We start from the raw sequence: 63,312 nt of genomic DNA on the forward strand, positions 1-63,312 counted from the left end.
GACAAGTAGTGATCATATGCACTGTGGGGGTATATTGTGAAACTATGATACATGTGTACATAGTCCAGTGATTAAATCAGGATAATTAACATGGTAATTGTCTCAAATACTTGTCCTTTATTTGTGGGCACGGTATTTAATATCTCTCTTTCAGGAATTTTGAAGTATGCAGCATTATTGGGAACACAGTCAACATGTTCTGCACTAGATCATTAGAACTCATTCCTCCTGTCTGCCTAAATCTTTGTACCTTTAACTACCTTCTTCTCTTTATGCATCCACTCACATTGTCACCCTTTCCTAAATTCTGGTAACCATTACTTATCACTATTATAAGAGATTGATTTTTTTTGTATTACAGATAAAAGTGAAACCATGTGATCTTAATTTGCTATGCTTGACTTATTTCACTTTACATAATTTCCCAAGGTTTTCTTTGATTTAATAGTGATATATCATAGTAACGAAGCACAAAAATGTTAGAATACAGAGTGGTTAATGTGTTATAAGTGAATAGGAAGCATGCATTTTTGACAGCTGAGGAAACTCTCTCCAATGGGGTTGGATGTTCACTGGAATTCAAAGAAATAGAATGGTGAGAAGCAGGTCAGAGAAGGCATGCCTAATAGAGAGAGAGGTGGAGCATGCCCCAAAGAGGAGATTCCAGATGACAGCACATCAGCAGGGAGACAGGCTGCTCTTCATCAAACAGGAATGAAGCAGAGCTTGTATGTGGGTGGCACAGAGACCAATCCATTGACAACTGGGGTGGTATCAAGATCTTTTGGGTCAACTACAGACTTCAGATGAAAATTCTGTAAAATAGTGGTCAGGAATAAGAACAGTTCCATGCGGGCCAGACCTTCTCCTGCACAAATCCGTTTTCCTGAAAATATCCAAGAGAGAGAGTAAATACTCCTGGAACAGTATATTTTTGACTAGCAAAAGAAAAATGCAAAGTCATTATAGATGATGATTGAGTGGATGGATGGATGGATCAATGGATGGATCAATGGAAAAAGAGTAAATATAGGGCAGGGGTTGTAGTTCAATGGTAGAACATTTGCCTACCACATATGAGGCACTGTTTGATTCTCAGCACCACATAAAAATATTAATAAAATGAAGGTATTGTGTCCACTTACAAAAAATATTTTAAAAGACTAAATATAAAGGATGACTGATTAAACAGGAGGAACACACCTGTTGTCCACCTAATAATTTATCAACACTCTTCATTCTCTTAATATTAGTGAGCATCAGCTCTATACCAAGAACTTTATTGATCATGTCCATATTAAAATTGTTCTTTTGACATTTCGTTTTTCCATAAAATCTATTCCCAGAAACACATGCTGATTACTTGTGTTCCCTGTTCCAAGTCTGATGTTCCAAAATCATCTTCCATTCATCAGATCTGAAGAACCTCATCAGTCTTAAACATGCAATGCAGTTTCAAGCTTTATCTCATGCTGCTGTTCCTTTGACTAGGATGCACTTCATACAGCTCTCAGATCCTAGATCAAATGCCATTTTTCTTTTGCACTCTTTGTGATTCCTCCAGGCTATAGATTTTCATACTCTTTGGCTTTACTCAGCAACGAAGCATAGATTATTTGAATTATTACTATTTTTCTAGCCTCCTGAAATAGGAGTTCCATTAAGGTAGGGCTCAGTTCTTGCTAGACCTACTAGCAAGCCTGAAGAGCCAAAGAATAAATTTAGGTTAATGATATGCCAGAGACTTCAGGTGTGAAGGACCCTGTATTCCAAGGAGGAACTAGATGTAGGGAGATCAAGATGCTCTGGTGTTCTTAAAGGATAATCTACCCTACTCCCAAGGTTTGCTGGCCATCATTTACTAGTCACAAAACTCTGGCATCCTTCATGAAGAGCAAATATCCTAGTACTATGGTTCATTGTCTCCCTTAAAATGCCTGCCTCTCTTCAGTCCTTTTCTTTTGCCTCTTCTGAGGCAGTTCTAATGTCCTTTCTTCCATTTGAATGTCACTCAATCCATTTTATGCCTTACTGTGTGGTATGAGAGAACAGGCAGGAGGCATTTTCTTCCTCTACCACCATGTCCAGCTGATCCTTTCTTCTCTCTCCCACAGGACTAGTCATACTGGATTACAACAATCTATTTATTCATCTGCTTAGCAGAGTGTGGGATGGTTTTGGTGGCCCATTCTGTGCTTGGGTACTTATCATATGCAGAGCTCAGCAGAGGAATGAGAGGCACCACATGGAAGATACTTTCCAAGGTTATGGAGTTAGATACTTTTTGCAGGGCAGATGAGGACAGTGGAGATAAATTTAATCATCTAGGAAGGGTTCTGGGAGTGCAGTGTTGTATTTTGAGGCATGAACCAATCCACTCTCACTTAGCTTTATTACTTTGGAAGATCTAGGTCAATTTTCCCCAAAACCCCAGTAATCAGTCCCAGTAATGATGCTTAGCCTGGTCTTTCACAGTATGTGGGTACTGGGAGTTTTGTTCCTGATCATGTGCAAAGAACATTTCTACCAGCCCACAAATAAGCAGTTTAACTCATCCCATTACGGTTTTTTATCCCCTGAAGCAGCAATAGAAATACATTTCTATTACCTGTTGAGAAAGGCATGAAGTAGTCACTCTTCTTGAATTTGCCACTCTCATCCAGGAAATGGCCAGGGTCAAACTTCTCTGGGTTGGGGAATTCTTTGCTGTCATGCAGCACAGATGTCAATGATGTTATTATGGTTGTGCCCTGAAATGAACAGACACATATAAACCAAGTTGTAGAGTCATGGAGCTGGAGGAAATGTTGGAATTTACTGAGTCCAAATGGTATGAGAAGAGACCCTTGTTCAAAGAAGAGCATTCATACTTCCAGGTAGACAATGAAGTAATAAAATGCATGAGTTTAAGGCCAGTGTCTATGACCTTGCTAAAGTGCCCCCAGTGGCATTTGAAGTAGTGAGTACTTGAGCACCAAACCTTCTGTTCTACTTATCATCAAGCTTTGGCACTCGTCTTTGCCCCTACTCAGTAGTGTATTTTGTCACTTCACTTCTCCCACATCTTGTATAGAATTCTGCTTTAAAATGGGTCTCTTTTGGCTCTTGAAATGGCCTGGATATTGTTTATAAAACAATTCTGAGATAATAAAAAATACAACAACAGCAAACTAAATGTTTAAAATGGTCACACAATTTGATTCTCCTTATAATTGTGGGGGTTTTACCACAATTATTTTGGGGTTTTTCACCCCCCCAATGCAAAAGCAATGCTAAATTTAAAATAAGCATCATTTTCAAAAATTTTGTGAAGATAATAAATTAAGGCTAAAGTTTTTTAAGTATTCCATTTTTGTTTTAATGAGTATGTGAAGATGTTTATTTTTCCCCCATTTTTTGGTACATTAAAATTACACATATAGTGGTATCTTTGTTTTACATTTAGACTTGCACATGATTTAACAGTATAATTTGGTCAGTATTATTCCCTAGTACTTCTCCTTTTCCTCACCTTTAAACTCTCCTTTGGTTTCTGTTGTCTTCTCCACTGACTTTCATCAATTATAATGAGATCTCCTATAGATTTTTTTTCCTTTTTGTTTTTCTAACATCTACAGATAGTAGGAAACAATGTCCCTTGACTTTCTGAGTTTCTTATTTTGCTTAACATAATGCTGTCAGCTTCTGTGTTTTCCTGAAAATGACATAATTACATTTTTTATGGATAAATAAAACTCCACTGTGTATATATACCACATTTTCTTTATTCATTCATCTGTTGATGGATATTTAAGCTGGAGCTTATATTGACTATTGTGAATTATACATGGCTATGCATGTATCACTTTAGTATGCTGACTTTAATTCTTTAAAAAAAAATGCCAAGGAGGGGTGTAGGGGGTCATGTGGTGGTTCCTGAATATACAAATATTTCCCGAGGATATAAAGGCAGATATATTTTCAAAAAGTTGTATTAGAATAACTGGACACTTTTCATAGAGAAACAAATACGCTGGGCCTGGTGGCATGTGCTTGTAGCCCCATCTGGTATGGAGCCTAAGGCATTATGATTGTTTGAACCCAGAGGTTTGAAGTGAGCCTGGGAAACAGAGAATTATTGTCTCAAGAAAATGAAAAGAAGTCAAAGGAATGAATTTCATGACCATTATTTTATACCACCAATAATTAACCTGAAATAAATCACCAACTTAATTGCAGGAGCTAAAATGTTTAATTCTAGAAAAAAAATTAAGGGCATATTGTGCAATCTTGTGCTAGCAAATATTTTTTTTACATAGGAAATAAAGCACAAATTGTAAAAGAAAAAAATGATTATATAAGTTTAGCATAAAGTTAAAAATCATGCAATAATCTCAGTCTTAGGTATTTACTTAATGGAAAAGAAAAATATAGCCCACGTCAAACTTTTTACACAGATGTTCATATTACTTATATTTAAAAACCAAAACTAGAAACAACCAAAATCATCCATCTTCTTAAGAATGAGTAGAAAAAACATTCATGGTATTCATTGTAGTGGAATAGTAATCAGTACTAAAGGGAATGAACTACTAATACATGTAAATGAAAATGAATCTTAAACATGTCCTGCTACATTTAAAAAATAACAGAGATGCATGAAAATATATGGGACACCAGTAGTGTGTAGAGGGTACCAGGGGAAGGGGGAGGGGAGGGCACAGGAAGGTACTGGGGAATGAAAATGTTGTTATTGTTATGTGCATGAATTGTAATTGTTATGAATCAGCCACAATGAAACATTCTGTTACTTATAATTATTATAGGGCTGGGGATGTGGCTCAAGCGGCAGCGAGCTCGCCTGGCTTGCGTGCAGCCCGGGTTCAATCCTCAGCACCACATACAAACAAAGATGTTGTGTCCGCCGAAAACTAAAAAAATAAATAAATATTTAAAAAATTCTCTCTCTCTCTCTCTCTCTCTCTCTCTCTCTCTCTCTCTAAAATAAATAAATAATTATTATACACCAATAAATATTTTAAAAAATAAACTTGGTTCTATATAAGAAGATTATTGGAGAAAGAATATTTGAAGGTAAAACTGCCAGAGATAAAAGATTTGGTTCTGTATTGTTCTATGTCATATTCTATCATATGACTTTCATGATAAATCAAAACCATAGGTACAGAAAGTAGATCTGTGGTCACCAGGGACTGGAAGTGAGGAAGTATGCTTGGTTGTGATAGGAGGATGAAGGAACTTTATGTGGTGATGGACATATAATATACAAATTATATACATGGGCACAATATTTCACTATGCTGCTTAGGCTGATTTCAATATTGTGGGCACAAGCAATCCTCCTGCCTCATCCTCCTGAGTGGATGAGCCTACGGTTATACATCATCATGCTCAGCAAAATAAAAATCTTATACCTTAACTGTTGTGTGGTTACATCATTACATATATTTGTCACAACTCATTGAATTGTACGCATAAGAGAGTCAGTTGTAGAGTGGGGATGTATCACAATGGTAGAATGCTTGCTTTGCATGCACAAGACCCTGGGTTTAATGACCAGTGTTAAAAAAAAGAGGGAATTTACAATACATTGCTTAAAACGTCATTCTATTAAAAATAGAATAGACTGAAGAATATTCCATTGTGTATATATACCACATTTTCTTTATCCACTCTCTGCTGAAGAGCACCCAAAATAAAATTACTGTCATTTATAACTATGAATTAAAAAAGTAGAGCAAAGCATTGTATCAAAATGAATTTATGGTGAAAAGTAATTATCCCTCTCACTTTACCACAGAACCTAATTTGGACTTTTCAGAAACAACTGTGCCACCAATTAGTAATATGTTCCTTCATAATTATTCTATGCATGTAAGACAAATCTGTATGAAACAGGTCTATGCAACTTCTTAGTTTGCCGTTTTTTTCACTCAAATTTCAGATATTTCACAACATTTTCATTTTGTATTTAATAAAAAAATTAGGGATATTGACATATAAACCACAGGATACATGCTAAATAATATGAATGTACTATTACACTGCTGATAGGCTTTGGGAAATTTACAAAATTTCTTTGTGACAAGCAACTATGTAGTGAGAACATATTGGACTTTCCTGTTTGCATATTTAGTATATATATATATATATATATATATTTAGAATTTCCACATCACAATATATGCATTTTATATTTTCTTTTCATTTTTTGAAAAAAAAATGTTTTTATTTTTTTAGCTATAGTTGGCTACAATACCTTTACTTTATTTATTTATTTTTATGTGGTGCTGAGGATCGAACCCAGAGCCTCTCATGTTCTAGGTTAGTGTTCTACTGCTGAGCCACAACCCCAGCCTCTCTTTTCATTTTTTAATAGGTACCAGAGATGGAAATGAAGGGTTCTTAACAACTGAACCACATCCCAGCCTTAGCTCTTTTTATTTTTTATTATTTGAGACAGAATCTTGCTAAGTTGCTAGAGCATCACTAAGCTGTTGAGGCTGACCTCGAATTTGCAATCTTCCTACCTCAGCCTCCTGAACTGCTGTGATTTCAGGTGTAAGCCACTGTGCCTGATTTACATTTTTATTTTAATACATACTGCCATATTGTTCATAAAAATGGATGTACCAGTTAAGAATCCTGCCAACAGCACATGAAAGTGATAATTTATACAAAACTTCATCAACACAATGTTTTTTCACCCTTTAACTGCATCAGTGATGTGGGCAAAAATGATATCTCCTAGTATTAGCTTTTATTTTGCAGATATTACCTGGTTGAATTCTTACAGCAAATAATGTATCATAATGAAGCAAATAATGCATCATCAACAGCGTGCCAAAGAGAAAGCCAAGACTCAAAGGGATCTGATATCGACCCAAGATGACAGCTAAGACTTGCAGAGCTAGAGTTCATACTGAAGTCCTCAGTACGCTTGGGTAAGATAAATTATTAGATTAAGGTAACTTGCATTTCTAAGGAGCTGTCTCACTTTTCTTTTCTTTTTGGATGCAGTTGACAGAAGGAAGTACCCAATTCATTTAGAAGAGACAAAGTGGAAATACTCTTTCACACAAGTGACACTTCTTTAACACTTTTACTTATGTATTCAATTGTGATCTTGATTCTGCATTTTCCTGGCTGAGAAATAAGAACTCCCCAATACAAAAGAGGCATACTCTTAACACACTAATTATCATTGATCCTTATATATCTCAGAGGAAGTGTCATCCTTCTCAAAATTGTTTCATAAACTCCTTCAAAATTATGTGTGCATGGGATGTGTGTGGAGACAGCAGTTTTATTGTCTCCTACCTTTCTGATTCAGTTCTTAAGTATGAACATCTGCCTTAGAGGTGAAATTGCTCCTATTAACATTTTAAAAAGACATTATGATATATGCACTACAGATATTCATAATACTCCCAATGGGATAATGTAGGATAAGATCATAAAATCAAATACATGAATATTTTTAGCAAAATAAATGATTATTTTTTAAAAAGTGGAATAAAAGAATATAATTGATTAACTGAAATTCAAATCAGTTTTGGCTCAGTGAGACAGCACTAAAATGTGTATATGTATATATATATATATATATATATATATATATATATATTATTTTTTTTTTGCTTTTTCTTAGGGCTTTTAGTGGGGAAGAATTTATTTTTAAAAATGTACTTATTATGGTGTGATATATACATGATGATCAAATAAGGGTAAGAAGAATTTTCATCACCTGATTTTTTTTTTGGGGGGTAACATTTGAACTGTTCTCGTCTGCTCATTTGTAAGATACATAATACATTGTTGTAAGCCAAAGTTATCCTAATGTGCTTTAGAGCACTAGGATTTATTTCCACTATCTAATTATATTTGTTGCCCCTCATCTACCTATGATGAAAGATAATGAATCCTACTTGGAAAAAGCCTAAGATATGTGTCGTTCAACACAATTAACTTCATACCACACATTTAAATTTAGATTAGTTAAATATTAAATTAAATTAAAATTTACATAAATTTGAAATAAATTTATATAAGTTAAAATGAATTAAATTCATTTCCTTACTTGCACTAACAATGTTACAAGCACTGAACAGGTTTGTGTGGCTAGTAGCTACTGTATGAGGCAACAGAGATATGGAACATTTCTATCATTCAGAAAGTTCTAGGGAAAGGGCTCAGACCAGTAATTTTCAAGTCACAACCCATCCAAATCCAGTCTGTCATCTGTTCACATACAGCCTTTTATCTAGTAATTTTTAAATTGAAAAATATATATCTTTTCTCATATGGAAATTATAAAAATTATTCTTCATCAATGCTTATAGCAGCATAATTTACAATAGCTAAACTGTGGAGCCCACCTAGATGCCCTTCAGTGGATGAATGGATAAAAAAATGTGGCATATATATACAATGGAATTTTACTCAGCTTTAAAAGAGAATAAAATCATGACTTTTGCAGGTAAATGGATGGCGGATGGCGTTGGAGAAGATAATGCTAATTGAAGTTAGCCAATCCCCCAAAAAACAAATGCAGAATATTTTCTCTAATATAAGGAGGCTGACTCATAGTGGGGTAGGGAGGGGGAGCATGGGAGGAATAGATGAATTCTAGATAGGGAAGAGGGGTGAGAGGGAAAAGGAGGGGGCAGAGGATTAGCAAAGACAGTGGAATGTGATGTACATCAGTATCCAAAGTACATTTATGAAGACTCGAATTGGGTGTCAACATACTTTATATACAAACAGAGATATGAAAAATTATGGTATATATGTGTAATAAGAATTGTAATGCAAAAAAACACAAAGTACATGTATAAAGGCATGCTTTGACATGAACATACTCTATATACAAAGATATGAAAAAATTGTACTCTATATGTGTAGTAAGAATTGTAATGCATTCTGCTGTCATGTATTTAAAAAAATAAAATCAATAAAACTAAAAAATAAGTAATAAATAAATAAATAAATAAATTTTGGAATATACCTTTTGCACTCATTTACATATCATCTATGAAGGTTTTTGTGTAACTATGGCAGAGACAAGAAGTGACAGGAGAGACCCTATTGCCTAAAAGACTAAAATATTTACTATCTGGCCCATTAGAGGAAAAATTTGCCAGATTATCATAGACAATTATGTTGAGTGACTCAATCCTGTGACTGCAGAATTCATTTTTATAATTCATAAGGGGTCATTAGAATAAGGTATGCAGTGAGCAAACTCCCTTCACTGGAATGTACCATGCAGAAAGGAAAAGCTCTTTTCCTTGGATTCTGGGCCCTCTTTACTCAAAAGAGGCCAGAAGTAACAAGATCTCCTGCTTGCATTGTTTGCTGAAAACAGAGTGAATTTTAAAAGTCGAACTCTTGTATGAAACCTGTCATCACCAGCTCAAGGCCTGTCACCTCTCAGGAAAGTCCTCCTTTCCCTCTTCTCCAGAAGATGAAAAGAATGTTTCTAACCTTACTAAAATTATAATTCTTTCTCCACAACGAAAACACGTATTTAGTTCTATCAGTTGTAAATTGCATTGGTAATGTGTTCCGGCTTTAAGTGAAATAGAGTAGCTTGGAACATACTGACCAGAAAGTCTAACTAAAAATAGAACCTGTATGGTAGACTCATTGGAAAGCTGCTTCGATAAACATTGGTTCCAAGATTACACAGAAGGAGGAACCTCAGGGGTTGGCTTATAGCTGTGATCAATTTTTAACTGTGTTAGTCCACCGCTCTGAGTCAGGTCGGGAGGTGTTATACCATTCTAACTACGAGGTAGAGGAGGAGAGAAATCTTTCTGGAACAAGATGAACATTATCTGAAACTGCAGCTTTTCTTATATAACTGTGCATAGGCAAATATTACTAGTATTCCAAAGATACAACTAAGAGGCCACAAAAAGAAAACAAGCAGTATAGAAAGGCAAGAAAAATAGTTTCAAAGTAGGAAATATGATCTCCCTTATTTTATGAGGCCAGCATTACTTTGACAGAAATATGACAATGTAATTTTTATATGAAAAATTGGAGAATAGTCTGTCAAAATATGAATACAAAAGAATGGGGAGTAATATTGGTCAAACTATATTGTTACATTGTGTGCATGCACAAATATGTAACAATAAATCCCATCAATATGTATAACAAGAGTGTACAGATAAAAAAATTGTGAGAAGAGAAAAAGTCTTTATCAAATTCTGGAAAATCAAATTCTGCTATGTGCATGTACTTACAACATGCATATTTAGTGGAGAAAGGACCAACATATGACCATGAACAGATGATCAATGGATATAGAGAATCCATTTGATAAAATTATACATTAGTGTTAAAAATGATAAACTATAAGAAAAGAAAACTTTCTCTCATCTGATTAAGAATATCTGCCAAAATGTACATAAAACATCACATGAAATAGGGTATTGTGAACACTTCAACTTCTGCTACAGTCAAAACAAATCTTAAAGTATGCTCAACAAACCACTTCTTTTCAATACTGTGCTGGAAATCCAAGCCAGTACAATAATGTAAGAACCAGAAATTAAGGTCACTAAGAAATGGAAAATAATAGATAAAACAAATACTAACAAGATAGCAGGATAATGTGCTCAGAATTTCCAAATGAATCTAAACACTAATTATTATCAATGACTTAAAAAGTTAGTTAAAAAAAATTCTAGATATAAAATCATCAAATAGAACTGTAACAATATGTCCATGTGCCAAGAACAACAAATGGGAAAAGGCATTATTTAAATTGTACAGTTTATATTAGCTTTTAAAATATTAATTACTACTAAAAAACTTTCAAAAAATGTGTGAGTTACTTAATTAAAAACAAAACATTATTAGAACAAAATAATGCCCAAATAAAGTAGAACATCTACAATATTCATGCAATAAAATACTGAACATGTGAAAATGTCAATTCTTTCCAAATTGGTCTGTAAACTTAATGATATGCTGAAAAATATCACAGGAGAGTGTTTTAGGAAATTAACAGACCGATTCTAAAATTTTTTTGGAAATGTAAATAGCTGAGAGTACACAAAACAAACTTGAAGGAGCAGAAGAAATTGGGAGAGTTCTCCCTGATGGTTGTCAGGAACAGTTATGGAGCCTCATGACCTAGTCTGGTCTAGCACTGAGGCCATCAATGTGCTGCATGGGTGAGTTTTGTACTTCATTCGTCTTGTGTTGGCAAGGATTAGAACCATACTGTGAATTTGGGAACTTCAATGTGGGAAAAAGGATCTTACCTTGGGAATGAAGTAGTTCCTGAATTTAATGTCACAGGTCACTGCATGGGGAAGATTGGTTGGAACGAGGTCAATGTATCTCTGGATTTCATGCAGGACAGCTTCTGTGTAGGGCATATTGCTCTTGTCCTGCATGCAGGGGCTGCGGTGTCTGCCAATCACATGGTCAATCTCTTCTTGTACTTTAGCTGATAAGGACCAATGGAAAAGAGAAAAATAGTATATTTCTTAAAATAACTCAGGGTTATGTGAAGCATTGTGTGTGTATCCAAAAGGTATTAGAGACATGACTTATATGCAACAAGTACTTTTGCACATGTAAAAAGATATTCCTGATATAACCTATCACTATCCATATTAATTTATCCATATCTATCAACAAGTACTGATATATATGAATAAATATACATGAATATATAGGAGTCATACATTCATGACTCTTCTATAATCTAGGTATTAAAATATATCTATAAACTTACATTCTAGCATATATGATATCAGTATAAGTAGAAATGATAAAATGTTTCCAAATATCAAGTTATCACATAATTATTTAAATAATTATAAACAGTGCAGATAGAAAAACAGGAATAAACATAAATTTTACAACAGATAATATATGACATTATAAAATTAAATTCTACTAATGAATCTATACATGTCTCTGTGTATGTGTGTGTGTATGTGAGTGTGTGTGAGTGTGTGTGAGTGTGTGTGTGTGTGTGTATGAGTATGTTGTGTATGAGTGATTGAAACTTTTCAATCACTCATTCTTTAAATGTAGCCTTTTTGAATCATTTAGAAATTTCTTCTGAAATGTTCATATTTCTAAATAATGATCTATTTTGTTCCTTGATTTATCCAATTTTAGACAATTTTTAATGAGTTCCTCATAAGAAACATTAAGATCCAAATCTACTCCATGCAAAATACATATCACAAATAAATATGCACACCCACATAGCTGACATACTTTCCCTCTTTTTCCTATATATTTTTGATTATAATTTTTGATTATATCAATATATTTTGTTACAACATTATGACTACATAACCAATTTTCACCTGTAAGGTAACTGTGTATGTTTTGTCCATTGCATATGTTTAACCTCTATTTGTTCAACATATACCAATTCCTAATTTTCAAGTTGTTTATCTTATACTGTATCCAAAGGTTGATGTTTCAAACTCCTAGTAATAATTAACGAAATGTTTGAACTTCAGATTCTTTCTTTAATTTTCCTTATCTTCAATTACACCTGCTTTAACTACTTAATATCAACAATTGGTTGTTTCCTAGGCCTGGTGTCCAGGATGTCCCTTAAACTCCCATTCTTATACATATGGTCTCCTAATTCCAAGAACCTGTGACTGCCTTGCCTCTGCCTTGACTTTGAATATTCGGATGGAGTTTATGCTCTAGTATCTTTCTGTGAAAGGGAAAAGAGGGGATAAATTTTCAGTACAGAGATTGACTTTACCACACTAATACAAATTCTTCTTCTGACATATATGCTACAGCTTGATATTCTCTACTAAGTAATGTCCCTTCCTTCTGTTCTCTATGTTTCAGAAATTTGTTGAGGGTTTGTTGGCTGTTTTCTCTCCTCCTCTTTTCCCACTTTAAAAAGGAGTGTTTCTTATTTGTGGCTACTTTATAATAGTTTTGATGGGGTCCTGAAACAGGAAAAGGTGGTGTTTGCTTTTAATCTACTATGCATTACTGGAACTCTTTAAAGGTACATTTCTAAATAGAGTTGTTCATAAAACATAAAATTAATGAAAACACATTTTGGGAATAACGAAAGTCTCTTTGGCACATCTTCTAAGTAGCAACACTTAAAAAGAAAAGGTTAGTTTTCTAACCTGTTAGAGAACTTCTCAGACTCTAGTAATATCCCTGCCACCTGATTACATTTCTAAAGTTTTTATTTACACTCCAATGAAGAGTTTTGATTTTCCCTATTTAGCATTAAAACATGAAATTTTCACCATAAGTAACAATTTCCACAGAAATCTTGCAAGAACACGCCTAATGTTCCAAGTGGCTTCTCCTTAGGAAGACCAACATGCAGTCTTAGGCCAACTCATGCTGGCTGTTGCATGCTGCAAATCACTTCCCAGTGGAATCCAGACATAACCAGAGCTACACTGCCTTGCTACTGCCCATGCTGTCCTTCACTTCTCAGTCACTGTCCCTTAAGGTGCAATGTCCCCTTATTTTTATCCCTTCATTTAATATGGACAAATTATAACAGGCAGCACAGAAATTTTTTTTATATAAAGTGTCTTCCTCAAGACAAATAAGACAGAGGAGTGAGCTAGTGAGCAGTGTCTTCTCAAATTTCTGTTGTAAAATTCACCCCGCTCTCCATGTGTAGTCATACCTGTGACCTCTGGGTGCTTCATCAGGAGCAGGAGTCCATATCTCAGAGTGGAGGTTGTGGTCTCTGTCCCAGCTCCCAAAAGATCATTCACAATGTTTATTAAGGCTTCAGTGGTAAACTCAGTCTGCTGATTGCCCTTTTCCTAGGAATAATTCATGCACTTATTTCACAATTAATTTAGTGTTTAATTATAATAATTTCAAAATAAATTATATGATTATAAAGTTAAGTCAACATAGCAACAAAAGAATACAATGTTATAAAAAGCTACTCTGTGGTATGGTAAACTATAGATTAATTGACCAAATCTCCATTTCTTACCCTCTTAAAATCGTTTTTTACCTAAAGATTCTGTTCACCATCCTTTTTGTAACTAGGAAGGATATGCAACATATTTCTTATCAATAAAATACAAGAAAAAGTCTGTTGCTGCCACTTTTGTACCCTTCTTTTTACTCAAAATATAGACACATAGTGTAGGTAAGACAAAAATTACTTTGAGATTGTAAGATTTAATCATGAAGATAATAGCTAGTATAAGTACAATTCTTTTGTCCATTTTCTCTTGCTATACCAGACTACCAGAACCTGAGTGAATTGTAAAGAATAGAGGTTTATTTTTTTTCCCAGCACCTCTCAACCCTGTTATATTGGAGAACAACTTTCAACATAAGTTTTGGAGGGAACAAACAACATGCAATCCATAATATGTGGTGAAGGAAATGGAAGGCACCTGAGTCTCTGATAATAGCATGGTATGGCAAAAACACAGACATGAAGAACAATGATACTGAATAAAAGACACAGTGACAAATCCACATAGACACAGCCACCTGGTGGCTACTTGACACAGTTGCCAAAAACATGTTGAAGGAAAGAAATTATTTTTAACAAGCAATGCTGAGAAAACTGGATATCCAAATGTAGAAGAATGAAACTTGATTAGTATCACTCACCCTCCATGAAAGTAAACTCAAAGTAGACCAATGATATAGGAATTAGACCAGAAACTCTGGAATGGCCAGAAGAAACCGAAGGTGAGAATTCTAACTTCCTGAATAAGATATCTAAAGCTCAAGGAAAAAAAACCCAAGAATCAATAAGTGGGATAGCATTAAATTAAAAAGCTGCTTCACAGCAAAGAAAACAGGAGCATGAATTGCTTACAGAAGTGGAGAAAATATTTTTTTTTTGGTACTCTTCTGAGAGGGGATTAACATCTAGAATATATAAATAATTTTTAAAAATCCTTAACATCAAACAGATGACCCAATCAGTAAATGGGCAAATAAACTAAACAGACTTTTCTCAGAAGGAATGTAAATGGCCAACAAATATACAAAAAAGAAAAATTTCAACCTCCCTTGTGATCAGGAAACTGCCAACCAAAGTTACACTGAAATTTTATCACACTCCACTTAGAATGTTAACCATCAAGAATACAAATAACAATAATTGCTTTGGAGGATCTCAAGGGAAAGGAGCATACATTTTAGGTCAGACTGAAAATTGGTACAACCACTTTGGAAAGCAGTGTGGAAATCTGCACAAAGCAGAAATGAAACCATCATATTCCTCAGCTCTTCTACCCTTTGATATTTACCCCCCAAAACTAAAGTAAGTAAATGTGATAAATATATACAGTATTCATCCTGCAATAAAGAAGAATAAAATTGTGTCACTTTCTGGACAATGGATGAAAATGGAGAAGCTCATGTTAAAAGATAGCCAGACTCAGAAAGTCAAAAGTTCAACGTTTTTGCTTATATGTAGAGGGTAGAGAGAGAAAATAGAAGGTGAATGAATAGAGTACATGAAGAGGATCAGAGGGAAAAAAGAGGGGAGGGTATGGGAAAATTACTGGAGCACAGAATGTAACAAATTATGCTATGCCCAATATATATACCAAATTAGATGGGAGAATTCCCCAGCATCCCCCAGTGGAGAGAGTTAAAGTAGAAAAACCATGACAGCTTACAAAATAATGTTTGAACTTCTTAAGTGTTAAATTACAAATCCCTGCAATTTATCTTTGTTTTCATATTGCACTATTTTTCCCATTTTCCCCTTTCTTCACTTTACATTTTTTTGCTGGTTCTTGGTACAATTGCTTGTAGATTAACCAAGACCAATTAGCTCCTTGGGCTATACTATTCACTTGGTTGGTGAGTACCCATACTGTGACTTATTCTGGACAGAGAGGGGACACTAAACCAGAATGGGGTAAAACAATCTTCCTCTCAGAAGGTTCTGCAATTGAAACTCCAGGGGGGAAAGGCCTCTATTTCAAAAACCTGAGCAAGAAAAATGAATTTTCAATAAAACACATATTACACCAACTACTTGATACTGATTTTGAGGGTCTGCTCAAATTTTGTGTTTTGTCAGAATTATCTCTAATTTTATCAATTAATTGGATCCTCTCTTAGTATATCATTTCTTCTCTCTGATAGCCTTTCCTTTCCCATATCATATCCTTTATGTTCACCTCATTTTAACTTGTGTGTCCATTCTTTCCAACACCCTCTTTTTTTTCCTTTTTAATTCTAGTTTCTTTATTTTTAATTTGTCCAACTTTCCAATGAAATCTAATATACCACTATTAACACTGAATTTTCTCAGCCCATTATAAAACAGTACTCATTAGTCAATAGAGTTTTAGTGATCAGTAAAAATAACTTCTGTAAACATTAGGTTGCTGTATGATTTGCTCTTAAATTACCATTGTATGAGTGGCTACTTTCTCCTTTCAAAGGATACTAATGATACGAATGATTGAATTACTATTTTAAAATTCTAATTGGATATGGAGTCAAGGGCTTATTCCTGAGACATAACTACTTACAAAGGACCCTCACATAAAACAGGAAGAGGAAACCATCTCAACAGATGACCAAAACAGGACCCCAGATAACATGAGCAAAAGGGACAACAGGATATCTACAAAAAATATGTAACTTACCAATAACTGAATTCACAGATTTAGATGCAGATGAGGTGTCAGAGAATTAAAAACTTTAATGATTAAAATGATCAATGAACTAAAAGCATGCCTAGGAAATTAAAGAGGATAGAAAATATCAGAAGTGGAAGAGCATTTCTAGATAAGCAGAAATTATAGATAGCTGGATGAAGTAGGTCACTATGGGCGCAACTTTAGGTTTATATTTTGTCCATAGTGAGTGGAGCTGTCCTTCTGCTTCCTGGTTGCCGTGACCTGAACTGCTTTCCCCCACCATGCTTTTCTGTCATGATGTTTTGCCTCATCTTGGGTCCAGAGCTGTGGACTCGGCCAACCAAAGACTGAACCTCTGAAACCATGAGCCAAAATAAATGTTTCCTTTTCTATGTTGTTCTTGTCAGATCTGGAGTCACAACAACAACAAAAAAAGTTGACTAAAAGAGAAATTGGTATTGGAAATGGGGCCATTGATATGACTAACTTTTCCATGTGGCTCAGAAGTCTTTGGAATTGGTTTGATGGGGGAGAAATCTGAAGTTTAGAGATGCAAGTTACTAATCCCTCAGAATGTTGTAAGTGGAGCTTAATGGGTGATTCTGGTGAGAACCCAAAGACCAGATTGTAGATAGGACTTTGGAGAGTTAAATGGGGCTAATCAGGTTTCAAAGGATGGGACTCTTGGAAATTGAACTGGAGGACATTTATATTATGTTCCAGCAAAGAAATGGTCTACATTTTGCCAATGTCCTGAGACTTTCAGTGAGGCTGAATTTAATAGTGCTAAACCATTAATCAGGCAGAAGAAATTTCAAGGCTACACAGCATTCAGGCTGTGTCATGGATCTTGATAGTGACTTTTAGCTAAGTGTACTATGATAATCAGAAGCAGAAAGAAAAGAAGAAAGATTTGCAAAATTGTAGTTTGGCCGAAAAGTCCAAGTAGAACTGGGGCTACAGAATTTGTGGTTGTTAAAAAGATTATAGCCAGTAAAGGAATGCTAAGTACTTTAAAAATGGACAATAGGAAACATGGCTTGAGAGCCTTTCAGGAATTGGGAAAATCACATCTACCTCAGGGTTAAGGATATAAAAGTAAAAATTTTTTGAGCAGAGACCATGGGAATACCCTACTTGCACAAGGAGCTAGGAAGATATTTCAATGTGAAGAATAATGCAGTCAGAGAGATTGCTGTATCCATGGTCCCTTGAGCCTTGTTTGCTGCAAATCTTGGTGTCAACCATGTAGTATTGGTACTGCATTAATGCAAGATTCTGGAATTAGGGAGTCATGAAGGATTCCACCAAGATTTCAAAGGAAGATCTGGGAGGACAGGCAAAGTGGAGCAGAGTCAGATTCCTGTGCAAATAGCCCCTTAAAAGGCAATTTATGATCATAAATGAACTAAACACACACTTCTCAAAAGAAATACAAATGGTCAAGTATATAAAAAATAATCAACATTTTAGCAATTAAGGAAATTCAAACTGAAATGACACTGAGATTTAACCTCCAATTAGATTGTGTGTCATCAAGAACACAAAAACTGGAGCTGGGGATGTGGCTCAAGCGATAGCACGCTCGCCTGGCATGTGTGAGGCCCGGGTTCGATCCTCAGCACCACATACAAACAAAGATGTTGTGTCCGCTGAAAACTAAAAAAATAAATAAATATTTAAAAATTATCTCTCTCTCTCCCTCTCCCCCCCCCCTCTCTCTCTCTCAAAAAAAAGAACACAAAAAATAATAAATGCCAGAGATGATGCAAAGGAAAAAGTAAGACACTTTTATACTGTTGGTGGGATTGTAAATTGGCACAACCACTATGGAAATCATTATCAAGTTTCCTCAGATACTAGGACTGGAACCACCACATGACCCAGCTATACCACTCCTCAATAATCATCCTAAGGAATTAAATAAGAAAAGGAAAGTTGGGGAAAATCCCATGAAAATCAATGGGAAATCAGTAGAGCAAAAGAAAGGGAACAGGAGAAGTAAGGAGGTGAGAGAAGATAGAAATACTAGAAAATGATTTTGATTGAATGACATTGTGATATTGTGTGCATGTATAAATATGTAACAACAAATCCTACCACTATGTACCACTGTAATCCAGCAATAAAAATAAATGGAAAAAAGAAACATTAAGAAATGTTTGAAAAAATGTGAAGACAAAAGAACAATTTTACATCGTTGTTAAGATTGTTAATTAGTTTAATCAGTATGAAAATCACTATGAAATTTCTCCAAAAGAGTAGTAATGGAAACACAAAATGTCTAATCTATCCCACTCCTTAATATTTATCCCAAAGAATTAAAGTCACATCTTTAGCAATGCAATGCCTACACATTTATAGCAGTACAGTTCACAATGCCAAAGTTATGAAACCTACATATGTATCCATCAACAGATGGATGGATAAAGATCATGTGGTATGTATACACAATAAAGTTCCACTCAATCTTAGAGAATGAAATGTCATTTTCAAGGAAATAGATGGAACTGGAGAACATAGTGCTAAGTGAGATAAACCAGACTTATAAAGTCAAGGGTCATGTGTTTTCTCTCATATGTAGCAGTTAGAGAGAAATAAAAAAAAATAAAGGGACATGTCACAATGGAAAAAAGACAAGGACAGTAGAGAAAGGGAATGGGGGAAAGGAGAAGAGGGAGGAAATGGGAAGTATATGGGAAAGAAAGTGACAAATTTGTGCTATGTGCATGTACAATATATCACAATATATCCCACTCTTATGGATAATTCTAATGTATTAATAAAAACCTTTAAAAAAAGACGACAGTACAGAAGTAACAACTCAAAGATGGTAGACTAACAACTTCCATGTATAAGCCCTGAAACAACCTACCTGGTATGAACTGTCAGAAGCAACTGTTTTGGAACTCTGGAATCTAGGTGATAATATAGAATCCAGGGAAGTATTTGATTAAGAAAAGTTCTCATAAATCTCAGTGTCTCATGAACCAGCTACTCTTCCCCATAGAGCAGCATCCACGGCAGGCAGCTGTGAGGATACTGGTCTGCATTCCTGTTGCATCTGGTTGATCTTAGAATGGGCAACATGGATCCTGTCCTACAAAATCCACCTTTATATGTTTTGGTCATATGATCTGGATTACTGAGGAGCCATTACACAGTCTGGCCATTGTAGAGTTTCCCATTCTCTTATACACTGTGTACAAACAATCATTTTAATTTGCATTTTGTGACTCCAAATTTATATTGTGTAGCTTGTCTATAATTATTTCCTTATCACCTGAGGTATGAATTTTGTCTTTCATCAGGTAGATCATTAATATCTATGGAACAGTATCCATGTATTCTAGCTGTTTAACTATTCAATTTTAATTTTTCTATGATAATTCATGCATATCTATAAAGATGAGATGTGCTTAAAGTGCTTGTCAAGAATGTCTTGCCTGACCACTGAACTAGCCCTAGCGACTACAAATTAATCAATGAACCACAAAATGTAGAAGCAATCAGATAACTGAGCTGTTGTTCACATTGTACCTCTTCCATTTTAATCAGGAAGCAGTCCATGAAGTCCCGAGGATTGTTCATATCTAGGGATTCTTGGTGTTCCTTTATTTTCTTCAAAAAATGCTGTTTTAGATCACAATAATTCTTGAGAACTGTTTTATGACTCCCTGGGAAATAATCAATGAGAGCAGGAAAATTGTTGCAGACCTACAAAATAAAAACCTTTATTTATTAGAAACAGATAAGAAAAACGTGAATATTATGCCTAGTCCATCTTAGAAAATATAACTTTAAAGTTTTTTAAAAAAAAATTGGTTTCCACCTTGAGGGAGAAGTTTTCACTGTATGTATATAATAATTCCCTAGCTTATAGAAAGATTACAAGGAGAGAAATATGACCAGAGGATCAGAAATGATAACCCTTTCCTATATTCATCCATCATCTTTAAGGATAAAAATTTATATAAATGTTCTCCATTTTCAATCTAATTTTTCTCTACAATCTGGAAATATAGCTTGGTGTGAATTACCATGACTGATACTTTGTAGATGAGAACAGAGTTTAGGGGAATTTGGGTAACCAGAGAAAGAGTATAATGCTTGGTAATTATGAATGATGCTCAGTAGAGTAGAGGGAAGAGAACAGGGAGAGGGAGGAGGAGAGGGTCAGGGGAAGTGGTGGGGACTGAATTAGAACATATCATATTCCATGCTTTTATAATTATGTGAAAATGAATCTTATTGTTAAATATAATTAAAAAGAACTAATGCAAGTTAAAAAAAATAAAAATCACAATGCTGTTCTCTGATTTTTCTTATATGAAGCACCTCAGAAATAGAGTAAATACTAAAGAATAGTGAAGGTTTCGAAAATACTGTGAAATACATTTGGGCATGAAGTAACTATGCACAAGATCTCACAATTGACTTATGAAGAATGCAGAACCTGCCAACTAAGCATAAGGCAAAAGTATCTATTGAGGATGGTACACACTGAAATACCATCATTTTATTAGACTAACTCTATTACCTTGTCAGGTCAGATGCCATCTGAAATGTTGTTACGGTTTAGATGAGAGGTGTTCCCCACGAGCTCATGTGTGAGAAAATACAAGAGGGTTTAGAAGTGAAATAGTTGAGAAATGAGAGCCTTAATTGAACCAGGGCATTAATCCACTTGTGGTGATTAAGGTGGTGGTAACTCTTGATAATCGTCATTCTGACTGAAGTAAGATGAAATATCAGTGTAGTTTTAATTTGCATTTCATAATTGCTAGAGATGTTGAACATGTTTTCATATATTTGTTGAACATTCATCTTTCTTCCTTGGAATAGTGTCTGTTTAGTTCCTTTGCCCACTAATTTATTAGCTTATTTGGTATTTTGGTGTTGTTTTTTGAGTTCTTTGTATATCCTGGAATTAATGTTCTGTCTGAGGTGAAGGTGGCAAAGATTTTCTCCCATTCTGTAGGGACTCTCTCTACATTTTTGATTGTTTGCTGTGAAGAAGTTTTTAGTTTGATACCATTCCATTTATTGATTCTTGATTTTACATCCTGTGCTTTAGGAGTTTGTTGAAGAAGGCGGTTCATAAGCTAAAAAAGTTCTTTACAGAGTTGGGCCTCCTTTTTCTTGTAATAGGTGCAGGGCTCTGGTTTAATGCTTAGGTCCTTGATCCACTTTGAGTTTGGTTTTGTGCAGGGTGAGAGATAAGAGTTCAATTTAATTCTGTCACATATGGATTTCCAATTTCCCCAGCACCATTTGTTAAAAAGGCTATCTTTTCTCCAACATATGTTTTGGATCCTTTGTCAAGAATCAGATAACTGTATTTGTGCCAAGCAAAGTGATGAAATTTCTAAGTGGTGATTGGAGTGCAGACCTTGTGAATGATAAGTTCTCCACAGGGGACTAGATGTCCACTGAGTGACATGATTGTAGTCATTTGTACTCCATTGTAGTCACCAAAGTGCTTTATAAATATTAGGCTTTATGGGATATTAGGAAAAGCACTGGTCAGAAAGCCAACAGGTTTGCATGACATCTCTACATGTGGAAATTCATTTTCCTGTGCATAAAGTGAAGGACTCAGTCATATTTTCCTGATGCTCACTACATGACACCAAACTCTGGGTTAGACTGTGGTGTCTAGATTCCCTTCACTGCTTGGACCACTAGAAGTTTTGACTTGTCAAAGTAAAGAACATAAATGTTTTCTCAGGAAGAAGCGGTAGGATATTGTCTCACCTGGATCCATGGGGAGCTCATAATCTGCACATTTTCATTTATTTTCCTCATTAAGTTTAGAAAATCCTTATCTTTATAATCAAAACGATTATGGAAGACAATGGAGCATATCACATTGCAGGGAGCACAGCCCAGGAGAAAAGTAGGATCACAGGGTGAGGCTAAAGAAGTGGAAACATTAAAAATTATCATTAAAAATAAAAAAATGTATTTCTCTTTGAGATCACAGGGAAAGGTAATTGTAGAAACTCTAAACAATATCTATCTAGAAGATCCCTTGACATGAAAATATTCAGCATGCTAAAAAATTATCACTTTTACTTTAGTCTCAAATTGACTTTTACCTTCTAGCCAGTTTAATAATGGTTAGGAAATGCTCCATTCAAATCTGCCATGTTTTTAAGCCATTCTAACCCAAAGTTACACTTATTTGGAAAACATTTTAAAAGATCACTTTAAAAACCTCTATTAATTCAATTTCAGTGTAGTATCATATTTGTCATTAAACCTGTGCATAATTAGGAATTATATAGAAAGCAAAAGAAATTAGGCATAATCATTGTAAATATATATATTTTTCTTTACCTCTCTCTCTCTCTCTCTCTCTCTCTCTCTCTCTCTCTCTCTCTCTCCACACACACACACACACACACACACACACACACATACACAGTCTTTATCTGTGCTAGTTTTACATATGAATCGTTCATATAGATGGTGACCACTGAAAGACCCATGTAAAAAACCAGCATAGATAAAGACCAAATAGAGAGAATCTATGTACAAATTTGTATATTTGTGGAACAGATGAATATAAGCAGAATACATTCAAGTTTTATGAGGAAAAAGGCAAACATACATAAATAATGACATGCATTTATAAACATAAAAGTGACAAATTTTTATTTCAAAGTAAATTTGAGGTAACACAGAGGTTAAGTTCATAAACAGAATTTGAGAGAGACGGAAAGAAAAATTGAGAGGGAAGTTTTTCCATCTTAGGAAATAGAGCCTGTCATCTTCAATTGTCTCAAAATCTAATCTATTTGGCCATCTTGCCCCTTGTGACCTTCTTGATAATTTCTCTGAATCATATAGTCACCAGTAGAACAATATAGTTTAGCTAATTTTAATGCTGGCCATCATTTTACTCAATCCTGTCATTTTACAGGTGAAGAAAGTAAAGTAGTAAAAATTAAAAAATTAAAGTAGGAAAATGTTCTTTTTGGGGGGGCTCTATAAAAAGGAAATTACGAATAGGTGAACAATAATTTTTATTTTTTTAAGTATCCAATATCAAAACTACAGATTTAAAGTTTACTTGATTAAAAAATATTAACCAAGGAAGTGAAAAACCTCTACAATGGATATTACAAAAAGAAATTGAAGAAAACACACAGAGAGAGAGAGAGAGAGAGAGAGAGAGAGAATCTCCCATGTTCAGAAGATTTAACATAATTAAAAGGATCATTCTATCCAAATCAATTTTCAGGCTCAATTCAATTCCCATAATAATACCAAAGAAGTTCTTTACAGAACCAGAAGAAACCATCCTAAAATTCACGTGGAAGCACAAAAGAATCCAAACAGTCAAGACAATCTTGAGCAAAGGAGCAAAGCTGGAGGCAGGACAATGCCTTGCTTTAAGGCCCACTAAAGAACCACCATAAGCAAAACAGCTTGGCACTGGCATTAAAATAGGCAAATAGAACAATGGAAGAGAGAGGATATCCCCAGGGGGTGAAAAACACATGCATCTATACTCAACTGATTTTCAACAAAGTTACCAAAACTTATATAAATGTAGCATGCAGAAAATTGCAACTTGACCCTTATCACTCACCTGTACAAAATTAACCAAAATGGTTCAGAGACCTTACTGTAAGACCTGAACCCCAAAATAAACTAGGGGAAAACACCTCAACATGGATTCAAGTGATTTTTTTACATGATCCTATAAGCAAAATAGGCAAATAGATTACATGAAACTAAAAAGCTCTTAAACAACAGTCAATAGACTAAAGAGACATGCTACAGAATGGGAGATAATATTTGCCAAATATTCATCTAACAAAGGATTAAATTGACAATATACAAGGAAATAAAAACTTAACAAACTCCAAGTTATACACTTAAAAATGGGCAAATAATCTTAATAGGCACTTCTCGATAGAAGATATGCAACTGACCAATAAATACATTTTAAAAATGCTCAATATTATTAGCCATCAGGAAAATGCAAGTCAAAACTAACAAGAGATATTATTTTACCCTTGTTAGAATGGCTATCATCCAAACACAAAAAGAAAAATAAGAAACACAAATTACCACCACCACAACACCAAATAACAAATATTGGAGAGGTGTGTAGAAAAAGGGCACATTATATTGTTGATGGGAATGTACATTAGGATAGCCATTATTTAAAAAAAAACAGTATGGAGTTTCCTCAAACATAAACAGATCTTCCATATGATCCAAGTTCTGGTACATGGATGAAAGAAATGAAATCAACATACAACAGAGATTCCTGCATGTTCAGGAAAATTATGACACTCTAAAATCTAAGATTATATTATAATGTTTATATCAACAGATGAGTGAAAAACATGGTCTATTACATATTCACAATGTATTTGTATTCAGTCATAAAGAAGAAAGAAATCTTGCCATTTGCAGCAAAGAGAGAACTGGGGGACCTTATGGTAAGAGATCAGAAACAGAAAGCCAAGTATTGCATGGTCTCCCTCATGTGAGGAAGCTAAAATGAATGTGAACCTGAAGGTACAAGAGTGATTACTGGAGATGGGGAAGTTTATATGCTGGTGGTGAGAAGGATAGAGAGGTGGAGAGGATGGATTTTAAATGGTATATGCTGCATTCATATGTAAGAATATCATAATGACCCTTCTTAATATGGACTGATTACATGTCAATAAAAATACAATAGAATAATTAAAAAACCAAATAAAAAATGATACAAAGATAGCACAGAGCATTGGGCATGAGCAAAGCTTTCAAGTTATATAGCTTAAAAGTTATATATTCCTCTGACAGATGAGGTAAATGTTCCAGTGTTCTAAGCTTTCAGAACAAAGGTTCCTTTTAGCTATGGAGTTAGAAGGTAATTAGGGAAGAGTGGCAATTTCTTTTCTATATCACTCACTGTTAAAGTCTGATTTTAAGTCTTTCTTTTTTTTTTGTTAATTTGGAAGACAAATTTGACAACAGAGCAATCTGAATCCAAGCTGAAAATCAGAGACAATGTGAAAAACACTTTCATGGGTCAATAGAAAAGACACAGAGAGGTAAGTATTTAGCATAATCATGATTATTGAGACTTTTCAGGAGATATACAAATAATGTAAAACCAGAGATTAGTATAATTACTAGATACTGGCCTTGGAAAACATCATGGATAAAGTCAGAAAGCAAAAGAGACTGTGGCATAATGAATCACTCACACTTGGTTTTCCTCAACTCCTCCACAAGGCAGCGGGCTTCCTCTTGAACTCGGTCTTCAATGCTCCTCTTCCCCATCCCAAAATTCCTCAGAGTCATGAGTGAGAAGCGCCTCATCACTTTCCATCTGCTTCCAGTAGTTAAAATGATTCCTAAATGAGGGAGAGCAGAATCTAGGAGGATATCCCAGGCAAGGTAGAGGAAGTTGATAAGTGGAACCCACAGAAATGGTCAAGCTCAACCTGGCTTTCTCTTCTATATTTTCCTCCTCCCCGTGACCATTGTTCAGCCACCTCACATGCATGCCCACTTACCAAGTCCTTTAGAAGCTCTATCACCCACAGGGAAACTGCCTCTTCCAGAAAATACTTCCCCATGATCAATCAGGGCTTCCTTCACAGCTTCATAGCCATGCAACACCACAGTGGGTCTCAAACCCAAATACACAGTGAACACAGGGCCATAGACTTTTGACAACTGGAAAGGAGAAAGAAAGTGCAAATATTAGCTGAAGAAGATCAGCATAAGGTCTACATGTTCAGAATGATTCAGACTGTTATTCAGATTAGTCTCATTATATTAACTATATATTACAGTGCCATAAGAATCTTCAAATATTTCTAAATTGTACTCACAAATGTGATGGCAATCATAGTTATCACTTAAGGATGGTCTACTATGTGCCATACCCACTCAAGCAATTGATATCTACACTATAATTAATCCTCACATCAATGCATCTAGAGGACTTATTTGTCCTGTTTTACATGCAAAGGACTTGAAGTCAGAGAGTTACAAACTCATTTGTAGCATATCATTTTTAATAAACAGAAGAACCAAATTTGAATCTCCAGCTTTCAACTTCTGATGTTTAACAATTTATCAGTCCCCAGGGCTTATCCACCTTTATACCAACACTTGGCTGTTTTCTTCTGGGTCACTCTCGGGACTTGTGTCATAGAGATTTTGACTCAGTAAGCCCACAATGAGTACTGGCAGTCTATATTTTAAAACCCCAGATGATCTTAAGACTTATAGGTTGAGACCACAGCTATCACTATCACAGAAAGAGAGTGAATACTAGGGAGGCAACACCAGGCCATGCAGCATCTCATACAAGAACAATTTCTCTCACTTGGCAATTCATAGGGTACAGAATGAAGCTTTGTGCAAAACCCACAAGGATTCTGTTACCATCCAGTAGATTCTGAATCGTCAATTCTTTCCCTCACTCTCTTATTCTAGTTCTCAGCCCATAGTTGTTTTTTTAAAAAAAACTATTTAAATTAACAGCTTTATTGAGGTACCATTTATATATATATATATATATATATATATATATATATATATATATATATATATATATATATGAATGGTTCTCTACCAGAACAACTGTAGAGGAGAAAAAGGGCTCAGGATTTCAGAGGTCTTATTCCATAGAAGGCCCACACATTCCTTGGGGCTGAAGGTGAGGGAGAACATCATGGTGGAAGAGTGTATATATATGTTTTAATGGTACCTCAATAAAGCTGTTAATTTAAATATATATATATATATATATATATATATATATATTTAGAGTGTACAAGAATATCTTGATTTATGTAGACATTGCAAATTGATTGCTACAGCCAAGCTAAGTGTTAACATTTTCATGTGTGTGTGGTGAAAACATGCCAGCTAATTTCAGGTGTAACATACATTATTATTTACTGCAGTCAGTATGCTGTGCCTTAGGTCTCCAGTGCTTATTCACTTTGTAACTAAATGTTGTACCCTTGGACCAACATCTCACCTTTTCTCTCACCTCTAAGCCCCCAATAATCACCATTCTAGTTTCTATTACCCATGAGTTTTTGGATTTTTGCTTTGTTTTGTAAGAATGTACATGTAGGTGAGATTATGTAGTAGAGGTCTTTCTGTATGGCTACTTCCCTCATCATAAGGCCTCTAGGCTGAGTCTATGTTGGGGTCATCAGTAGGTAATTTTTAAAACTAAATAAGATTTTATTTTATGTATAAATCACATTTGATTTATGCATTCAACGACCAGTTGAGGCTTAGGTTGGTGTCATTTCTTGACTATTGAAGATAATGCTATAGTGAATATGGTGTGTGGATACCTTTTGGACATACTGATTTCATCTCTTTGAATACATTCTAAGAAGTGGGGCTACTGGATCATAAGGTAGCTCTATTTTTCAACATTTTGTGGAAGCTCAAATACAGTCATTTCTGTAATGGCTGTATCAATTTACATTCCCAGCACCTCTGAGCAAGATTTCCCTCTTCTCTTTGCTAACACTTGCTATATTTTGACATTCATAACAGGAATCCTAACAGGTGGTTTTCACTGATGTCACTAAAAGAAGCCTACCAGAACAACTGTAGAGGAGAAAAAGGGCTCAGGATTTCAGAGGTTAGTCCATAGAAGGCCCACACATTACTTGGGGCTGAAGGTGAGGGAGAACATCATGGTGGAAGAGTGTGGACGAGGGAAACAACTCATATGGTGATCAGGAAGCAGAGACAGAGAGAGAAAAAAAGAGAGGAGGGAGAGAGAGAGAGAGAGAGAGAGAGAGAGAGAGAGAGAGCGAGCGCTCGCAAGAGAGAGAAAATTTCCACTTGCCAGATACAAATATATACCCCATATTGATGCTCCCAATGTACCTCTTTCTCCAGCCTAACCCACCTCCTCCAGCTACCACTCAGTTAATCCCATCAGGGAGTAAATCATTGATTGCCTTAAGGTTATAACCCAATAATTTCTTTTACAATCCTTCTTGCATTGTCTCACATGTGAGCTTTTGGGGGATGCTTCACATCCAAACCATAATGTTGAAATTCTCAACTGCATTTTCCTGATGATAAGTAATGTGAGCTTCTTTTCATATCCTCTTGGAAATTTGCATGCTTTTTGAAAAAAATATCTATTCATATTCTTCATCCACTTTTTATTAATTGATTTTAGTTCTAAATAATACTGAAGCTCCTTTCTTTTAATTTAAGTATGCTTATTTTGATGTTATTCTGCAAGCATGGAATATAATGTATTCTAATTCAGTCCCCATTGCTTCTCCTTTCCCTCCTTTCTCCCTACTCCTTTTCCCTTTTCTCTACTCTACTGTTGTTTCTTCTATTATTCTTAGTGTTTTTTTTTTAATTAGAGCCTTGTGAATACACACAAAGGTAGATTCATTGTAATACATTCATATATGTACATAGCAATTTTTGTCAGATTCATTGCATAGTTCTTCAACTTTGCCATACCTCCTCTCTACTCAAACCCTTTTTTTCTACTCCATTAATTTCTTCTATTTTTGTGGAATCTACCCTTCTAACTTTTGCCCATTATTTTGGTCTAGCTTCCATATATCACAGAAAACATTCAATCCTTCGATTTGTGGATCTGGCCTATTTCATTTAGCATGATGTCTCCAGTTTTATCTATTTTCTTCTTTGCCCATATTTAATAAGGTTATTTGAAAAGTTTTTTAGTTTAATTTTGTCTGATTTTGATTTTTAGTTCCTTCTACATTTTGGATACTATATTTCTCCTTCTATAGGGTCTTTTCTATTTGTACATTGTTTCATTTGGTATGCATAATTATTTTTAGCATGATTTAACCTCACTTTTGTATTTATTTTTTTTCACATGTATACACTAACCCACAACAAGGAAGAGTAGGGAGGGGAGGAATAGAAGTTCACTGGATTAGACAAAGGGGAATGAAGTGCAGGGAGAGTGGATGGGATTAGAAAAGGCAGTAGGATGAAGCAGACATAATTTTCCTTTGCTCATAAATGAATATGCAACCAGTGTAACTCCACATTATGTACAACTTGAAGAATGGGATTCTAATTGGAATGCATGTATGTATAATAAGTCAAAATACCCACTACTGTCATGTCAAAAGGCATTCTACTGTCATGTGTAACTAATTAAACAAATTAAACTTTTTTACAAATATCATTTCACTGTAATTTATTATTTTTTACTTTTTTCCATTGTGTGAGAATTGTGTTTGGGGGTGTGTATGGGCATGTGTGTTTTCATAGTATGAGTAGGTTTAATATATGTACACACATAATTTTGATCTCACTTTAACTGCTTTTTTTCTGTACCTGTTTATTATTTAGCTTTGGTTTCACAGAGGAGGGATGTATTCATATATAGGTTTGAATTGTTTTGATTTTATATTTACTTATTTGCTATACCTTGGTTTTTGTCCTTTGTATTGCCCCTTCTTCACTCTCTTCTCCTAATAATACTCAAATTTTCCTGTTCCTTCTTCTTCTTTTTTAATTTGTAGACTACTTACGGTTAATTCTTTATTTCTCCCTCTTTATAGTCAACATTTGTGATCTATATACTGTCTCTCCAGGCTTCACTTTTTAAAACATTTCAAACTTTCTTCTTTCTAACCTATTTTATCTTCACATAAGAAACTATAATTTCACTAAAAAATAAAATTATATACTTTATGCAATTTGTACCTCATTCGTGTTGTTATGACTATTAACACAGCTGGTAATTTACTAGACCCCTGCTGTCTAATGACTGATCTTGCTCACAGTTTGTATTGTTGATCCCACCATTCCTCTGTAGGTGGCAATTAGTGTTACAGACGTCAAAATAGATACTGAACATTTGTCTTAAGGCTATACATCTATTGGTAACAATAGTGCTATTTCTTGCTCGGCACTTCCTCTAAGGGCAGTTGGAGAGTGAGTGGGTCACTTCAGGTTCACAGAGTAGATATCCTGTTCCCATGCAATACTCACAATTCAGCCCAGTAACAAAGAATCTCACCCCACCCATGTTCTAGCCAACCTCAGCATCAACATTACTTCAACACATAGAATTGAGGAGAAAAAAAACATCAAGACCAACAACCAGGCCCCAAGGAAGATCAACCACAGGGGTACCTCAGGTCATACCCATGAACGTACTCATATATCCAAAACACAGAGAAGTGCCTTCCCAAAATGTAGCTACACACAAAAGGACATAGGTTTAAAATGGAAAATGAATCCATCTCAAGTGAAGTAAAAGTACAAGACCTCTGAAAACTTGACAAAATAGACAAACAAGTCTTCCTCCTTAATTTACAATGCCCCAGCAAAAAATCCCACTGATATGAAAGAGCATAAAATTCCAGAGAAAAATGATAGAAAACTGATTATAAAAATTTTCAATAAACTATAGAAAGTCCTAAGGAAAGAATTAGGAGAGAAAATTCAGTTGAAAGAGCATTTCAATAAAGTCATAGACACATAAAAAACAATCTAGTCAGAATTGGAGATGAAAGACATAAACAAATAAAAATTCACCCAAAACCATAAGGATTATGGAAATTAGATTATGCAGCAAATAGAAAATCACAGTAATTGATTATGAAACAGGGAAATTTATTCCAGACTTTTGCCATTTTAATATTGCCGTTAAATATTAAATGTAAATGGTTCTTTTATCCCCGATGTATTGTTTCATTACGTCTAACAATGAAAACTATAAAAAGCAATGGAAACATCATAATCAACAGAGAGTATTTGTCTTGCAATATTCTCTTTTCATAATTTGCTTGTGCATATATATATTTAAACCGAAGGATTAATTTATTAACAATTTACAAGCCACTGGATAAGCATCAACATACTTACATTGGTTAAAGATTCGCTGATGTTTTTAGCATCTATCTGTAGGATATTCCCAAGAATTGGGAGAGGCATGGGTCCTGGTGGGAGTCTCCCTCTCCCAGATCTCTGTCTCCATAGTGAGAGGAGAAGAATACAAGAGAGACTGAGCACCAGGACCACAACAAGATCCATTGATGCTGCCTTCTTTTACTTTGACAGCTTTGAGCTTGCAGTCAATGTAAAGCTTTTATATTGCTCCAAGTTAATCAGAATGTGTCCTATTGAAACAAACTGCTGAACCAATAAACTAGATAAGTTACAATCCTTTCTGATTGTACATAGGTCCCCTGATAAGGATAAAAACAAACTATTATTTACTCTTGTTCTCCTTTCCAAACCTCTAATCATGACAGTCTAGTTCAGCAATTCTGAGATAACAGAATAGGCATTAAAAAGAAAGAAAGAAAACAAACACACAAGCACACAACCTATGGTGGTACCCATGTGCAGCTAGGATTAAGAAAAAAATAAAGCATTTTATCCAAAACATTGCTCAACATGCTGGTTGGAAATTCGTGACTTGGGGGAAAATAAGTGTATCTCTGACTTTTACATAAAATTATTGAACTTATGATATTTCATCAAAAAAATAAGATAGTTTGTCTTTGAAAATCAAACCTCTTAAATATTTTAAAATGTTGACCTAACATCACAAGTGCCTAAGCCTAAACTGGGTAGTACAATCTAAACATTTTGAAATAACAAACATACATCATGACATAATTAAATAAATTTATAGAACATTTGCTATTTAGCACCCCAACACTCCCCAAATCCTGGGGAGCAAAGGGCAGAGATTATTATTTTTTATTTGACAAATGGGGAAAGACAAGGGTCAGAACTGGAATTGACAGGGATCAAAACTGGAATTTGAATGAGTTCCAATGCCCATAATGGTGTGCTATGGCTTACATTAGAGCTGCTTCCAAAGCCACCTTAGAAGAGTAAAGCAAACACCACATTGACTCTGTTCATAGACCAACAAGCTTCCCATCAAATCAATACCCAGTATTTCACTCCAAGGATAACTGGGTCATAGATTCCACAAAAGAGAGAGGCACAAAATACCCTCTCCCCCTCCATCAGCACAGAGGTAAAACTTACTCAGCAGAACTGAGGAAGAGACAATCTAAGAGAACTGAAGAGGGAGGCTTGAGAAACTGTGGCTCTGCCAATCTCTCACCTCTTCCAGATGGGACTGCTTCTATTGCTGTTTAGTATCGAATGTAATGGGATGAAAAATATCAGATCATAAGCAATAATATTGGGGACAGAAAAACAGGCATGTGCTTTAGAGGTGAACAGGAGGCAGACAGTATACCAAAAGACTCCAAAGCTCACAAGAAACAATATGAAATTGGAATATGAGACTTTATTTGGTAGTTGTGAATTGCATGTCATTGGATTGATGTAAACTACTAGATCACTAATGATAATGCTGTACAAATAAATATGTGTCCTATAAAAATACCATTGTATTTATTTTAATTTGGAGAGCATTGTTATTTACAATCTACTTAGTAAGGAAAATTGCTGTCAAGACCCCAGTTACATAATGCTAATGTGTACAGGTAATCTCAAAATTAACATGTACTTTCTCACATATATCAATTTTGATTTTTAAAATTACTTTTAACTAAAGTAAAATTATTCCCATTTTGAAACAGAAAAGCTGGGTCAGAGATTCAATGCCTTGGCTAAGGGTGCATAGATGGTAGGTGGTAGAACTGAAGCTGGAACTCATATGCCTCCATTTCAAAGTCTTCCCTGAAGCAAAGCATACAGTTCAAAAAAGTTCAATATTTACTGAGTATATATTATTATGCAGTCTTTCATGATTACACTAATCATTGACTTGAAATGCTCAGTGACTTTAATAATTCCAACATTCATTATTTAAACTAGTGGGTCATAAATCTTTTATTTTTTAACCTTTAGAACTTGCATAACTCAAGTCTTGATGAATGCTATCCATGTCAAGGGGAAGTAGCAATTTGTTGTGTGACTCACAGGGGAGTGACATGTAATCCAATATGGCTATCAGACTCTAAATACTAATAGAACCACACTTTCTTATTTTGGATAAAATTAATATGATTTTTTTCAAATCATTCGCTTTTTTATCTATGAGATGAACTTTTCTATTCCCTTCCTTCATTCCATGATGCCCTTCCTGAACTTTTCTCTTTTTATAGAAAGACAGAAGCACACCACATACCAAAATATAGCATATAGCAACAGTAATATTAAGAAGGAACTTTATAGCAATGAACTGCTATGATACAAAAATCAATTTCAAACATTTATCTAATTATGCATCTAAAGGACCATGTGCAGCAAGACAAAAATAAACCCAAAATTAACAGAAGGAAAGAAATAACAAAGGTCAGAGCAGAAATAAGTGAGAGACTTAAAAACTGCAAAAGATCGGGCTGGGCATGTGGCTCAAGAGGTAGTCGCCTGGCATGCGTCCGGCCCGGGTTCAATCTTCAGCACCACATACCAACAAAGATGTCGTGTCCCCCGAGAACTAAAAAATAAATATTAAAATTTCTCTCTCTCTCTCTCTCTCTCTCCTCTCTCAGTCTCTCTTAAAAAAGAACTGCAAAAGATCAATGAAAGATTTTTTTATGAGAAGAAAGCAAAAATTTGTTAGTCTAAGAATAAAAAAGAAAATAAAAAAGCAGATAAAATTTGAGATAAAAATAGACCTTACAATTGATATCACAGAAATAAAAAGATCATTTGTAAAATTAAAAATTATAAATCAACCAATGGAAAAATCTAATAGAAATGGTTAAGTTTATGGACACATATAACATACCATAAGTGAGCTGAGATATGAAAACCATAAACAGACTAGCCGTTGGTAGTAATATGAAATTAATAATAAAATAGTATCCCATCTTATGATAAGGATAGAATGGCTTCACTGCTCACTTATATCAAAATGTCATAGAAAAAATTACAAATAATGGAAAGGAAGGTCATTCCTCTAAATGCATTCTAAAAGGCGAGCATAATACTCTTCAAAATGGGGGTCAGAAAAGTTTGACTTTTATGACTTTTAGAATTTGCATAAACCCAGGACACAATGAACTGTTTCTCCAGGGCAAGCAAAAGCTAACTTGCTTCCTGACTCAGAGAGATCTGAAGTCCAAACCAATCAAGTCAGTATAATCTCTGAGAGAAACACACTGCCTTATTTTGAACAAAAAAAAAACCTGAAGGCTCTCTTTGCACCATTAACTTAATTCCTCATGACATGAGTGTTTCTACTCTTCTCCTACAGAGGCTCTTAACTGAACTTTTCTCTTTTTATAGAAAGAAGGAATCACACAACATAGCAAAAGTTATGGGATAAAGAAAGGCTAACACAAAGAAGGAATAGCAATAAATGCTGCATCAAAAAATAAATTAAAAAATTCTTGTAACCTAAAGATGCATCTCAAAGATCTAATAAAGCAATGGAAAACTGAAAGTAATAGAAGAAATAAAGTAACAAATATCAGATCAGAAAAAGATATAATAATCTAAGAAAAGGTAGTGAAAGTTAAGTTTTGAAAAATTATACCAAATCAGTAAACTTTTAGTTAGACAAGGAAAAAAGAAAGAAAACAAATAAGTAAAATGAGAAATAACAAAAGACACAATACAACTGATACCACATAAATATAAAATAATATTAGACACATTTATAAAAACTTTGTGCCAATGTAGAAGAAAACTGAAAAGAAATAGGTGTCTGGATATAGGTAAGTACCAAACTTGAACTATAGGAAACCATTAAAAACCCAAATAGACCGATAATGTCCATAATTTGATTCATTTTGAGCTGACTTTTGTGCAAGGTGAGTAATAAGTATCTAGTTTCATTCCTCTACATATGTCTCTCCAGCTTCCCCAGCACATTTGTTGAAGATGTCATCTTTTCTCCAGTGTGTACTTGGTGTCTTTGTCAAAGGTCAGATGACGTCATCTTTGTGTGTTTGTCTCTTTGTCTTCTTTTCTATTACATTGGGCTATATATTTATTTTGATGCCAGTACCATACTGTTGGTGTTACTATAGCTCTGTATTATAATGTAAAATTGGATATGGGGATACCTCCAAAATTGCTTTTGTTTTGGTTAGAATTGCTTTTATTTTTCTGAATTTTTTATTTCTTCATATGAATTTTAGGACTTTTTTTTTCTAGTTCTGTAAAATATATCACTGGTATGTTGATGAGGATTGCTTTGAATCTGTAGATTGTTTTGGATAATATGTTTATTTTAACATTATTTATACCTATCCATGTAAGTGTGTGCATGTGTGTGTTTGTGTCTAGTGCAAATGGAATTACTTCTCTGATTTTTTAAAATCAGATTGCTTATTTGTATATGGAAAAGCTATTGATTTGTATATCATATTTATATGCTGCTACATTGCTGAATTTCACTATTAGCTCTATAATTTCTCTGGTGAACTTTTTGGATTATATATATATATATATATATATATATATATATATATATATATATATATATCTTGTCATTTGAAAACAATGATCATTTGACTTATTTTCCTATCCATATCTTTTAATTTCCTTCTGTTGCCTAATCAACCCTGACTAAAATTTCAAATATTATATTTATATTGAGTAGGAGTGGTGAAAGTGAACATCCTTGCATTGTTACTGATTTTAGAGGAAATGATTTCAGTTTTTCCCCATTTGTTATGTTAGATTGGGATTTGTTGTATACAGCATTGATGATGTGTAAGCAAATTCCTTCTATCCCTGTTTTTTATTAGTGGATTATTCTTATACATAAAAGTAGGGTTCACTGTGACATAAGGACACATGCATATAACATAATTTGCTCCTTTACACACTCCCTGGTCCTCCCACTTTACTTTCTTTACTGGCTCCCTTTTTGTTGTTGTTGTTGCTGTTGTTGTAGGTTTCATTTTGCATTGTTTCTTATTGGATGCATTATAATTACATAAAAATTGGGATTCATTGTGCTGTTTTCATATGTACACAGTATATACATTGTATATCTAAACTATATTTTCTTTATCCATTCAGGTGTTGGCAGAAACCTAACATAACTTGGCTACTGTGAATTGCACTTCCTTAAACATTGCAGAGCATGTATTGATATTGCAGGCTCATACTAGTGCTTTGGGATAAATTGTGAGGGTGGAATAGCTAAGTCATAGATAGGGTTGTTCATCCTTGGTCTTCTGAGGAATCTCCATACTGATTTCCATAGCAGGTGTAATAATTTGCAGTTCCACTGACAATGTATAAGTGTTTCTTTCCCCCCACATTCTTGCTAACATTTATTATTTATGTTCTTCATCATGGCCACTTTACCTTGGGGGAGATGAAATCTCAGTGTAGTTTTGATGTGCATTTTCCTGTATGCTAAAATGTTGAACATTCTTTATATAGTTGGTGGCCAGAATATTTTCATTTCTTCTTTAAAAAAATATCTGTTTAGCTCTTGGGTTTTGTTTATTTATTTTCTCTTGGTGTTTTTGGTGTTAACTTTTTTGAATCTTTTATATAATCTAGATATTAATCCTGTTGAAAGAGTACTCACACCCACAAGAATGGGATCCAAATTATTAATAAATTATACTCCATGTATCTATAATATTTCAAAACAGACTCTGTCAAAATACAAAACACAAATTACTGTCAGGTATATATAAAAAGAACAAGTAAAAATTATTTAAAATTTTTTTTTTTAAAAAAGAGAGTACCTGGCAAAGATTTTCTACACTTCTATAGGCTTTCTTTGCCTGCTCTTGTTTCTAGTTTCTTCAGTTTTTATTATGAATGGCTTAAATATTTAAAAGACTTTTTCTGTGACTATTGAGATGTTCATGTGCATTTGTTTCTTAATTCTATTGGTGATAAATTATATGTATTTATTTGCTTATATTGAACCATCTTCATCTGTAGAAAGAAAACAAATAAATCATGATGGACAACTTCTTAATGTTTTCTTGAATATAATTAGCTAATATTTTATTAAGAAAATTTGTATCTGTCTTCATCAAGGATATTGGTGTCTTGTTTTCTTTCCCATATGTATCCTCATCTTGTTTTAGTATTAGCATGATTCTGGCTTAACAGAATGAATTTGGATACATTTCACTCCTTAATTGTATTTCACTTACCTCTTCAATCCTAAATATTCTCAAGTTTGGTCACTTAATGTTTTTGCAGATTTCTTGTATACCCTGATCTGTTTTTCTAATTACTGACTAAATATTCAAGTTCAGTACTTTATCTTCGATACCTAAAAGTTTGTTTGCTATATGATAAACTTATAGACATGTTATTGGTAAGACTTTTAACTGAATTATTTTATTCATTGAGAATTTCATTTCCAGACTTTTTGTATGATTATTTTTCATAATCTGTAGCTCTTCAGTGAATTTCTCATTTGTATCCTGTACTGAGTTTCTTAATTCATTCAGTTGTCTTTCTGTGTTCTCTTAGAATTTGCTGATAATTATCATAGTCATTATTTTGATTATCAACATTATACATTTTTCATTTCTATATCATCAGGGTCAGTTTCTGGTGAATTATGGATCTCTTACTTTGTCACATTACCTGTTTTTTCATATTTCTGGTGTTCCTGTGTTGAGATTAGGAATGGAATTTTTCTCCCCCTTTTATTTAAAATCTTTTTAGGCCTCTTTATGGCCTTCTTTTGGTGAAGTGTTCTGGAATATCAGGTTTGGGGGAATTCCTAAATATATTTCTAAGTTGGTTTTGTAGTGTTATTTACAATCCATTTAGTAAGGAAAAATGCTTTCAACACCCCAGTTACATAATGTTTAACACTTATATGTACAGGTATTCTCAAAATTAATATGTAATTTCACACATATTGTATCACTGTTGATTTTCTTAATTACTTTTAGCTGAAGTGAAATTATTCCCACTTTAAATATGAGGAAGCTGGGCCTCAGAGACACAATGCCTTGGCCAAGGGCATACAAACTTCATGTGGTAGAGATAAGACTGGGCACTGTATGCCTTAGTGTCATAGTTTCTTCAAAGTAGAAATACAGTTCAAACAAGGTCAGTGTGTACTGAAGATGCCTTATTATTGCCTGATTACACTAATAAGTAACTTTCAAATAGTCACTGACAATAATTGTAATATTCATTGCTTAAAGGTAAGTCAGAAGAATTTGAATTTTTAACCTTTGAATTTGTCTTAACTCAGGAGTTGATGAACTTTTAATCCATGTGAAGGTGAAGCAGTAATTTGCTATGTGACTCACAGAACTTTGACCTCTAGACTAACCATCTCAGGCTCTAAAAACTAAGCAAACCACACTTTTTTATTTTTGATAAAATAAACTTGATGGCTTTCTTTAGACCATTAGCTTCATTCTCTACGAGATGAATTTCTCTCCTCTCCTTCTTAATTCCATGAAACTCCTACCTTATCCATTGACTTTGTAATAGAGATAATCAGATGCCATATCAAAATTATGAGACATAGCAAAACCAGTACTAAAAGGAAGTTTATGCAATAAATGCCTACGTAGAGAAATGAGTTTCAAATATATAACCTAATGGTGCATCTCAAGGACCTTGTAAAGCAAGAGGAAACTAATCCCAAAATCAATAGAAGGAATGAAATAACAAAGATCAGAAAATAAATAAATGAAGTGGAGATTTAAAATACAAAAAAATATCAATGAAAAAAAAGTTTAAAAAGAAAATCAACAAACCCTTAGCCTGACCAAGAATAAAAAAGAGAAGGTATAAATAAATTAAATTAAAGATAAAAAATGTGGACATTACAATTTATATCACAGAAATACAAACTCATTCAAGGGTATTACAAAAAAGTATAAGATGATAAATAGAAAATCCAATAGAAATGGCTAAAATTCTGAAAACATATTGCCTACCCAATTTGAGTATAAGACTTGAAATTCACAAAAAGGCCAATAATTGATAGTGAAATTGAAGTAATAAAACATTTCCTAACACATAAAAGTCAAGAATAGAAGGACTTCACTACAGAATTGAATCAAACAGTCATAGAAAAACTAACCACAACTTTTTTTTCAAATGATTGAAAGGGATGTTATCATTTCCAACTTATTCTACAAGTCCAGCATCATACTCGTTTAAAAGGGGGATGAGAAAAGTTTGATTTTTTTAACCTTTAGATTTTACATAAACCCAACACACAATGAACATTTTTTTTTCAGGCAAGCAGAAACTAACTTGCTTCCTGACTCACAGAGCTCTGAAGTCCAAACCAACTTCAAGTCCAAGTCTAATCTCTGACAAAACTACACTGACTTATTTTTAATTAAAAAAAAATCTGACAGGGGCTGGAGATGTGGCTCAGCGGTAGCGCGCTCGTCTGGCATGCGTGCGGCCCGGGTTCGATCCTCAGCACCACATACCAACAAAGATGTTGTGTCCGCCGAGAACTAAAAAATAAATATTAAAAATTCTCTCTCTCTCTCTCTCTCTCTCTCTCTTAAAAAAAAAAATCTGACAGATTTTTTTGCATAGTTAACTTTATTCTTCCTGAAATGAATGTTTCTATTGACCTCCTAGAGAGGCACTTGCCTGACCTTTAATCTTTTTATAGAAATAAAGAGTTATACAACTTATCAAAATGTATGAGATAAAGAGAAGGTAACTCTAAGAAAGAATGGCAAAGAATGCCTGCATCCAAAAAATTAAAAAATTAAACAAATAGCCTAAAGAGGCATCTCAAGGAGCTATTAAAGCAACTGAAAACTAAAAACTAATAGAAGAAATAAAATAACAGATATCAGATCAGAACAAGATGAAACAATAATCTGAAAGTCAATGAAACAAAGTTTTTGAAAAGATAGGCAAAATCAACAAACCTTTGGCTAGACTAAGAAATACAGAAAGAAAACAAATAATTGAAATTATGGATGATACAAGACACATTTCAACTGATACTACAAAAGTAAAATAAAATATTACAAATTTTTAGAGTCTAGGTCTTAAAGTATGGGAAAACATAGAAGAAATAAATAAGTTTCTAGATATATAAACTACCAGTTGACATATATGAAGACAAAAACACAAACAGACCTTAAGGGATAGTGAAATTGAGCCAGTTATCAAGTATTTCTCAACAAATAAAGGTCCAAGATAGAATGGCTTCACTGCTAAATTCTACTAAACTCACAGAAGAACTAACAACATTATGTTTTGTCAAACAAATCCAAACAGTTGTAAGGGAGGAAACTCAGACTCATTCTTCAAGTCCAGCATCATTTTGATACAAAAACCATAGAAGAACACAAAAAAACTATAAATAAATATCGATGGTATATGGCAAAAATTCTCCAAAAGATCACATCACATAAAATCACTTCCACATAAAATTCAATAGTACTTCCAAAAGATCATTCCCCATGATGAAGTTGGATTTTTCCAAGGGATGCATGATAGCTTGACATAGGCAAATCAATTAACATAACACATCACATCAACACAAATAAGGATAAAAAAGCATTTCATAAAATTCAACATCACACCAGGTGCGGTGGCACAGGCCTGTAATCCCAGCAGCTCCAAAAGCAGAAGCAGGAACACTGTGAGTTCAAAGGCAGCCTCAGCAACAGTGTGGCACTCAGCAACTCAGCCAAACCCTGTCTCTGAATATAATACAAAATAGGCCTGGGGATGTCGCCTTTGGGTTCATTCCCCAGTACAAAAAAAAAAAAAAATTAACATCACTTCAAGATAAAAACCCTGAACAAAAAAGCCATAGAAGGATTTGTACCTTAACACAATTAAGGCTATGGATTTGTACCTTAACATAATTAAAACACAGTCAACATAAAAATAAGGGGAAAACCATAAAACATTTTTCCTAAATCTAGAATAAGATAAAGGTGTCCACTATCACTGCTCTTACTAAATATAGAAGTAAATTTTTCGCCAGAGCAATAAGCTAGAGAAAGAAATAAAAGGTGTACAAAAGAGAGATGTTGGGCTGAGGATGTGGCTCAAGCGGTAACACGCTCGCCTGGCATGCGCGGGGCGTTGGGTTCAATCCTCAACACCACATAAAAATAAAAATAAAAAGATGTTGTGTCCACTGAAAACTAAACAAAAATAAAATATTAAAAAAGAGAGATGTCAAGTTATTCTTGTTTGCAGATAAAAGACTACTAGAATTGATTAAGAAATTTGCAGGACAAAATATCAACATTAAAATCAGTGAATTTTTATATACTAAGATTTCTGACAAAGAAACCATAAAAAGGAATCTCATTAATAAAGTCAACAACAAAAAAAATACATATCTAGGAAAGAATTTAACCATGGAACTGAAACACCTCCTCATCTTTACAAAGCACTGATGAAAGAAATTAAAGAAAACATACACACACACACACACACACACACACACACACACACGCACACACACAGTGTGACAGAGAGCAAATGTAAAGACCTCTGTCTCATGTTGATGCAATTAGTACTGTTAAAGGGTTAAAAATTTAAAGAAATCTACAGATTAAATACAATCCCCATGAAAAAAACAAGGAAATTCTTTATATTATTAGAAAAAAAATAGTTCTAAAATTTATGTGGAAGTATAAAAAACCGAAATAGCCAATGTCATCTTGAACTAAAAGAACAAAACTGAAGGCATCCTAATTCCTAATTTCCAGACACACGACTGAGGCAGAGTGAGCACACTAGCATGGTGCAGCCATAAAAACAGACTCATTGACCAAAGGAAAAAATAAAGGTCCCAGAAATGAACTCATGCATCTGTGGAAAATGGTTCTGAAAAAAAGGAGCCAAAAGCATGCTTTAGAGAAAGTCACCCTCTTGAGTAGAGCTGTGAGAATTTTAAAACCCCATGCAAAGTATCAAAAGTTGACTATCTCTCATCTGCAAATAATCAACTCAAAATGTGTGGTGTCAAAGGGATAACGGTAAAACATAAAGCCCTAAAACTTCTGGAAGAAATGTCAGGGGGGATTTTGAATGAAATTGGTAGAGGCAATGATGTTTTTTTGCATAGGATCCCAAAAAAGTAAACAAAAGCCAAAAAAATGCTCAAATGTATTACATCAAACTAAAATGATCTTAGAAACAAAGTAAATAATTAATAAAGAGACAGCATAAATGTTGGGATAAAATATTTGCCATCTATTAATGTGACAAATGATTAACATCTAAAATATATAAAAATTCAAAAAAACTTAAATCTAAAATGTAAAGTGATCCAAATAAAGAAGGGACAATTGATCTTTAAATATTTTTTTTTTTTGCTTTGGTTTTTCCATGTTTTATTGGTGTATTGTAGTTTTATATAATGGTGAAATTGCTGTTATATATGTGTATATACACAGAATACAACAGTGTAATTTGGCCAATGTCATTCACTAGAATTTCTTCTTGCCCTAGCTCCTCCTTCCCACTAGCCCCTTTCTTCTACTGATCTTCCTTTTTTAATGATATCACCAATATTTTCCTTTATACAGTATCATATGGCTTCCATATATGAGAGAAAGTATATCACGCTTGATCTTCTGAGTTTTGTTTATTTTGCTTAATAGAATGTTTTCAAGTTCCATCCATTTTCCTGCAAATGACATGATTTCACTTTCCTTTATGGTTGAATAAAACTCCATTGTGTATATGCACCATATTTTATTCATCCAATCCTCCATGGACAGACACCTAGGCAGAGAAAGTGTGTAATAAGGGAAGCTGCTCCCTTCATGGCAGCAATGAAGAAAGAGAAAAGAAGAGGGCGGGGAATGACACAGCCAACAGGCTTCCTTCCAAAGCACACACCAAGTGACCCACCTCCTCCAGCAATGCCCCACTTACATACACATGCCTAAAATTATCAAAAAGTCCATTTAAACTGGATGGGCCACTTAAGTTACAGCTCTCACAGTCCAATCATTTCACATTCTGGCATCAATATAGGAACTTTTAGAGGGGGAATACTTCGTATTCAAACGATAATAGCAGGTATCACTTCTCTGTACATACACAGCCAAAGGAAATATATCAGTATAGCAAAGAAATTTCCATATGTTCATGTTTATTACTATCCAAAAATAACTGGGATATGGAATCAATTTAGGTGCCCCTAAACATGAATGGGTAGAGAAAATATGGTACATGTACACAATGGGATACTATTTATTCTTAAAGAGTGAAACCTATAATTGAAGCAAAATGGATGGAACCACAAGCCATTATTTTTTAAGTAAAATAACCCAGCCACAGAAAGATAAGTACTATCATATATAGAATCTAAGAAAGGTCAAGTTGAATTTATAATAGTGATTACTGAAGGTTGGGTTACACTAGGAAAGAAAAAGGATAAGAAAGGGAAATTGGATTTCATTAATATATGATATATACCAGTAATGAAATATCACTTGAACCATGCTGATATAAAGAATTAATACATGTTAAAATTTAAAAACAATTGCAAAGTGAGATAGAGACAGATTCATAAATTCACTGGCATAGTACATTATGTTTAGTAATAGGGCATTGGTGATATAACAAGGTGAAATTTGTCATCAAAGATTCAGTTCAAAATCTTGTTCTAGAATCCAGGACTTATTGGTTCTAAAATCCCACATCAAAGGGATTTCTCATCAGTGCCCAAATGAATGGGCAGGAGGCCTTAACACGAAGCCAGTCACAGAAACAGATGGCTAGAGCTATTTGCTTTTATGTAAATATTTTTATTAAATTAAAATTCCAAATATCTACAAATAAAGTGTTTGAAGGTTTCCATCACCAAGAAGTTACAAATGTTTAGAAGTGAAACTGATAATTACTGTGATGATCAGCATACATTTTATATGTATTGAATTATCACACTGTACCTCATAAATATGAACAGATATTATGTGTCAATTCAACAGACCAGTATATGCCTAACCCTAAGGATATGTTAATCTAATCTCTCCAAAGTATATACCACCTGAATAAATTCCTGTGTTTTGATAAGAACTAGACTCCAGACACAGAAATGTTCCATTTATAACTCTGCATCATCCCTGCCCTGGGAGTGTATCAATATTGTCTCTCTGGACAAAAGCGCAATACACAGTACTTCCCATTCTATCCTACCTTGCACTGGTGTGCAGAGAAACTAAGGTCATTTCAAGCAGTTTTAATTCTAGTCCTCTCTAGTAGGTAATTTGGGAAAACACACACACACACACACACACACACACACACAGAAAGTGTTTAATAATTCCAAGTCCTTGTTCTTTTTAAGGGCTACACAGACCAAAAAGAAATGAAGAAACAGTGTAGTCTGGCAATTGGAAATAAATATCCACCCTTATCCATAGTTTCAACCATCTCCAGTAGAGATAATTCTTTCATTTTTCCTTAAGAATTTTTGATTCTTCATGTAATATTTGCTAATCAGTACATGTATATTCACATATCCATACATATTTGTTCCTTTTTTATCATTTTTTTCTTCAAAATTTAATTCTGTTATCTTGCTGTGTTTTGGTTTTGGAGGATTCGTGTTTTTGTTTTCTGTTTAGTTTTGTTCTATGCACTTTTTCTTCTTCCTTATCCCTGTAATAACCAAATTCTCTTGCTTTTTTATGTCTTTCTATTTTGTTTCCTTTGTTTATTTTTTCACATTCTTTATGGATTTCATTTGCTATTTTTCTTTTGCTTTCTTCTTTTTAACCTCTTGAGTAATCAAAACTTTCTATTGCCCTTTTAATTCATTTTCTCTTTTCCTTTCTCTCTCTCTCTCTCTCTCTCTCTCTCTCTCTCTCTCTCTCTCTCAGATTATGTTTTCTGAACTTTTCTTATAGAAAGAAAGAATCACACAATATAGCAAGAGTTATGGGATAAAGAAAGGGTAACACAAAGAAGGAATAGCAATAAATGATGTATCAAAAATAAAAAAATTCATATAACCTAAAGATGCATCTCAAAGCAATGGAAAACTAAAAGTAATAGAAGAAATAAAGTAACAAATATCAGATCAGAAAAAGTTATAATAATCTAAGAAAAAGTAGTGAAAGAGTTTTGAAAACATACACCAAATCAGTAAACTTTTAGCTAGACTAGGAAAAAAGAAAGAAAACAAATAAGTAAAATGAGAAATAACAAAAGACATATTACAACTGATACCACATGAATATAAAATAATATTAGAAACATTTATAAAAACTTTGTGTCAATGTAGAAGAAAACTGAAAAGAATGGGTGTCTGGATATAGGTAAGTACCAAACTTGAACTATAGGAAACCATTAAAAACCCAAACAGACTGATAATGTCTAGTGAAATTAAATTCATAAGTTGATTCATTTTGAGCTGACTTTTGTGCAAGGTGAGACATAAGTATCTATTTTCACTCCTCTACATATGTCTCTCCAGCTTCCCCAGCACATTTGTTGAAGATGTCATCTTTTCTCCAGTGTGTACTTGGTGTCTTTGTCAAGGGTCAGATGACTTCATCTTTGTGCATTTGTCTCTGTGTCTTTTTCTATTACTGTAAGGTCAGGCAGCGGCAACCAAATGGAAGCAGATTTTAAAAGGCCACTGAAGGAGGCTTTATTGAGATTTGGCTCCCAGGTGGAACCCTCAGAGTGGGTCTAAGGAGAAGCGCATGGGCTCCATGGGACTGGAATTTTTATTGGGCTTAGGGCAGGAAGGGAGGGCTTGGGACAGGAAAAGGAGATTTTAGAGTCCCTTGTCTTACTGGAGTTTGTCTGGGAAGCTGGCTAAGATCCAGGATTGGCCAGGAGAACCTGCTGATTGTGGGCGGTTCCATCAGTGCCTTATTGGTATTTCTTTTGTGCACTGTGGGTTGCTTGGTGCTTGGTTCCCCAGCCATCTCCATAGACCTAACAATTACATTGGACTATATATTTATTCTTATGCCATTACCATACTGTTTATCTTACTATAGCTCTGTATTATAACGTAAAATTGGATATTGTAATACCTCAGGCATTGTTTTTGTTTTGGTTAGAATTGCTTTGATTTTTCTTAATTTTTTATTTTTACATATGAACTTTAGGACTCTTTAGTTCTGTAAAACATGCCATTGGTGCTCTGATGAGGATTTCCTTGAATCTGTAGGTTATTTTCCTATAATATGTTCCTTTTAACATTATTTCCACCTATCCATGTGAATGTGTGTATGGTGGGAGTGAGGTGGGGGGTTGGGGGAGGAGGTGTTAGTGCAAATGGAGTCGTTTTCCTGATTTCTTTTTCATCAGTTTGCTTATTGATATATAGGAAAGCTATTGATTTGTATGTTGATTTTATATCCTGCTACTTTACTGACTTTCACTGGTAGCTCTATAAGTTCTTTGGTGGACTTTTTTGGATCATCTACATAAATGTCTTATAATTTGAAAAACAATGATAATTTGACTTACTTTCCTATTCACATCCTTTAAATTCTTTCCCTTGCCTAATCAATCTGGCTAGAATTTCAAGTATTATATTTATATTATGTAGGAGTGAGGAAAGTAAATGTCCTTGCATGTTAATGATTTTAGAGGAAATGATTTCAGCTTTTCCCCATTTACTATGGTGTTCGATTTGGGCTTATTGTATACAGCCTTTATGGTGTTTAGGTAAATTCCTTCTATCCCTGCTTTCTTGTTTTATTTTTGTTACATTTTTTATTAGTGTAGTATAATTACAATTTGTATCCTATAATCTTATAGTGTCCCTGAAGGTTCCTGATATCTCACATGGATTAACAGAATGAATTTGGAAATATTTTGCCCCTTTTTATTTCATGGAGGAATTTGAGGAGCAATGGCATTAGATATTCTTTGAAGATGTGGTAGATTTCAACTGAGCATCCATCTGAAACTGGGATTATCTTTATTGAAAGTCTCTTTATTACTGCTTCATTGATCTCTTTTGGTTTCTAGATCCTCTTGGATCAATTTTGGTAGGTCATCTGTGCCTACAAATTTGTCCATTTATTCTATATTATTCAACTTATTGGAATGTAAGATTTCTTACTAGTCCCTAATGATCCTTCAGACTTCAGTAATATCTGTGAAGACATCACCATTTTCATCTCAAATTTTATTAATTTGGATCCTTCTCTCTGTCTCTAGGATCACTTTGGTTTTGTTTATTTTATTTCTCTGCTCAAAAAACAAATTCTTCACTATATTGATATTTTGTATTTTTATTGCCTACTTCATTAATTTCAGCTCTGACCTTAATGAATCTGTTCTTCTACTGGTTTTGGAAATGAATTTTCTTGTTTTTCTAGGTCCTTGTAATTCATTTGAAATTTTATGAATTTTTTATGTAGACAATGATAAATATAGACTTTTCCCTAAAAAGTCTAAAACATCAAAGTGTCTCAGAGATTATGATATATATATATATATATATATATATATATATATATATATATATATTAAAGAGAAAAGTTCAGTTAAGAGCCTCTGTAGGAGAAGAGTAGAAACACTCATGTCATGAGGAATTAAGTTAATGGTGCAAAGAGAGCCTTCAGGTGTTTTTTGTTCAAAACAAGGCAGTGTGTTTCTCTCAGGGATTATACTGACTTGATTGGTTTGGACTTCAGATTTCTGTGAGTCAGGAAGCAAGATAGCTTCTGCTTGCCCTGGAGAAACAGTTCATTGTGTCCTGAGTTTATGCGAATTCTAAAGGTTAAAAAAATCAAAATTTTCTGACCCTCATATAAAGAGTATGATGATGTCCTTTTAGAATAAGTTTAAAAGACTATCCTCCCTTTCAATTATTTGTAATTATTTGACCAAAAAATGTTGTCAGTTCTTCTATGACACTGTGATAGAATTCAGCAATGAAGCTATTCTATACTTACCTTATTGATTAGAATATATTTTATTACTGACTTAATATTAGTATTCACTATTGGTCTGTGCTGAGAGCCATAGCCAAGTAGGAATGATGCTTGGCATTTTGGGGTTGAAAGGTGACCCTGCTCAGGGATTAGGGTGGCTCCAGGTTTAGGGTTTAGGGTGGATCCTGCTGGGAATAGGGTGGCTCCAGGTTTAGGGTTTAGGGTGGATCCTGCTGGGAATAGGGCGGCTCCAGGATTAGGGCGTATCCTGCTGCCTCAGGCGCCCGCCCCCTCCTTTGGAGTTCCCCTTGAGTTCTCAAGGGGTTCTGAGAGAATTGGTGCGCAGAGCGGAGTGGAAGCAGTGGATTCCCAGGTAGTGTGTGTAGGGTGCCGGTGAGAGTTCGGGAATAAAGAGTTACTGTTTGAATCTATGAGGCTTTTGTGGTGGCTCGGTGATTTTGTGCCAGACAGACTGCGGCAGGTCTGTTTATGGTTTTCATATCTCATAGAGCACTTATGGTTGTTTATATGTGTCTGTATATTTAACCATGTCTATTAGATTTTCCATTGGTTGATTTATAATTTTTAATAATATAAGTGATATTTATATTTCTGTTATAAATTTTAATGTTTACTTTTATCTCAAATTTTATTTACTTGTTTATTCTACTTTTTATTCTTAGTCTAGCTAAAGATTTTTTTTGATTTGTTCTCCTAAGAATCTTTCATTAATCTTCTATAGTTTTTATATCTCTCACTTATTTGGCTCTGATCCTGATTATTTCTTTCCTTGTTATTTTTGGGTTTATTTACCTCTTACTGTACTTAATCCTGTAGATGTATAATTAGATACATGTGTAAAGTTGATTTTTTATCATAGCAGTTCATTGCTATAAAGTCCCTTCTTTTTGTTATATGCTATATTTTGGTATGTAGTGTGCTTCTCCCTTTCTATAAAAAGAGAAAAGTTCAGGCCAGGACATCATGGAATGAAGAAGAGAATAGAAAAGTTCATCTCATACACAATAAAGTTAATGATCTGAAAAATTAATTTTTTCCAAAATAAATAGGTGAGGTTCTATCAGAATTTAGAGCCTGATAGCCATGTTGGATTACATGTCACACCACTGTGAGTCACAGGAAAAATTGCTGCTTCACCTTGACATGGATAAAGAGTTCATTAAGACATGAGTTAATGAAAGTTCTAAAGGTTAAAAAATAAGTTTTATGATCCACCTTTTTAAAGAACGACTGCTGCCATTATTAAGTCAGTGACTATTTCAACAGTCACTGATTACTATGATCATAAAAGTCTCAAAATAATATATACTTAGTAAATATTGAACTTGTTTGAACTGTATGTTTTGCTTTTGGAAAGACTTTGAGACTCAATACATATGAGTTCCAACCTCAGTTCTACAACCTAACATGTTGCATGCCCTTGGCCAAGGCACTGCGTCTCTGAAGCCCAGTTTCCTCATTTCTAAAATGGGAATAATTTTACTTCAATTAAAGATAATTAATAAAGAGTGATATAATATGTATAAAATTGCATGTTAATTTTGAGAACACATGTACACATGAGCATTAAACATTATGTAACTAGGGTCTTGATAGCAATTTTCCTTACTAAATACATCATAAATAACAATGCTTGCCAATCTAAAACAAATAACAATGGCATCTTTATAGGCACATCTTTATACAGTGTTACCATTTGTGATTGAGTGTTGTACATCAATCTAATGACATGCAATTCACAGCTACCAAATAAAGTCTCATATTCCAATTTGCATAGTTTCTTCTGTGCTGGGAGTCTGTTTGGTATACTGTTTGTGAAAGGAAAGTGACCACAACACTCAGAGCGACTAAGAGATCTTTATTGCAGCAGTGCAACAGAGGAGGAAAGAGAGAGAGAGAGAGAGAGAGAGAGAGAGAGAGAGAGAGAGAGAGAGAGAGCAAGAGAGCAAGAGAGAGAAGGCCCCGGCAGGAGGGAGTTTTTATAGCCCAAATCTAATGGGGCCTCTGGGTCTGCAAGATGCCTTGTTGGCACAAGGGGGAGTTAAGTGTTCAGCCTTGAGCGGGGTTGAATGTTCAGACTTGATGCAAACAGGTGATAAAGAACCAGACAGAGGGAGGTTTCAGTGCGTGAGCCATCCTGCAGCTAACATTAGTTCAGCCTGCCCTGAAGATAACATAGTTCAGCCTGTCCTGAAGATAACATAGTTCAGCCTGTCCTGAAGATAACATAGTTCAGCCTGTCCTGCACCTAACAGTTTGCTTCTTGTCAACCTCTAAGCCTCCTGCCTGTGTTTCTGTCCACAATAGTATTGATTATGGTCTGATATTTTTCATTTTGTAACATCTGACCTGAATTACACTAAACAGCAACAGATGCAGTTCTATCTGGAAGAGGTGGGAGACTGCCAGAGCCACAGTTTCTCAATTCCTCCCCCCTTCAATTAGCTGAGATTTTCTCTTCCTCATTTCTGCTGAATAAGTTTTACCTCTGTACTGATGGAAGGAGAGAAATACTTCTGTGCCTCTTTCTTTTGTAGAATCTCTGTCCCAGTTATCCTTAGAATGAAATAATGGGTACTGATTTGAGAGGAAGCTTGTTACTTATGAACAGAGTCAGTGTGGTGTTTCCTTTATTTTCTCCTGTGTTTTTGGAGGCACCTCTTATGAAGCCAGAGCATACCATTATAGACATTAAAAAATAATAATCTCTGCCCTCTGCTCCCCAGAATTTGGGGGGTTGGGGTGCTCAATAGCAAATGCTGCGTACATTAACTCAGTTATGATGTATGTTTGGTACTTCAAAATATTTAAGTTGTACTACTTAGGCAGTTGTGATCTTAGGGCAGCATTTTAAAACATTTGAAAGATTTGATTTTCAAAGACAAACTATCTTAATTTTTGATAAAGTATTACAAGTTCAATATGTTTATATACAAGTCAGAGATACACTTATTTTCCCCAAGTCATGAATTTCCAACCAGTCATAATTCAGAATCCAGCATGTTGAGCAATGTTTTTAATCAATGCTTCATTTTTTTTTCTTAATCCTAGCTCTGCATTGGTACCACCAGATGTTGTGACTTTGTGTTTGTTTTAAAATGCCTGTTCCTGTGATCTCAGAGTGACTAAACTAGACTGTCCCAGATAGAGGTCTGGAAAGGAGAGCAAGAGTAAATAACAGTTTTTTGTTATAGTCATCAGTATCTATTGCACACTCAGAAGGGATTGCAACTTATCCAATTGATTTGCTCAGCAGTTTATGTCAATAGGACACATTCTTAATTATCAGGGAATACCACAAAAGCATACAGTGCTTGTAAGCTCACAGCTGTCAGTAAAAGAGAAGGCTTCAGTCAATCCAGTTGTGGCCTGGTGATCATTCTCTCCTGTAGGCTTCCTCTTAACCATGTAGACAGAGATCTGGGAGAGGGAAACTCTCCCCAGGACCCATGCTTCTCCCAATTCTTGGGAATATCCTGCGATAGATGCTAAAAACATCAGCAAATCCTTAACTAATGTAAGTATGGATCATCACCTACTGATTTCAAGCCTCCCACATGGTAGGCAAGTGTTCTACCTCATGGTTACACCCAAGCCCTGCCAAAGAGCTTCATTACCTCTTCCCCTTTCCATGCTCTATACTTATCATTTTGAGGCAGCATGTCCTTTTGGAACCCAATTTTCTACCTGATTTATTTCTCCACATTGAAAGTCGAGATTGACACCAGTAATTAATCATGATTATCATTATGATCAGGTGGAGGAGAAATGGCTCTGAATTGTCACATATTAATCATTTTGCTGTTGAACCTGAATAACATATGAATAACTGAATATTAGGTAAGCATTGGCACTTGTGGTCACCAATACCAGCCTACCAGGTCATGGGGAATAGCAGATATAATTCTCAGTGACACAGGAAACACTCTAAAATGAAGACAAGGTGTTATCTGGATCCTGTAGGAATGGAGAAATGTGAGAAGAGAGGGCAGAGAAGGCAACCCCCATAGGGAAGTATGTTAACATTTCCCTGAGGGAAGGACTGTAAGATGACAACAGGAAAACAGTCAGGTGCCTGTGTGGTGGAGAAGCAAATACATTGGCAAATGGGTGGTTTCAGGTTCTTCACTGTAGATTTCAGGTTAAAGTGCTCTCTATGAGAGCCAGGCCCTCTTCAACACGTGTTTTCCAGAAAATAAAAAACAAAGAGAATTTTTACTCTTTATGTGCAAAAACTGTGACTCTGATGATTGTTGTGTTTCTAACTGGCATTAAGAGAATATACAGTAATTATGTGATGGATCATTGAATGGATAGAAGGATGAAGAAATAAAAGAATGAATGGGTGTATGGAAGGACAGCCAGATTGTCATAAGGGCAAAGGATGACAGATTGCTAACTATCTACCATTTCATCTTCTTTTAAATATATTTGTATGTGTTCTTTTTAGATATATATGACAGTAGTGTATATTTTGACATACATTTATAAAGTATAACTTATCCTAATTACAATGCTAATTAAGATCCCATTTTTGTTGTTGTACATCATGTGGAGTTTCACTGTGGTGTATTAATAGATGAACATAGGAAAGTTATATCCAATTTGTTCCACTTTCACATTTCATCTTAATAAATGTATCATTCAAAAAGTTACTGAGTTCCATATCCATGCCGAAACTTTACTAAATATTCCTACATCATAGATGATCTTTTGACATTTCAAGATTCTATCTGTTTTTCTAGAAACACATCAACATTGCTTGTGATTGTATAATGTTTCATGAAACTTTTCCCAATTTTTCCCACCCTCAGTTTTAGTTATACATTCTGTTTATCTGTCTGCAACACACCAAGTAGGTTACACTGTTAGATCATACTGTTCCTCTTATTTACAATGCACTTTTTTTTCCAACCTCAACACCCATGTCAAATTTCATTTCCTCTTTCTACTCTTTATGATTCTCTCAAACAATAAAATCTTGCTATCATTAGTTTTTCTCAACATAATATTCATGATTTCATTGATGCATAGATCATCTGGACACATTGATTTCCATTTATTTGTTTATCTTTCTGTTGTGTTGAAATGTGGATTTGAAGAGAGTTCTCTGTCCTTGTGATTGTGGTATCCACAATCCTTGATGTAGGGCAGGCATTGAAGTGACAGAATCAAGGAAGGAGATTCCATGGCCAGAGACTCAGCACACATGATGCAGGTGTGCTGATCCAGGATGCAAGACACATGCTCATCACTGGAAGAAGTGTGTTGTATGATTATTTCAGGGTATCCTGGCACATCCTTTATGTTTTCATGACTCTGTGGTTACTTAGCAGCATTTCTAACATTCTTGACTGAGAACAAAGATCCTCTTCTGGTGGTACATTTACTCCTCAAAATGCTCTGCCTTTTTTTTCTTCTTTTCCTTTCTGTCCCTTTTAAGGCAGCTCAGCTGTCATTTATATTATTACAGTGTTTCTTGCCCCATTTTATGCTTCATAAGAGAGGGTACAAACCTGGCGTCTTCTCACACATAACTCCCTCTACCCCAGTAATCTGTGCTCTCCTCTCTCACAGCACTGGTTCTGTTGCTTCACAATGGACGGATTACTCAGCTGTTCCCTAACTCCTTAGGAGTCTATGGTGCTGTTCTCTGTAATTGGAGACTTCTATTCTGTAGCTGAGTTTACGTAATGGGCAACACTATTCAGAAGACAATCAAGTTGTGAAGTGAGATGCTTTCTCCTGGTGGGTAAAGAGAGACTTAATGAGTATTACCTTCTATGGAAGACCTTTGATACCTCTGTGATGTATATAAATGAAGTATACAAACACTTAACACTCTAGTTTTCTTAATTTGGAAGAAATGTATTATGTCAAAAATTAAACTCCCACTATCCATCATTAAAGATGGATCAAGGGAAGTGCATGGAGATTGGAGAACATTCCTAATCATGTATAGAGAACAAATCTATTAGATTCAGGGAGGCACCAGATAAGTTCCATCCAATCCCAGAAAAATATCTAAAGCACTTATCAGGTAATGAGTTTCTATTCCCTGATGAGAAGGCACGAAGTAGTCACCTTTTTTTTTTCTTTTTGTTTGTTCTTATTTAAAAAAAAAGAAAAGAAAAGAAAAAATTATTTCAGACAGATTCAGTGGCATGTATGCTACAGTGAAGGCAGGTGTAACAGTTTTATTTCAAACCTGCACTAATGTATAACTTATACATTATTTGGGAATGTTTAACTTCTACTAAAATGTAGATTCAATCCAATGTTACACCAATTTTACTGTTATTGTAGATCCTATATTAGTACTATATGTTAAATTTTCAGCACCCCCTAAAATGAGAATAACCTTCCAGGAACCTACCAAGGTAATGAGCTGTGAAATTTGTTCTCTAATGTTAGTTTGAAAGTGTATGCCTAGGTTGTTAAGATACATTCCAACTAAATTTAAATTTATTTACCTGGGATTCAGTCATCATCTCAGGTTCCCTTGATTGTCACTCTGTTCTTATCTGATCCCAACCAATTAAATCCCAAATACAATGTGCCACAAAGCATTGTAAAGCTGTGAGTCCACAATTGTTCTCAGTAATGCAGTGACAGGAGAATGTCAGAGAGATACTTTATTGCTACATTTTACTTGTGACTGTGTTCATATCATCTTCCATGCTGAACCAGAGCCAGAAGTGTGACACCATTCTGACATCGTTTTCCCAGGGAGAAGGAGCAATATTTTGTAAAAGGAGATAAACACTGACTGAAATTCTGCATTTATTTCATGTGTAACATATGAAACTTAATAAAACATTATCTGACATCTCATAGATATCCTGAAGTAGTCATAAGATTAAAGGAAATGTAATAAGACCCACATCAGGGAATATTTCTAACTTAATTTTAGGCAGTAAACATTATCTTAACATCAATAATCTGACAAGATGACTTTGTGGAAGAAGAGTTATAGAGCAAAATACTTTAGGATTCTAAATAGAATTGTCATGAACAATGTGGAATGGATGAAATTCAATTGTGTCTACATACTTAAAATACAAATATTTAGTGAGGAAAACCAGCCCATATATACAATTATAATAATAGATACAGAGAACATATTTGTTAAGATTCTACACACACACATAGAGCCAAAAATAACATAAGGGAACAAACTCTCTTAATATGATAAGAAATATCTACCACAATTTACTTAAAACATCATTTTCAACATTAATTTCTTAAATCTCCATGTATTTCTGCAGATTAGAAGTGAAATAAGGATGCCTCTATCAACAATTCTATTCAGTGTTATGATATAAATCCTAACCATTGAAACAATGCCATAAAGAGAAATTAAGAGATGAGAATTAGAAAGTAATAAATGGAAATATACTCCTGATAGTAGGATATGCACCTTGAAGTTCCAAACATATCTATAGATAATCAGTAAATTTCATGAGGGTTCTAAACATGATATCAACAGAATGATGAAATCAATCATATTTCCATATACCAGGTAAATATAATGGCAAAGGCATTCTAAATGATAACAGAATTTTTATCATTCAGGTAAATCCTAACAGAAATCTTACAAGCCACCACACTGACAACCTAATTTTACAGAGAAATTAATAAGAAACCAAAACCACTGGAAACCACCTTATTCATGAGTGGACAAAGCCATTGGTTTAAGATATCATTTCTTTCCAAATGTATGTATGCATAAACCGATTTACCCTCACCATGAAAAAAAAACACCAGATTAGTCACTGGGTGAAATTTATAAGCTGAATGATAAACATTCATTTGGAAATGCAAACACCTAAGACCTAAAATAATATTGAAGTGGCAGAACAAACATGGAAGTCACACTGCCAGTTATCAGCTCCTGTAATAAAGATTTATAGCCCAATGTAGAAACAGCACAAAGTCCATTATACAGAGAAAGGTAAAGTTGGTAAGATTTTAGCACTGTGATCTTGTGTGTTAGAGGTTTGGAAACATGCTGTGAATTAGGGAACATTGACAGCACTGTAGTGCAGCATAGAAGAAGCCCACCTTAGGAATGTGGTTATTTCTGAGTTTAACATTAGAGGTCACTGCATGAGGTAGGCCATTGGGAATGAGGTCAATGTATCTCCGATCTCATGCAACACAGGATCTATGTAGGGCATGTAGCTCCTGTCCTGAATGCAGGGAATCCAGTGTCTGCCAATCACATGAACAACCTCTTTCTGCATGTTAATGGTAGGACAAAAATAAGAAATAATAGGACAGGCCAAAGATGTCATCTTTGTCATAACACTGATGTGCTACATGGAGCATGATTAATGAAGCCAAACAGTGTAAATGAAAATGATATGTCCAGAGGTACACTACTACATATAGAGTTACCAAAGTATAGATGGGTATTACTCTTCTATAAACTATGTATTGCAAATTATCAGCAAATACCTATACATCATCATCCATGAGGAGTAATGTAAATAAAATAAAAGTTTAGAAAAATAAAAAAAAAACATAATTATGTCAATAAGTTAGGGCCCTAGCAGAAAGATAAACAATAATCAAAGATATTAAATTTATATAAACAAAATACATGGTATGAAAATTAAATTATAAAGAATCAGTAGATATTTGTTGGTTTGTTTGCATAAGCAATTTGCGGTGGTGCCCCATCACACTCTCACATCCCAAATGTGGTAATGCTGAGCATTCTATCAGCTGATTCCACAACTTTCTGAAGTTTTATGTTCATAATTCAAAACAATGAGTATTTCTTATTTGTCAACTTTTAGATAATTTTTATTGATTTCCTGGTATGGAAGATAAGAATTTTCATCTCTTAATCCAAAAATACAAATACACATGTACAAATAGATTCAATCACACACACACACACACACACAGATACATACACACACACACGGAGAGACTTCCCCTCATCCATTTAACAGAATATATTAGACTATAATTTTGTTTATATACTGAGAGTTTAAACCATACTGACTACATAAATATTGTTTCTTAGTGAGAAAACTAAGATATTTTTTTCCATTTTTATTTCTTTAAATTTTCTATTTTAAAGATTACTGTGTGTTTACTATTTTTCTCTCCTCTTACCTTATATAGTCCTTATAGTCCTTATATTTTCATTTCACTGGAGTCCAGAGAGAGGATGGAAAGAATGTTTCATGTGTGCTGCACAACTGGACCTCTGTAAAAGTAAATTTATTAGGTAATATTTCCTCATAGAATATTAAAATTACTGATCCGTCTCTCTGGCATTCTTACTTCTTGATATGAACTTATGGAAACATACTTCTGCAGTAATAAAATTCCTTCAGGTTCATCACCTGTCTAATGGGGAATAGCTTTATGATGGATCTTAGTTTTTAGAAAACTTCTTAGAGTGAAAACCATCTTAGAAACCCTCACTAATTTCTCAGATTTTCACTTACACTTCAGTAAGGAGAGTTTCCTTTTTCCTACTCCAGAATTAGAATTATCATAAAGGGGAAAGACATCTGCAAGAATTCATCTGCTAAATAAAGTAGAACTTTCATAAGAAACCAGATATATAATCTCATGCTTATTTATGCTGTCTGTGCCAGCCACACACCGTGTCCCTTGAAATCCAGACACTGCACCACAGCTCCATTGCCTCTCCTACTGCCATGATCTCTTCACTTCTCAGTCATTCTCCTGATTATAGCTGGTGGCACAGAAGGGTAAATAGTGAAGCTTCCCTAAGACAAACAAGAGGAGCACAATAGCATCATCTTCCCCACGTCCCTGGGAAATTAATATCCCTCATCGTCTATGGTCAGACCTCTGATGTGTGTGCTTCATCAGGAGCAGAATATCTCTCTCTGTGGTGCTTATTGTCTCTGTCCCAGCACTAAACACATCATCCACAGCAATTTTAGGTTGATACTAAATAAACTTCAACTGTTGATTTTCTGCTTTTTCTTGGAATAATTTGTTTTATTTTGTCAAATTATCTGCCAACTTTTGTAATTATTACTGAATCCAAAATGACTCACAGTGATTTACAGTTGGCTAAAAAAACCCTGGAGATCCCAGGATAAGAAGAAACCTCTGTGTGGAATGGTAGACATTGTGATCATTGGCCAGACTTCATTTTCTTTAGCCTTACTCTTTGTTGGCTTAAGACTTTTATTTATGACACTCTTTACTGCTAGAAGCCCTTTGAGAACATTTATTACCCAAAAAACCCCATAAGCTAAAAACTATTAATGATCCTTCTGAATTTTTCCTTCTCATTGCAATCATGAATATGATGAGGACGTAGAATAGTCATTATCTTGAAACATGAGATTTTAATCATGAAAATGAAGGTCTACATTCTAAATATGGAAAGTACTCAATTTTCTAAGGCTTGGGGCTTCTGTAGTATCCCTAGAATTAACCACAGTGAGACTCCTTGTATTTGAGGTAAATTTTAAACCCAGTATTTGTTTAACAAATTAATCACTAGATTTTTGTCTTATTTTCAGAGAAACAGAAACATAATTAATACAAAATAGAAATGAGAAACGTTTTAGGCTAGATGTTATAAGCCTGAATCAAGTGTCTGCAATTCTCCTCTTCTGTCAAAACTTTTAATGGGCTCAATCTTGTCTACAAACCTATTATGAAGTTGAAATTGAGAAAAAGCTACTAGGGCAGCAAAACCTACAAGGAATCACAGCGCACAATAATGGGGAAACCAACGCAGGATGTGCCAGCATTGTTGTGATCCAGGTGGGAGGCAACTGCTACTTGGTCCAGGGAACAAGCACAGGAATAAAGAGGAAGATACAAAATGAAGTGACACTCAAAGTGTCACTTGAAGACAGATAGTTGATGCATCAACTGCACAAATATGATAAAGGAAAGAGTAGGAGTGATTCCAATGTGAAAGTCAACTGAGAAGGAGATGTGACACAGTATTTTCAACAAGGCTGCTATTTTAAATACTGAGTACAGGGGATAATTAACACAAACACACACACACACACACACACACAAAGATATACATATTATTTTGAAATAGATTCCTTGGCTAACATTAAATTAATAATGCTTTCATAACCTGGGATCTCAAGGGTCTATTTATCCAACTGTAAATCAGCAACCTTATCAAGAACTGAACCCTCTCAACATGTGTACTAACTAGAAAGAGTCAGTCCTCTCCCATGATAACGTCAACCTCAGGTAGTTTTCTGAGCTCAAGGAGTTATCCTGAAGATTTAAGTCAAGTTAAAATTACTTCAGGGAGTACATTTATAAGCCAAGGTTAATATTTTTGTTTGTCGAGGTGAAGTTGGAGATTGGGCAGTTACAGACATGTAGTTTATCAGAGTTAAGTTAAATCAAATTTGCTGAAAAAAATAAACAAAAATATAATTATGTGGAAATGCATTCCATGCCAGATATTAAAATATTAATATCATTTGGTGATATTACTAGAGTAATGTCACAATGATGGTAGACCCAGATATTTAGGCATTTGTCTCTCCACCATATCAACCATTGACTTTGGGTAATTAATCTGAAGAAATTATATTAGGACTCTTGAATATGGGCAAGTATGTGCATCTTCCTCGAAATACCTGATGAAGAAAGTGTCTGGTGATGAATGTCAGTAATCAGGCAGTTCACAGAGAGGCTAACATTCCCCATACCCAGCTACATGGGAGGCAGAGTGGGGGATAGTGAACTGTGTTTTTGTGCAGCTTGATGGCCTCCAACTAGGCAATGGCAATTTTTTTTCCTTCACACAACAAGGTTGTGACTTCTTTTTCCTTTGCAGTACAAGGGATTGAACCCAGGGCATTCCACCACTGAGCTGTATCTCCAACACTTTTTACATTTTAATTTAATTTAGGGTCTTTCTAATCTTCCCTAGCTGCCCTCAAACTTGCAATCATCCTACCTTATTCTCCTGAGTCACTGAGATTGCAGGTGTGAGCCACCATGCCCTGATAAAATTGTGACTTTTGTTTGCTAACGGACTGGCACAGAGACATTACTCATTGTTTAAATATTTGAGGGACAAGAAACTTCCCAAGAGGCTTTAAATGAAGAATTCAAAAAATAAAAATGAATTTATTTTCTTATTGGACCTAAGAATGTAAGGAAATCTCTTTCAGGATACTGACTGGCTACAGACATAAAGGGATGGAGATTTAGTTGATCACAGATGACAAGAAATACAGCGTTTGAAAATTATAATAATAGTACTGCTGGAAGGGTAAAAAATACTTTATTTCTTGAATTAACAGTTTGTAATATTTTAACTATTTAGTTCTCAATGATAGCAAAAACTATTTAGTGTAAAAATATCAGAAATAAATATCCCTTAATAGCTAAAATGAGGATTTGACAAAAACCACCTCTGGGGAGACCAGATATCAAACTTACTTGATAAAATCTTTTATCTTTTACAAGTTTATGAAATAATCAGAAAATCAATGTGTGGAAAAACCAAAAATCTCAATTTGGGGAAATGAGATTAAAAAAGGAAACCAATAGATATTCCAGAACTAAAAATACAACAGATTCAACAATAAATAGATTTAGCATAGAAGTTCAACAGCAGAATTCAAGGAATGAAAGAAAGAAATAGCAAACATGAGGACTGAACAACAGAAACATTTCAGTATGAATAGCATAAAGAAAAAGGAACAAAAGAAAATGAATAGAACCAAGAAGATTATGGAATTCCACCTATTATGACTTCCATCCTTGATGGAAGTCCCAGAAAGGGAAGAGAGACAAAAGAGGCATATAAGGGTTCTGACTGTGGAAATGTAAAAGACAGCGAATTTCTTCTGGTGAGCAAACTCCTGAGGAATAATAGGCATTTTGTTATCAACAGTTGGAATATTCTGCAGTTTCTCCCAGGAACTAGTAAGATAACTAATATATGCAGAGCATCAACCTTGATCTCAGACACTCCGCTCCTGGGAATAGAGGAACTCTCTTTCAGACAACCACAGTGTTTCACTGCATCTAAACTTGTCTACATAACAGTTACCTTATGCATTGAATATTCTTTTGTGAGGACAAAGTGCATGGAGTACTGCATACATGGTATAGGTTAAGGGCATCTAAGTGGCAGGCTACTCCCTCATGCTAAGCACCTGAGCAGCAGGCCACTTACCCCGTAGGCACAGCCCTAGGCATGAGGCCATGTGTTGCAGTCCCTGAGCTTGATCCACGGCCCACACCTTGATTGATCACTGCCAGGACAGTTAGCAGAAATTGCATTGGTGGCTGCCTATAATCTGCTTAGCTACTATTTGAGTATATATACATGGTAACTGTGCAATAAAATTAGATCTGTTTCCTGCTTGGTCTCTGAAGGTCTTGATTAGGGACTCCGCAGCAACACTGTCCTCTACCCCTTTCCGTGGACCTCCTCGGTGAGTAAGATCGATCCCACACAATTCTTTTTTTTTTAATTTCTTTTAGTTGTAGATGTACACAAACCTTTATTTTGTTTACTTATTCTTATGTGTTGCTGAGGATTGAACCCAGTGCCTCACATTTATTACACAAGAGCTCTACCACTGAGCCACAATCCCAGACCCTACAATGAACTTTCATGAGAGCTATACAAAACTCCTAAATTTGCACATTGCATCTTGGTATGTAGCTAAGGAATAAGGTGCATAATGTTGCCAACTCTGTAACCTGTGATAATGAACAATATGTACTAATGATGCCAATGACCTAATGTGACCTATTGATATAAATAAATCTGGCAGCTTGGATGAGGAGCCTTTGCTTTGCCTCTGAACCTTGCTTCTGTCTCCATTTGCTTTCCTTGCAGAGGCATATCATCTCTGAAGAAATAAAGGCTGAAAATTTTAACATTCAAGGAAAGTTGTGACTCTACCCATGCTGGAAACTAAACTCCAAGTGGGATAAAACCAGGGCATATTTTAAAAAACTTCAAAACCGTAGACAGAGACTGTTGAAAGAAGAAAGACAGAAGTGATGCATCACATAAAGTATCTTTCATAAAAGTAACAGTTGGCTTTTCCTCAGAAATGCTGGAAGGCATTGATCTGTGGCAGTATGGATTTAAAGTGCTGATAGGAAATTTGTCAATGAAGAATTTTCTGCCTGACAACACTATCCTTTCACAATATGTGGGAAATTAAGACATTTCAACATATACCAAAAGATAAGGAGATTCTTCAGAGTACATCCATCATAAAAGAAGGGCCAAAACAACTCAGCATTCCGTTTCTTATGTAATATAGAAATATGCCAGAGCAAATTCCACCATCATGTAATCCACAAAGATAGGAGTGTGATTAGAAGAAGATGCATTTTATGTTTATACAATTATATTAAAATATATTCTACTCTTGTGTATAACTAAAGAGAACCACTAAAATGAGAAATAAAAGAAAAAAGGATATCGGAAAATAAATTTCTGCAAATTTAAGAAATAATTCGGATGAAGTATTAATTCTACCAAAATATAAATATTATTATAATTCTGCTTTTGTATTTAACTCTCCTTTTGTTTCTATACTATTTTAAAGAAATAATAATAAATATATGCTATGGACATACAACATAGGAAGATACAATTTGTGACCCAAAAAAGACAAAGGTGAATGTTTTTGGATCAGAGCAGAATTAGTTGTATGCAATTGAAAGCTAACTGAGAATCATTTCAAGTTAGATATTTGTAAATTTAGAATGCTAACAGCAATCCCCATGGTAACTACTAAAATTATAACTTAAAAATCAAAAGGGAATAAAAAAGCTCAATATAAACAATGATGATCAAATAAAACTTAAGTCAATAATAGAAGAAATGAGAAACCAAAAGTATATAGGGTATATAGCATTATAGT

At 34.5% G+C, this 63,312-nt stretch overlaps 1 protein-coding gene across 5 annotated transcripts; it reads right to left on the minus strand.

The window, feature by feature from the left end:
* Positions 1–704: 704 nt before the first annotated feature.
* On the minus strand, positions 705–31,673 carry LOC113176869 (cytochrome P450 2C9-like). Of its 5 annotated transcripts, none has more exons than XM_077798767.1 (9): positions 31,506–31,673; positions 26,156–26,318; positions 25,846–25,993; positions 22,380–22,512; positions 20,163–20,339; positions 13,667–13,808; positions 11,280–11,467; positions 2,609–2,750; positions 705–886 (listed from the first exon to the last, which is right to left on the minus strand). In XM_077798767.1, the coding sequence occupies exons 1-9, from the start codon at positions 31,671–31,673 to the stop codon at positions 705–707; spliced, it is 1,443 nt and encodes a 480-aa protein (XP_077654893.1). The 5 variants fall into 5 exon arrangements, with proteins under 5 accessions (XP_077654893.1, XP_077654892.1, XP_077654891.1 ...); XM_077798766.1 differs by having other exon boundaries at positions 13,667–13,802; positions 22,380–22,540; positions 25,844–25,993; XM_077798765.1 differs by having other exon boundaries at positions 22,380–22,540; positions 25,844–25,993.
* Positions 31,674–63,312: the final 31,639 nt, after the last annotated feature.

This window comes from Urocitellus parryii, chromosome 5 (genome assembly GCF_045843805.1).
Source record: "Urocitellus parryii isolate mUroPar1 chromosome 5, mUroPar1.hap1, whole genome shotgun sequence".
NCBI lineage: Eukaryota > Metazoa > Chordata > Mammalia > Rodentia > Sciuridae > Urocitellus > Urocitellus parryii.

Coding starts and splice junctions, on each gene's coding strand:
- LOC113176869 (XM_077798765.1), bottom strand. CDS start 31,673: ATGGATCTTGTTGTGGTCCTGGTGCTCAGTCTCTCTTGTATTCTTCTC. Junction 22,541..25,843: donor GGAGTTGAGGAAAACCAAGT/GTGAGTGATTCA, acceptor CCACTTCTTTAG/CCTCACCCTGTGATCCTACT. Junction 887..2,608: donor CTTCATGCCTTTCTCAACAG/GTAATAGAAATG, acceptor GGATATTTTCAG/GAAAACGGATTTGTGCAGGA.